Here is a 72,089-nt window from a genome sequence, read left to right on the forward strand (position 1 = left end):
AATACCTCCAATCTGCTCCTCCTGCTGTCCCTGGGCTCTAACACCGCCAGTTGGTGCCTGGAAGTGCTGTGTGCACAGTCAACAGTCGCTCCTCTGTTATTGGGGTTCAGTAACGTCAGCTGATCCCCAGCTGTGTGTGCGGCAATACCTCCAATCTGCTCCTCCTGCTGTCCCTGGGCTCTAACACCGCCAGTTGGTGCCTGGAAGTGCTGTGTGCACAGTCAACAGTCGCTCCTCTGTTATTGGGGTTCAGTAACGTCAGCTGATCCCCAGCTGTGTATCCGGCAACGTGTCATGCGACCGCCACGCTGGCACAACTAAAATGTAAGGGGACCTGTCCCCCCCCCCCCTAGGCGTTTGTTACTGAAAGAGCCACCATGTGCAGCACTAATACTGCACAAGGGAAAGGTCGCTCTTGAAATTATGCTCCTTGCAAACGCTGAACTACACACTCATGTAATGTGTCCCCTCACACCGTCCAACCGTCCCGGAGGTGGGACTTTCCTTTGTAATGTGACGCAGCACAGCCGTCATTGCTACCCCCTTGGCACCGTGCGCTGCCTCCTTAGCGTTGTTTGATTCCGTCATGGACCCTGCGCTGTTATGTTATCCCTTGGCCATGCACAGTTTGCGCTGCCCGTCCTCTGACATCATTTGTTGTCGTCCTGGCTGCGCCTGTGCGTCCACGCTGCCCGAAATCACACCTCGCAGTGTCGTCTAATGTGATCCCACAGTGGGCCTGGTATCCATGGCCATGCGCAGTTCACTCATCTCCTTCCGCCTTCTTCAGACTGGGTGTCCTCATGGCCGCGGCAGGCGATAAGGGATCAGATGAGGCCGCCCAGTCTGAAGCAGGTGTAAGGACATGTGTGAGCGGCAAACATATTTAGTGCACCAGGGCACGAATCCCAGCACCGCAGTGTGATTTTTTAAAAACACACTGTGGGTCTGAGATTCATGTCCATCGCTAACCGCAACGGCCAACATGAAATGAGGTCATAAGACAGGAAGCGCTCACAGCGCATGGCCAAAGGATCACAAGAGCGCAGACTCCTGTACAGCAACTAACAAAGCTCAGGAAGCTGCGCCCATGCAAAAAGGTGTTGTTTTCGACACCTGTGCTGCTTTTCTTTAAAAAGACAAGTCACGCCTCCACTACTGATTAACAGTATAATGGGCTAAATAGTCTACGTGTTGCATTCAGCTTGTGTAAGTAGAAAAATTAATAGAGCAACCTTTTACTTGTGCAGCATTAATGCTGCAGAAGGAGTGGCTCTTGTACTTTGTAACACCTGAGGGGGGGTTAAAGGTAACCTTTGAAATTGGTTCAACTAGGCTTCGGCCTACACTCTGCTCCTCTCCTCCTCCTGCTGACCCTGGGCTCTAACAACGCTAGTTTTTGCCCGGAAATGCTAGCTGCACAGAGAAAAACACCAGCCAATGTGTTAGTGGGGTTCAGCACCGCCAGCTGTTCCCCCGCTGTGTAGCTGGCATCGTGTCCAGCACAAGCCACGCTGGCACAACCGACCAAAAGCTGCCACCAGTGCAGGCTTCGGCCTACACTTTGCTCCTCTCCTCCTCCTCCTGCTGACCCTGGGCTCAAACACCGCTAGTTTTTGCCCGGAAATGCTAGCTGCACAGAGAAAAACACCAGCCAATGTGTTAGTGGGGTTCAGCACCGCCAGCTGTTCCCCTGCTGTGCAGCTTGCAACGTGACCTGCAAACGCCACGCAGGCACATGAACTGAAATTGAAGGGAGCCTGGCCCCCACCCCCAGGTGTTTATATGTATAACAGCCACCTTGTACAGCAGTACTGCTGCATTTGTACAAGGTGGCTGATGTTTTCTCCTTGCCCACGTGGAACTCAACACGTACAAAATGTGTCTCTTTGAGACCATTCCACTGTCCCTGAGGTGTGACTTTCCTTTCTAATGATACGCAGCACCCCCCTTGGTAGCGCTTCCCGTCTTCTGACATCATTGGTTGGCTACTTGCGCCTGTTCGTCCGCCCTGCCTGAATAAAATGCTCCTCGTTGTCTTAATTATTTTGACTGCGAGGGTGTGATTGATGGGCACGAGCAGTGCATATCTTCGCCTGTCTTAACTCATCTCCTTCCGCCTTCTTCAGACTGTGCAGCCTCATGGCCGCGGCATGCGAGAAGGGATCAGCAGAGGCCGCCCAGTCTGAAGCAGGTGTAAGGACGTGTGTGAGCGGCCAAAATATTTACTGCTCAAGGCCACGAATCCCAGCACCGCAGTGTGGCTTTATGAAAAGACACTGTGGGTCTGGGATTTATGGCCATCGTTAACCGCACCGGCCAACATGAAATGATGTCATAAGATGGGCAGCGCTAACAGGGCATTGCCAAGGGATAACACAAGAGCGCAGACTCCTGTACAGCAAATAACAACGCTCAGGAAGCTGCGCCAAGCACCAAGGCGTTATTTTGGACACCTGTGCTGCGTCTCATCAAAAAACCAAGTCACGCATCCACTACAGTTTGACTGTAGAATGGGGTAAATTGTGTATGTCTTTCATTCAGCGTGTGCAAGTAGACAAATTAATAGAGCAACCTTTCACTTGTGCAGCATTAATACTGCACAAGGTGTGTCTCTTGTACTTTGTAACACCTGAGGGGGGGTTAAAGGTTTCCTTTGAAATTGGTTCAACTAGGCTTCGGCCTACACTCTGCTCCTCTCCTCCTCCTCCTGCTTCAACACGGGCTCTAACATCGCTAGTTTTTGCCCGCAACTGCTAGCTGCACAGAGAAAAACACACGCCATTGTGTTAGTGGGGTTCAGCAACGCCAGCTGTTCCCCCAGTGTGTAGCCGGCAAAGTGTCCTGCAAACGCAACGCAGACACAAAGCTGCCTCCAGTGCAGGCTTCGGCCTACACTCATCTCCCCCTGCTTACCCTTTGCTCCAACACCGCTAGTTGGGGCTCTAGGAAGACAATCTTTAATAGGCAAGGCAACGCATCTGGGTTCCAGCACCGCCAGCTGGTTCTCGGCAGTGTTCTTGTCACAGGTACTCCCTCGTGCCAAGCCTGGTTTCAGCACCGTCAGCTGTTTCCGGGTTGTGTCAAGCTCACTGAGACACCTATGCTTGCCTCGTCGTGGTGCGGTCGGGTTAGCCAACTCCAGGGTGCCTCCAGTTTAGGAGCTTCCTATGTGGGCTGCGTGAACTGGTAGTCAAGGCTGGTTCTGTAGTGCCAGTAGGCCCAGATCCCCCTGTAGGACTGTTGGGGTTCGGTAACTGCGGCTGCCTCGCGGCCTAGCTGTTCTCTCCTCTCCTGTGGGCCTTGGGGTCTACCACCTGGTTCCAGCACCGTCAGCTGGTTCCGGGCCGAGCCTTTGGCTTAGGTGCCTCCTCCTGGGTATCCGAGTTCCGCCAACGCCAGGCGGTCCTTGGTAGTGCTTTTAAGCGCGGGCACCTACAGCTTAGTAACCGGGTTCCAGCACCGTCAGCTGGTCCTCGGTCGTGCCATTGGCTCTTGCACACTGGGGCAACGCATCCGGGTTCCAGCACCGCCAGCTGGTTCTCGGCAGTGTTCTTGTCACAGGTACTCCCTCGTGCCAAGCCTGGTTTCAGCACCGTCAGCTGTTTACGGGTTGTGTCAAGCTCACTGAGACACCTATGCTTGCCTCGTCGTGGTGCGGTCGGGTTAGCCAACTCCAGGGTGCCTCCAGTTTAGGAGCTTCCTATGTGGGCTGCGTGAACTGGTAGTCAAGGCTGGTTCTGTAGTGCCAGTAGGCCCAGCTCCCCCTGTAGGACTGTTGGGGTTCGGTTACTGCGGCTGCCTCGCGGCCTAGCTGTTCTCTCCTCTCCTGTGGGCCTTGGGGTCCACCACCTGGTTCCAGCACCGTCAGCTGGTTCCGGGCCGAGCCTTTGGCTTAGGTGCCTCCTCCTGGGTATCCGAGTTCCGCCAACGCCAGGCGGTCCTTGGTAGTGCTTTTAAACGCGGGCACCTACAGCTTAGTAACCGGGTTCCAGCACCGTCAGCTGGTCCTCGGTCGTGCCATTGGCTCTTGCACACTGGGGCAACGCATCCGGGTTCCAGCACCGCCAGCTGGTTCTCGGCAGTGTTCTTGTCACAGGTACTCCCTCGTGCCAAGCCTGGTTTCAGCACCGTCAGCTGTTTCCGGGTTGTGTCAACTTCACTGAGACGCCTATGCTTGCCCCGTCGTGGTGCGGTCGAGTTAGGCAACTCCAGGGTGCCTCCAGTTTAGGAGCTTCCTATGTGGGCTGCGTGAACTGGTAGTCAAGGCTGGTTCTGTAGTGCCAGTAGGCCCAGCTCCCCCTGTAGGACTGTTGGGGTTCGGTAACTGCGGCTGCCTCGCGGCATAGCTGTTCTCTCCTCTCCTGTGGGCCTTGGGGTCCACCACCTGGTTCCAGCACCGTCAGCTGGTTCCGGGCCGAGCCTTTGGCTTAGGTGCCTCCTCCTGGGTATCCGAGTTCCGCCAACGCCAGGCGGTCCTTGGTAGTGCTTTTAAGCGCGGGCACCTACAGCTTAGTAACCGGGTTCCAGCACCGTCAGCTGGTCCTCGGTCGTGCCATTGGCTCTTGCACACTGGGGCAACGCATCCGGGTTCCAGCACCGCCAGCTGGTTCTCGGCAGTGTTCTTGTCACAGGTACTCCCTCGTGCCAAGCCTGGTTTCAGCACCGTCAGCTGTTTCCGGGTTGTGTCAAGCTCACTGAGACGCCTATGCTTGCCCCGTCGTGGTGCGGTCGAGTTAGCCAACTCCAGGGTGCCTCCAGTTTAGGAGCTTCCTATGTGGGCTGCGTGAACTGGTAGTCAAGGCTGGTTCTGTAGTGCCAGTAGGCCCAGCTCCCCCTGTAGGACTGTTGGGGTTCGGTAACTGCGGCTGCCTCGCGGCCTAGCTGTTCTCTCCTCTCCTGTGGGCCTTGGGGTCCACCACCTGGTTCCAGCACCGTCAGCTGGTTCCGGGCCGAGCCTTTGGCTTAGGTGCCTCCTCCTGGGTATCCGAGTTCCGCCAACGCCAGGCGGTCCTTGGTAGTGCTTTTAAGCGCGGGCACCTACAGCTTAGTAACCGGGTTCCAGCACCGTCAGCTGGTCCTCGGTCGTGCCATTGGCTCTTGCACACTGGGGCAACGTATCCGGGTTCCAGCACCGCCAGCTGGTTCTCGGCAGTGTTCTTGTCACAGGTACTCCCTCGTGCCAAGCCTGGTTTCAGCACCGTCAGCTGTTTCCGGGTTGTGTCAACTTCACTGAGACGCCTATGCTTGCCCCGTCGTGGTGCGGTCGAGTTAGCCAACTCCAGGGTGCCTCCAGTTTAGGAGCTTCCTATGTGGGCTGCGTGAACTGGTAGTCAAGGCTGGTTCTGTAGTGCCAGTAGGCCCAGCTCCCCCTGTAGGACTGTTGGGGTTCGGTAACTGCGGCTGCCTCGCGGCCTAGCTGTTCTCTCCTCTCCTGTGGGCCTTGGGGTCCACCACCTGGTTCCAGCACCGTCAGCTGGTTCCGGGCCGAGCCTTTGGCTTAGGTGCCTCCTCCTGGGTATCCGAGTTCCGCCAATGCCAGGCGGTCCTTGGTAGTGCTTTTAAGCGCGGGCACCTACAGCTTAGTAACCGGGTTCCAGCACCGTCAGCTGGTCCTCGGTCGTGCCATTGGCTCTTGCACACTGGGGCAACGCATCCGGGTTCCAGCACCGCCAGCTGGTTCTCGGCAGTGTTCTTGTCACAGGTACTCCCTCGTGCCAAGCCTGGTTTCAGCACCGTCAGCTGTTTCCGGGTTGTGTCAACTTCACTGAGACGCCTATGCTTGCCCCGTCGTGGTGCGGTCGAGTTAGCCAACTCCAGGGTGCCTCCAGTTTAGGAGCTTCCTATGTGGGCTGCGTGAACTGGTAGTCAAGGCTGGTTCTGTAGTGCCAGTAGGCCCAGCTCCCCCTGTAGGACTGTTGGGGTTCGGTAACTGCGGCTGCCTCGCGGCCTAGCTGTTCTCTCCTCTCCTGTGGGCCTTGGGGTCCACCACCTGGTTCCAGCACCGTCAGCTGGTTCCGGGCCGAGCCTTTGGCTTAGGTGCCTCCTCCTGGGTATCCGAGTTCCGCCAACGCCAGGCGGTCCTTGGTAGTGCTTTTAAGCGCGGGCACCTACAGCTTAGTAACCGGGTTCCAGCACCGTCAGCTGGTCCTCGGTCGTGCCATTGGCTCTTGCACACTGGGACAACGCATCCGGGTTCCAGCACCGCCAGCTGGTTCTCGGCAGTGTTCTTGTCACAGGTACTCCCTCGTGCCAAGCCTGGTTTCAGCACCGTCAGCTGTTTCCGGGTTGTGTCAACTTCACTGAGACGCCTATGCTTGCCCCGTCGTGGTGCGGTCGAGTTAGCCAACTCCAGGGTGCCTCCAGTTTAGGAGCTTCCTATGTGGGCTGCGTGAACTGGTAGTCAAGGCTGGTTCTGTAGTGCCAGTAGGCCCAGCTCCCCCTGTAGGACTGTTGGGGTTCGGTAACTGCGGCTGCCTCGCGGCCTAGCTGTTCTCTCCTCTCCTGTGGGCCTTGGGGTCCACCACCTGGTTCCAGCACCGTCAGCTGGTTCCGGGCCGAGCCTTTGGCTTAGGTGCCTCCTCCTGGGTATCCGAGTTCCGCCAACGCCAGGCGGTCCTTGGTAGTGCTTTTAAGCGCGGGCACCTACAGCTTAGTAACCGGGTTCCAGCACCGTCAGCTGGTCCTCGGTCGTGCCATTGGCTCTTGCACACTGGGGCAACGCATCCGGGTTCCAGCACCGCCAGCTGGTTCTCGGCAGTGTTCTTGTCACAGGTACTCCCTCGTGCCAAGCCTGGTTTCAGCACCGTCAGCTGTTTCCGGGTTGTGTCAACTTCACTGAGACGCCTATGCTTGCCCCGTCGTGGTGCGGTCGAGTTAGGCAACTCCAGGGTGCCTCCAGTTTAGGAGCTTCCTATGTGGGCTGCGTGAACTGGTAGTCAAGGCTGGTTCTGTAGTGCCAGTAGGCCCAGCTCCCCCTGTAGGACTGTTGGGGTTCGGTAACTGCGGCTGCCTCGCGGCCTAGCTGTTCTCTCCTCTCCTGTGGGCCTTGGGGTCCACCACCTGGTTCCAGCACCGTCAGCTGGTTCCGGGCCGAGCCTTTGGCTTAGGTGCCTCCTCCTGGGTATCCGAGTTCCGCCAACGCCAGGCGGTCCTTGGTAGTGCTTTTAAGCGCGGGCACCTACAGCTTAGTAACCGGGTTCCAGCACCGTCAGCTGGTCCTCGGTCGTGCCATTGGCTCTTGCACACTGGGGCAACGCATCCGGGTTCCAGCACCGCCAGCTGGTTCTCGGCAGTGTTCTTGTCACAGGTACTCCCTCGTGCCAAGCCTGGTTTCAGCACCGTCAGCTGTTTCCGGGTTGTGTCAACTTCACTGAGACGCCTATGCTTGCCCCGTCGTGGTGCAGTCGAGTTAGCCAACTCCAGGGTGCCTCCAGTTTAGGAGCTTCCTATGTGGGCTGCGTGAACTGGTAGTCAAGGCTGGTTCTGTAGTGCCAGTAGGCCCAGCTCCCCCTGTAGGACTGTTGGGGTTCGGTAACTGCGGCTGCCTCGCGGCCTAGCTGTTCTCTCCTCTCCTGTGGGCCTTGGGGTCCACCACCTGGTTCCAGCACCGTCAGCTGGTTCCGGGCCGAGCCTTTGGCTTAGGTGCCTCCTCCTGGGTATCCGAGTTCCGCCAACGCCAGGCGGTCCTTGGTAGTGCTTTTAAGCGCGGGCACCTACAGCTTAGTAACCGGGTTCCAGCACCGTCAGCTGGTCCTCGGTCGTGCCATTGGCTCTTGCACACTGGGGCAACGCATCCGGGTTCCAGCACCGCCAGCTGGTTCTCGGCAGTGTTCTTGTCACAGGTACTCCCTTGTGCCAAGCCTGGTTTCAGCACCGTCAGCTGTTTCCGGGTTGTGTCAACTTCACTGAGACGCCTATGCTTGCCCCGTCGTGGTGCGGTCGAGTTAGGCAACTCCAGGGTGCCTCCAGTTTAGGAGCTTCCTATGTGGGCTGCGTGAACTGGTAGTCAAGGCTGGTTCTGTAGTGCCAGTAGGCCCAGCTCCCCCTGTAGGACTGTTGGGGTTCGGTAACTGCGGCTGCCTCGCGGCCTAGCTGTTCTCTCCTCTCCTGTGGGCCTTGGGGTCCACCACCTGGTTCCAGCACCGTCAGCTGGTTCCGGGCCGAGCCTTTGGCTTAGGTGCCTCCTCCTGGGTATCCGAGTTCCGCCAACGCCAGGCGGTCCTTGGTAGTGCTTTTAAGCGCGGGCACCTACAGCTTAGTAACCGGGTTCCAGCACCGTCAGCTGGTCCTCGGTCGTGCCATTGGCTCTTGCACACTGGGGCAACGCATCCGGGTTCCAGCACCGCCAGCTGGTTCTCGGCAGTGTTCTTGTCACAGGTACTCCCTCGTGCCAAGCCTGGTTTCAGCACCGTCAGCTGTTTCCGGGTTGTGTCAACTTCACTGAGACGCCTATGCTTGCCCCGTCGTGGTGCAGTCGAGTTAGCCAACTCCAGGGTGCCTCCAGTTTAGGAGCTTCCTATGTGGGCTGCGTGAACTGGTAGTCAAGGCTGGTTCTGTAGTGCCAGTAGGCCCAGCTCCCCCTGTAGGACTGTTGGGGTTCGGTAACTGCGGCTGCCTCGCGGCCTAGCTGTTCTCTCCTCTCCTGTGGGCCTTGGGGTCCACCACCTGGTTCCAGCACCGTCAGCTGGTTCCGGGCCGAGCCTTTGGCTTAGGTGCCTCCTCCTGGGTATCCGAGTTCCGCCAACGCCAGGCGGTCCTTGGTAGTGCTTTTAAGCGCGGGCACCTACAGCTTAGTAACCGGGTTCCAGCACCGTCAGCTGGTCCTCGGTCGTGCCATTGGCTCTTGCACACTGGGGCAACGCATCCGGGTTCCAGCACCGCCAGCTGGTTCTCGGCAGTGTTCTTGTCACAGGTACTCCCTTGTGCCAAGCCTGGTTTCAGCACCGTCAGCTGTTTCCGGGTTGTGTCAACTTCACTGAGACGCCTATGCTTGCCCCGTCGTGGTGCGGTCGAGTTAGCCAACTCCAGGGTGCCTCCAGTTTAGGAGCTTCCTATGTGGGCTGCGTGAACTGGTAGTCAAGGCTGGTTCTGTAGTGCCAGTAGGCCCAGCTCCCCCTGTAGGACTGTTGGGGTTCGGTAACTGCGGCTGCCTCGCGGCCTAGCTGTTCTCTCCTCTCCTGTGGGCCTTGGGGTCCACCACCTGGTTCCAGCACCGTCAGCTGGTTCTCGGCAGTGTCTTTTGCTCTTGTACCTTCTGCTCCCCATCCTGGTTCCAGTACCGTCAGCTGGTTCCGGGCAGAGCCTTTGGCTTAGGTGCCTCCTTCTGGGTATCCAAGTTCCACCAACGTCAGGTGGTCCTTGGTAGTGCTTTCAGGCACGGGTACCTCCTGCTTAGTAACCGGGTTCCAGTAACGTCAGCTGGTCCTTGGTAGTTCCATTGGCTCTTGGACCTTCGGCTACCCATCCGGGTTCCAGTACCGTCAGCTGGTTCTCGGCAGTGTCTTTTGCTCTTGTACCTTCCGCTCCCCATCCTGGTTCCAGTAACGTCAGCTGGTTCCGGGCAGAGCCTTTGGCTTAGGTGCCTCCTTCTGGGTAGCCGAGTTCCGCCAACGTCAGGCGGTCCTTGGTAGTGCTTTTTAGCACGGGTACCTCCTGCTTAGTAACCGGGTTCCAGTAACGTCAGCTGGTCCTCGGTAGTTCCATAGGCTCTTGAACCTTCGGGTAGCCATCCGAGTTCCAGTTCCATCAGCTGGTTCTTGGCATTTTCTCAGCCTTCTTGTACCTTCTGCTACATTTCCAAGTTGAAGACCCTAACGTCGACAACCCGGAAGACCACCCCGATGACGACGACCCGGAAGACCACCCCGATGACGACGACGACGACGGCGGAGACGACGACGGCTGAGACGACGACGGCGGAGATGACGACACTGGAGACGACGACCCTGGAGACGACGACATGGAAGACCGAGAAGCAGAAGAACAAGAGGCTGCAGAACAAAGAGCAGAAGAACATTAAGCATAAGACTTAATATCAGAGCAAAAGATATTATCTAAATTATATGCAGAAGAAGACTAAGCAGTGTATGGGGGTGAGTCCGTTCCTCCTCGTGGTGCCCCTGGATAAAGCCTGATGCTGCAGGCCAAACTGAACGCGGACAAATGTAACTTTTGTGACTGGCAGAACGGAAGGTGTAATCTTCCAACTTTTATAGATAACAACTACGGGAATGCCTGTCACAAATGAGAATATGATGAAGAAGTAGAATAGGAAGAATAATAACAGTGGAATAAAAAGAATATGTAGAATAGGAAGAATAATAATAGTTGAATAAAATGAATATGAAGAATGTAATAAAAAAAAAATAGGTAGAAGATGAAGAAGAAGATGAATAAGGTGAAGAAGAAGTTGATGTCAAAGATGCTGATGATGATGAAGATGAAAGTGTGGGAAAAGTAAAAAAAAAAAAGAAAAAAAAAGAAGGGGAAGGGCGTGGAATAGTGAAACATCAATATCTGACAAAATAAAAAAAAATTTACATACTCAATATCTTTTTCACTCCGAACGTCTTAAAAAAAACAAAAAACATGCTATTCTATTTGATTGGGCTAAACCTCATTGCCTTTAATGTCTCCGCCACCTCCCACAATACATCCTACATTATTCTTAGTTGTTTTCCTTCATGTAGAATGAACCTACAAGGAAAGAAAGGGTTTATTTCAATTCCGATATTTTGGTCCCATTGACTTGCATTGGGATCGGGTATCGGTATCGGCGATATCCGATATTTTTTGAATATCGGCCGATCCAAACCGATACCGATACTTTCCGATATCGGAAGGTATCGCTCAACACTAATGATGTGTTTATGATTTGGAAGGGTACCAAGGAGGAATGTAATACATTCTTTGACATCTTAAACTCTAATACCTATAACATTTTCCTTACGTATTGCATCTCTAATAGTGACATCACTTTCCTGGATTTGAGGGTCTTTCAACATGGACAGCATCTGGCAACAAATCTTTTTCGTAAATCTACAGCAACAAATGCGCTTCTGGATTTTTCCAGCTTCCATCCATGGCACACAAAGGTGGGTGTACCCACAGGACAATTCTTGCGTGTCAGGCGTAATTGTAGTCTTGATTGTGACTTCTCAATTCAGGCACGTGAGCTTTCTGACCGCTTTCGGCACAGGGGATACCCTAGACGTGTTATTTCTACAGCTTACCAAAGAGCTAGAGGACAGGACCAAAAAGCTCTTCTATCCTCCAGAAGACAATGTCAGGAGTCACAGACCAGATTCATTACTGACTTCAACAGTAACTGGAAACAGGTCAGTAACATACTATCCAAACACTGGCAGATTCTCCGGGCCGATACACAGACCTCGGAGATCACTAGCCATAGACCCCTGTTAACGGCTAGGCGGGCACCTAATCTTAGGGATCTCCTCAGCAGAAGTCACTCTCTAAGACCCACTGTAAGACTGAATAGAGGTATTGTCCTAAGAGGTTCTTTTCCATGTGGGGATTGCAATGTTTGTCCCCACATGTGTCCTACTCGTGATGCTTTTGTGCATCCTGTCCTTTCTAGTAGGCACTCTATCAGGACATACATCAACTGTAAAACTAGGGACGTAGTTTACGCTCTCATCTGCCCTTGTAAGATGCTATACGTTGGACAGACCAGCCAAGAATTAAGGAAGCGGGCCCAAAAACACATCTCTACGATCCATCTGGCGTTGTCTGATTGGAATAAGGGTAAGGTTCTTACTCCTGTAGCCGAACATTTTTTGACCAAGCATGGGGGCTCTTCATCCAATATAAAGTTGGTGGGTCTACAAAAACTTGCAACCAATGAGAGAGGGGGAGATAAACGTAAACTTCTCTTGCAAATTGAGTCCAGATGGATTTTCCAACTCCAGTCGGTAACCCCCTCGGGCCTAAATGAGGAACTTCTCTTCACAGGGTTTCTGGGCTAAATTAGCTATCTCGGGGGGATCTCGTTGTTTCATCAATTGCCTTTGTCATTGAAAATAAAAATTCTTTTGGTCTGTGACATTAAGTTTTCTCTCTTCTCTTTTATTTTTAGTCACCTACTTGCTTTGGCACGGCCTTTTTTTCACCTGGAATCAAGACAATGGCCTCGAGTGTATTGTGTGGGCTTTTGTACCCCATGTTTATGTGCCTGTTATTTGCATGGCCTTCATATGGGGGTTTTATCATCTGGGGACTCTTCCAATGGAAATATGGACATGGACGTTAACTCTGCATGGGATGACGAACCGGATCCGGTTGGACTAAGATTGGACATACACTTTATTATTTAAGTTCTGTGGACTATTGGCTTTTCTGTACATAACCTATTACTGCTTTCATCGTGGATCTTTATATGGACTTGCTATGGACCCTCGTGACCCTACAGGACAGCATGGGACATACGTTGATCCCCTTTAGTTGTCCGGCAACAACTATCTGTTGTCTTCTGCTTGAACACGGAATTGAGAGGACTTATTAGCTTTTTTGGCTCTTTGCCCAGTATAGAGTCAGTGCGGTTTCCACTTATTGGTTGATTGGACCGCCTGTCTCTTCCTGGGTTTATGCCTCAATATGTGTTCTACATGTGATTAAACCCTTTTGGTATCTACCCAGCCTTTCTGCTTTGGTCTAATGTAGTTTGGTTTCATTGATTCAAGTTATACTGGTACTGTGTATGTTATGATTTTTTGTACTTAACATGTCTCTTTACTTTTCAGCATCCAGACTCTCTAGGGACCGCTTGTCACTGGTCCTCTTTATATACTCCTTCCCTAGTCCTTTACTTTATTATTGCCAGGTCTATCTACATAGTTCTGTCTTCTTATTTCCAGCCTACAGGCCCCTTTTTTTCGCCTGGCGCATGCGTGGTACGGTCTTTTATCGGCGTCCTGTCCCCATTACATGCTCCACTCCTTCCTGACGCAGGCGCACCGCGGCTCTTCATTAGAGCCGCGTCTGCGCGTGCGCGGATCCACTGCTTACGGAGGCCTCCGTCATCTTCAGTCTGTCTTCCCCTCCTCTTCTATGTGCAGCTGTACGCTACTTCCGCCGCTCCTCCCCCTCCTGGGATCGTCACAGCGGTACGGTATTTCATTAATAAGAGCTTCTATATATATGTAGGGCGTTCACCACATACCCCACTTCCCCTGACGAAGCCGCTGCGGCGGCGATACGCGTGGGGCTTTTTCCCTACACCCCTTCCAGGACTATTGCCGGTCATTTATGACATATGTACCTGCAGCAGCACTTCAGCCCTCTTTGTTCTATGGGCCCTCTACGATATTGTGGATCTAGTTGAGTATCTTTACGGGATTATACCGTCCTCACTGTCCTATAGGGGTACCCTGATTCCTCCTTTTTTCTTCTGGCTACACGCCATGATTAGTGCAGCCTGCTAGCTGGGTTCTGTGACCTGTGTGTCATTATCTTCAGGCATATATGTGTACCATCTTGTGCTACGTTAGATTTGCTCATGGACCATCTATTTATGATCTATCTAGGTATTAGGGGTATTTCCTTCAGGGGTCCCTGTGTTGTTTGTATATACTATATATTTTGTTTATTGCCTAGTATTTAGGACGTTTATTTACTCGATAGTACAGGATATGTATATTTACAGTCTTTAGTGTTTTTCTTACTACATTGCTGCAGGTTCACCTGGATATATATAGGGGTGTGTTACACATCGTGTATTTTAAGTGTTTTTATGTTATTTATGTGGTGTCTAATAAAATGCCGTGTTATATACTTTATACTTTGTACATATTGTGGTTGTGCAGACCTTTTTTGGTTCATTTCTCTTCTCGTTCTTTTTCCCCCAAGGAACTTATCTAGATGTTTTGTGAGAACTTTTAACCCCAAGTATTTCACTACAGTTTATATCGCAGAGCCATGAAAATAAAAAATCATTTTGTCCCACAAAAATGTTTTTATAGCCCCTCAAATTTAGATTTTCCCAAGGGTAATAAGAGAAATTGGACCCCAGAAGTTGTTGTCCAATTTGTCCTGAGTACGCTGATACCCCATATGCTGGGGCTAAGCCCTGTTTGGGCGCACGGGAGAGCTCAGAAGGGAAGGAGCACTGTTTTACTTTTCAACGCAGAATTGGCTGGAATTGACATAGGATGCCATGTCGTGTTTGTAGAGCCCCTGATGTGCCTAAATAATGGAAACCACAATTCTATCTGAAACCCTAACCCAAACACACCCCTAATCCTAAGCACACCCCTAACCCCAATCCTAACCACACCTCTTACTCCAACACACCCCTAACCCTAACCCCAACCATAAACCTAACCACACCCCTAACCCTGACACAACCCTAACCCTAATCCCAACTGTAATTGTAATCCAAACCCTAACCCTAGCCCCAACCCTAACCCTAGCCCTAACCCTATCCCTAGCCGTAACCCTAACCCCAGCCCATCCCTAACCCTAGCCCTAACCCTAGCCATAACCCTAACCCTAACCCTAGCCCTAACCCTAATGGGAAAATGGAAATAAATACATTTTTTTAATTTTTTTTATTTTTCCCTAACTAAGGGGTTAATGAAGGGGGGTTTGATTTACTTTTATAGTGGTTTTTTAGCGGATTTTTATGATTGGCAGCTGTCACACACTAAAAGACGCTTTTTATTGCTAAAAATATTTTTTTGCGTTACCACATTTTGAGAGCTATAATTTTTCCATATTTTGGTCCACAGAGTCATGTGAGGTCTTGTTTTTTGCGGGACGAGTTGACGTTTTTATTGGTAACATTTTAGGGCACGTGACTTTTTTGATCACTTTTTATTCCAATTTTTGAGAGGCAGTATGACCAAAAACCAGCTATTCGTGAATTTCTATGTTTGAGGGGCGTTTATACAGTTTCACGTTTGGTAAAATTGATGAGGCAATTTTATTCTTCGGGTCAGTACGATTACAGCGATACCTCATTTAGATTTTTTTATGCTTTGGCGCTTTTATACGATAAAATCTATTTTATAGAAAAAATAATTATTTTTGCATCGCTTTATTCTGAGGACTATAACTTTTTTATTTTTTCACTGATGACGCTGTATGGCAGCTCATTTTTTGCGGAACAAGATGACATTTTCAGCGGTACCATGGTTATTTATATCTGTCTTTTTGATCGCGTGTTATTCCACTTTTTGTTCGGCGGTATGATAATAAAGGGTTGTTTTTAGCCTTGTTTTTTTAATTTTTTTTTTACGGTGTTCACTGAAGGGGTTAACTAGTGGGACAGTTTTATAGGTCGAGTCGTTATGGACGCGTCGATACTAAAAATGTGTACTTATTATTTTTTTTTTTTTAATTTAGATAAAGGAATGTATTTATTGGAACAATATTATTTATTTGGGAATTTTTTTTTTACACATGTAAATTTTTTTTTTTACTTTTTTACTTTGCCCCAGGGGGCATCACATTATATTGACAGATCACATTTTGCTGTGCACTGTCTCAGATCAGCGATCACACAGGCACAGCAGGGAGGCTTCCCGATGCCTGCTCTGAGCAGGTGCTGGTAAGCCACCTCCCTGCAGGACCCGGATGCAGCCCCATGGCCATTTTGGATCCGGGCCTGCATGGAGGAGGCGGTAAGAGACCCTCGGAGCAACGCGATCACATCGCGTTGCTCAGAGGGTCTTAGGGGAGCCCCCTCCCTGCGCGAAGCTTCCCTTTACCGCTGTGATCATGTTTGATCGCAGTGTGCTGGGGGTTAATGTGCTGGGGGCGGTCCGTGACCGCTCCTGGCACATAGTGCTGGATGTCAGCTGCGATAGTCAGCTGACACCTGGCCGCGATCGGCCACGCTCCCTCCGTGAACGCGGCTCATCGCACTGGATGTACTATCCCGTCACTGGGAATTAAGTCCCAGGTCACCTTGATGGGATACAGAAACACATGGGCTACTTGCACATTATGAACAAGCCTGTAGGAACATGTTCACACACCACCAAGAAACTTGAAGACACAAAAGAGCACAGTAAGACCAAAAATACTGTTGTAAAAAAAATCACAGTAATAAGCAACTGCTAGTAAAAAGATGGAAAAAACAGGGTATTTAGTTGATTGTTTTTGCAAAAAAATGTATACTAAGCTGCTCCACCAAACGTCAAGGTATACCCATATAGAGCAGTCCTAACTGATGTATGTAATCCCTATCTGACGTATTTAAAACCAGATCATCTGTATATTACCTGCATAAGCAGGGTTCAGAGAGGGAATGTCCATGTGGACACGTTGAATGGAACAGTTGAATACCCTGTTTTTTCCATCTTTTTACTAGCGGTTGCTTATTGCTGTGAATTTTTTTTACAACAGTGTTTTTGGTCTTACTGTGCTCTTTTGTGTCTTCATCTTGTCGGGATAGTATGTCCAATGGGATTAAGGGGTTAATATTAGACAATGTAGGACCTTCTCGAATAGAGTTACCTTGCCGCTGGTGGGATGGCTTTTATGCTGTTTTTGATCAAAAACAGTGTTTTCTAAAACCCTATTTTATTTAAATGCACTTTTGCTTTTTACTTATTTAGTTTCACCAGGGCATATGCTCATTTTGTTTTTTGTAGATTTTGTCTGTTCATTTGGCAATGTGAACATGCATTTATGTGATGCATGTATACCAACTCAAAGTACAGCTCTGTTTTTAGAGCTTTTCTTTTGATTTTTTGCATTTTGTGCAAGTTAAGGTATGGCCCCATTTCTTCATTTCTTGAGCTGGACATTCCTAGGCTGTGATGCCCAGAGTTCGGGACCCAGTCCTTTGTCAGAGTATATGCTCATTTTGTTTTGTTGGGATAACAGACACCCATGTATCTCAGAATTGTAACTATGCACAACTCGATAAAACAATATCTAAACTACCATAAAGACCAAACTGAGTATAAGTGTTCCAAAAATATTAGTATTAGATATATATTAAAAGGCAATAAAATACAATTAGAATACCAGAGGCTGCAAAGCTCAAAAGCAGGGAATCTTTGCAAATATTAAACCACGGTGAGCCTATACATATGCATATACACATGAATACATATGAATTAACAATGCCGGCAGGATAACCACCATTACTACCCGGTCTGCACTTCTAGTTATCATTTAGTATTTAATTACATGCCTTAGCAAATCATTTAGATTATAGCATTTTAAAACTTATGAACTTTAATAGGAATTGTTAATTCATCATTTAATATTCTTATTATATATATTTTCTAAGAATAATGATCCCTTTTTATCTGTCTACTCTTTTAAACAAGTAGCAAAAAATCAACAATAACAGATAAGCTGTAGGAACTATGTTGAATATTAGCTTCATTATATTATTTTGTTTCTTAAAAAAACTTGAATATATTTTAACCCTCCGTCACATACAATATTCGGACTAACGAGTTCACATACAATGTGCCTGTCAGGCGCCTGCTGGAAAAATACCTATAATATCTAATGTTTGCAATTTCAGTGCTCTAAAAGTGATCAGTGACCTTCATAGGGATGTAATAAAAGAGACTACACATAATCAGTTGCAAAAAAAAAGCATTTACTTAACATAAAACTAATAACTATGAAATACAAACTTTTCAAAACTCCCGCCAAATAGTCCCCAGTTCGACTCTCTCAAAAAAATGTACAAAGAAAATTTTTGAACACAAACTTAATTTTAAGGTACCTTAAGTACTATTAAAAACATATTCAATCAGAAGTAGATGCTGAGGTTTCCCCAGAAAAGTCACACTTGCAGAGCAAATATCAAGAATTACACACCATTTTTGCATGTGTCAGGCAAATTGCTTTATGACATTTGAGACATTCATAATTTGAAAGCCTTCTGGTTCCGCTTTCCGTTTGGCAGGTGGTGCATCTCCTTCTTTTGTGAGGTGGTGCAGATGGTGACTTTTCACCGTCATCTTCTGGGCGGAACCTTTTGAGCTGAACTTGAAGGCGAGAGGGGATACCGATTGTTTTCACGCTTCTCCTGCGTAGCTCTCCAAGTACTAGTTCATGGGCCAATTTTTTCAGATACAATCGTCTATGGAGTGGTTCAAGCTTGTTTTCAAGATAAATTACTTGTGAATTTATACCACCCAAATTCAACATAGCAAAAAATATGACCATTGGCCAGCGTTTGATGTTTCTGCTGACGTTGAAAGTGGAGCACATCTGATCTGCTGTATCCACACCCCCTTTGGTGGCATTGTAAAATGTAATTATCTCCGTTTTTTTTCTGCCCCAGTCCCAGGATCGATGGCAGCATCATCATGAAGTGTTGATAGAAGAAGTACGATTTTTTTGGCATGTGGTACATAGGAAACTAAAGCCTTTCCATTATGGAATGCAAACATACTGCTGTACTGTTGTCTCTCTTTCACACTTACAAACTGTGGCGGCAATTCCCTTTTGTTTTTTCTTACAGTTCCCACATATGACAGCTTCTGAATTTTCAGATAATCAATCAGATCTCCCTTATTTCTATGAAATATCCTCACATTTTGTGCTATACATTCATAAAACAAGCTAAATAAACTATTGTGATGAATAAAAACATAAAATACCAACCTTACTGAATGTGACGTATTCACATACAATGAGCCTGAGAGATCTGTGCAGCTATATCCTCTCCCCTGAAGCTCTGAAATCCAACTGTGATATCAGGTTTCACAGACCTTCAAGAGACAGGAGACTACCTGGAGGGAGGGGGTTTCCTCACAATCTGGTGAGGAAGGAGAAATGAAAGTAAAAGAGAAGCGCCTGTCAGATCAGTTGTATGTGACGGAGGGTTAATATCTTTGACTCTAGTTTTTAATAGATATCATTTTTTCTATAGCTATAATTCTGGAAATGTTCACCTCAATCAATTGTATAAGCATATTTGGATTTTTCCGACTATCTCATATTCAAAATGCTTGCAACATTTCCTTTTCATATCTACATTTTCAAGAGCTTAGTGATTACTCATCTCATTTTGAATGTGGTCAGTTATATCAATATTAATTTGCTTGAGGCTCTCAAAGTGACTCATGTCATACTTAATCAGCCCTGGTTGTTAAAACTTTTGCTAAGCTTGATTTCATAATTTTTATGTTTTTAAGTTATTTTTGCTCTGCGCATTAGCATTTTATTTATTCCTATTCATTTCTAACAATGAGTTTTCCAATTATTATTGAACTTAGAAAACATGATTCTCTCCAATATGCAATTTGTTTCCCAAAGGGTTCATGAGTACCAAAATTAATTGGATAACGATACACCAAAGGTTAATTTGTGTTTTGTACTTCTGAATAACCTTGCTAGCTCTTTCATACCATCTTTGTTTTTCTTACTTTCTGACAACACGAATACTTGTAAAATAAAATTGCATATAAAACAGTTTTGATTACGTTCCCTGCTGAGAAGTTGATGATTATAAGCAAGGATATTGAACTTCTTAAATCAAATGCTACTTCTTACATGACTAAATGTTTTGCTTCAAAAAAATAAGAAAATATTTCATATAATAGTGTAAGAAATACTTATGAGTCACAATATGTAGAAAACAGAGGTGGCACTTACCAGTCTTGAAAATCCATGCTTTATTGAAAAAAAAACAGTTAAAACAACTTCAACGGGAGAATGGGAGATGGAGTGTGTGAGTGATGATGGCCGTTTCGCGCTGTTGCACTTCTACGGGTCAACAGGTCAGAGGAAATGACGAAGGGTGAAATACCTTATCATAGGTACACTCCTCCCCCCAAAAATCCCTGAACATTAAAATGACAAAATATACAAATACAATCAATCTATACATACATATATAGGGCATAGTGGATAAAAACAAAGAACCTGAGCATCAGATGAAATTATAGAAAAATGGACATATCAATCCTGTCATTGAAGCTGGTTCCATTGCGCGAGTGTGCATGATCCACCTGGCTTCCCTCCTAAGGAGGAGTTTATGCAAATCTCCCCTTTGTGGGGGTAGAACAACCTTTTCTAATCTCGTGAATGACAATACATTGGGGTCTCCTGTGATATTCCCTGATATAGTTAATCAAGCGGGGTACTCCTTTTCCAGAGGGGATGGAATTAAAATGTTCTCTGAATCTAATATACAAGGGGCGTATCATTTTGCCGATGTAAAAATACCTGCATGGGCAAAATATTACATACACAACAAAATTAGTCTTGCACGAAATGAAGTCAAACACAAAATGCGAGATCGACCCAATTTGTAAACAACGACCCGTGATGTGATAGCTACAAAAAGGACAATGGCCACACTTATAGTCAACCAATCGCTACATTCTTTTCTAATGCAATTCTGCCCCAGAATCTCCTTCAAACTTGTGCTGCGTCTACATAAAATCAGTGGGCCACTTGTAATAATCTTTGTGAGTTCCTTATCACGTTCCAAAATGTTCCATTTTTTTCTAATAATGGACCGAATGGAATTATCCATAGGACCATACTGGAAGCAAAAAACAAACCTCTTCTCTTGCTTCTGCTATATTTGTCAATGTTTAATCAAAGGTTCCCCTCTAGGTCTATCCAGTGCAGTGCTCAGCAATGTATCTGGATACCCTTGTGCTTTAAATCTATTGTATAGTTCAGCCGATTGTTTAACAAACCCCTCATTAGCGTTATTAACTCCCTTTGGTCTCAGAAACTGGCAATAAGGTACTGATTGTTTTGTATAATAAGGGTGAAAACTATCAAAACGCATCATAGAATTTTTGGCAGTGGGTTTTCGGTTCACCGTGGTGCATATAGCATCATTCTTAATTTTAACCGGAATGTACAAGAATTCTAGAGACAAACCACCAAATTTAGATGTGGAGGACATATTCATGGTGTTAGAACAGTTGAGATAATCCACAAAGTTGCCAAATGACTCTTGTGAACCATCCCACACCAAGAATACATCATCCACATAGTGTATGAAGAACTTGATATGTTTCACGAACTGATTATCAGAGGAATAAATGAATCTCTCCTCAAACACCCCTAGAAACAAATTAGCAAAAGCACATGCTACCGGAGTCCCCATCACAGTACCCACGTTCTGTAAATACCATGTATCCAAAAACATGAAGGCATTATGTGTCAAAACAAAATTGATGCCTTCACAAACAAAATTAACAAAATCTGGATTTGGTAACCAAGATCTCTCTAATGTCTTCTACTCCCATAACCTGAGGAATTCTAGTATAGAGGCTCTCCACCTAAAAGTGGTCGAAGAAGCTAGTCCATATATTGGGATAAGAGTTCAGTGAGAAACCCTATCCCAAAAACAATGGGACAGCCAGGGGGAGAGAGCATGAATTTTTGAACCTTTGGGATATGGCACCAGTGTGGTTTTTGGGGGAACTCTGGTAGCACCTTCTCAGGTTTCTTTTTTGTTATGACCCCCAACTCTACATACTGTATTTTCTGAGACAGGAATGTAGGTTGTTTTTAAAATTGTTTATAGGGTCTCTCTGAAGTTTCAAGCAAGTAACAGTATCAGATAGTTGTCTATTTGCCTCTGACAAATAATATGACCCAGGCAGTAAGACTGTGTTGCCACCTTTATCAGCGGCCCTACTAACTACTGTATCCATCCTTTAATGTCCTTCAAAACTTATTTTTCCAATGCCGTTAAATTAGGGGGCCTATGGCAAACAAGGGCTTCTGTGTCCTTTTTAACCTGTGTTTCAAAGAGATCAATCATGTTACCAGGGGACATCGGAGGCATATAGTTAGATGCTATGCCACCCGTGAATGGTTTCACCATAGCTGTCCCATCATTTATATCCCTACAACAAGAGTCCCGTGTGTTTGTCACACTCAACAACATCATTGCATCCTCTCTAATGTCCGAAAGTGCATTAGTGCCAGCCAAAAAACCCAAAGGGCCTATTTGTCAGGGACGCTCCCCCTCCAACACTACCTCACTAGTAGATTTTGACATAAACAATTTATAAAGATGAATTTTCCTGACTGCCTTAAAAAGGTCTATTTTAAAATTAGTCATATTAAATTCTTCTGGAATGCAATATCCTAATCCTTTGGTCAAAAGGGCAATATGCAAAGGATCTAGATGATAATCAGTCAAATTGATGATCATGTCTTTAGAGGGAATCATTAATGTTTCTGTCTCCATGACACATGCTTCCTCTTGCGGTACCGGCCAATATTGTTTCTTGATCATATCAGGGAATATCACGGGGGGGACCACAATGTATTGTCAATCGCAGGATTAGAAAAGGATGTTATACCCCCACAATGGGGAGTTTTGCATAAACTCCACCTTAGGAGGGAAGCCAGGTGGATCATGCCCACTCGTGCAATGGAATCCACCGGCTTCAATGACAGGATTGATATGTCTTTTTTTCTATAATTTCATATGATGCTCAGGTTCTTTGATTTTATTCACTATGCCCTAGATATGTATAGATTGATTGTATTTGTATATTTTATCTTTTTAGTGTTAAGGGTTTTTTTTGGGGGGAAGAGTGTACCTGCAAGCAGGTATTTCACCCTTCGTCATTTCCTCTGATTTGTTGACTGGTAGAAGTGCAACAGTGCAAAATGGATGTCGTCACTTGCACACTCCATCTCCCATTCTCCTGTTGAAGATGTTTTTCCATTTGTTTTTTCAATAAAACATGGATTTTCAAGACAGGTGAGTGCCACCTCATCTTTCTACAAATTGGGACTTATAGGTTACATGCCTGCACCTATTCTAACACCGAGCTGACATACTAGGCTTTTGTGGCTCCAGCGGTGCGGATTACTTCTTTTCTCTCATTGTGGTAAGAAATACTCATACTTGACTGCTTATAAAGTATCTGTACAGACTGAGACTGGGAAAGGGGAAACAATTGAAGTATCTTGTGAATAAAGCTTGATGTTTGTAAGATGCACGTTTTGTGTGTTATTTTTAAATTTACTTTTAGATTTTGTTATACTATTATATTAACTAAGCTTTAGCTGGTATATTTGGGTTTTGGCGTTTTGAGATGATTTTTGCAACAAAGTCTATTTAGGTACCACTTATTAGTATTTGTATTAAACACAGGTGAAGCCCGATAAAGCCATAAAATCATAAAATGATAACATAACATTCACCATAAAAGCACAGCTACAGCATCAAAATAGTCCTTAATATGTCCATCTTATGAATCCACATACATTGTGCATTTTGTTTATTTTTTTTTTGTGGTGCTTTATTTAGGCTCCATTTATTCCTAGTAAAAAATTATTACTTTTTATTTGGGCATGTGTTAAGAAGTGTTTCAGTTTTAACAACGACATTAGGGCTCTTGAAAACATATCGGCCCAAGTGCGATAAGAAAAAACATCAGCTCGCACCTGGACCAATGTAATGCTATCGTGCTGTGCATATGTCCGATACTTTACTTGGACAGAGCTGTTCAGGAGAAAAAATGCAGCATGATAGAGTTTGATCTGATTTGATTGCTCTTGACCATGCAAGTCAGTTAGTGCATGGAAAACGTAGGACTGCATTAAATTACATCTGAGTGCAGTCCGATTTCCACAGAACAACACAAAGGAGAAAATGGAGACTTTTTTCTTCATCTCCTCATCCAAGAGAATTGGATCAAACTATAATCACACTCTGATGAAGCTCTAATCAGAGTTTGATCATAGTGTGATCATGACTAAACCGATTCTCTCAGATGAGAGAATGTATGGTCGTCTGCACCTGTCATTAATATCACTGATTAATACAGGAGCATTAGAAAAAAAATGTATGTATACCTCCTGTAAAGTGGACAACAGCGGGAGTTATGACTAGAGATAAGCGAACTTGTTCGGAAAACGTTTGCCAATCTCAAATTTAGCACAAAATTACACATTCGAATTTGTGTTGAGCATTTTTCCTCAAAATCAGCAAAAATCTGCCTCACTAAATCATCAAGTTTCCACTAATGCTTTTGTTTGTACTTTGGCTAGGAAAGTAGTGCTGTATAATAAGTGGGGGGACGTGTTTGGTGAGGGGAGGGGATGGAGAGAAGTCAGACTAGCGGCGGAATGTATATTTTTTTTAAATTATCTTAATGTGTGTTGATGGCGCAGAAACTATCCACAAAGCCCAGACACAAGAGCTTCTGTCATTGGCTGCCAAAGTCACATGTCTCTCTCCATATAAAATCTGGACATGTTGTTTTTGAGCCATTTTGTCGGTGTAATAGGCTGCTTTTGCTGCTGTAAACAGTCAGATAGTTCAGATAGATAGGATCCTGTGTGAAATCGACCTTCCATCGTCTAAATTGTTTGTACTAATAGTGTGGGCAAGAGATCAGGTCATATTTCAGAATCTAAATCATTTGTGTTTATAGTGTGGGACAGAGACCAGGCCACATTTCATAATATAAATCGTTTGTGTGAATACTGTGGTCCAGCCAGGAGTCCACATTTAAGAATCTAAATCCTTTCTGCTAATAGAGTAGTCCAGCCAGTAGGCCACATTTCTGAATCTAAATCCTTTCTGCTAATATTGCGGTCCAGACATCAGCCCATATTTCTGATTCTGAATCCTTTCTACTAATAGTGTGGTCCAGACACACTATTTCAGCAAATTAATACTGATTGATTATTTAGTAACAGGTGACCAACAGGTCTGGGTCTAGGGATGTGAAACAACTGGTTAAAAGAGAGAAAGGGTATATTAAACATGAGTGGGGGAAAAAGTGAGGTTGTGGTGGAAAGGAGAATAGGCTTTGTGTTCAAGGTGAAATTGTTCGGTGGTAATATTACTGAAAGCTCTACTGAACAAATACCATCTTGTTCTATTCAAAGATAACTGACAACATATGTTGCTGGACAGACTACTGAACTCCCTTTCTTTGGCAGCCACACAGGGGTATGCCTATAGATGAAGGCCAGAAAGAGCATGTGCTCCAGTGGATGGAAAGCCTTGCAACAATTGGCCTCTCCTCTTCTTCCTCCACCTTAACATCACACACAGTACAATCCTGAGAGGTGGGTGTTAGGGGTTGAGTTCCCGACTCTGCACAGGGGGAATCTCGAACCGTCTCTGCTGCAGTCCCCCATTCTTCTCCAGCCACAGTGGAGCCTGCTCAGTGGAGACGTCGGTCCCAACGTCTGGCTCAGCCTGATACAGTGCGGATGGTTACTGCTGCCTTTCCAGGCTCAGCCATTGTAGCCAGTACTGGTCAGCGGCGAGCAGATGTCTCTGGGACTAAGTCCTGCTTTTCCCCTTCTGAGTATGCTAAGGGTAAGTCCTCTCATTGGGTCACATGCTCAGGTACTAAAGCAGCTCCCATTGGTCCTTTAGGAAGGTCCTGAAGTGGCTCAGGTACTGTATCAGCTCCCATTGGTCCTCTAGGAAGGTCCTGTAGTTGCTGCAGCTATAAAAGGTTTGCATGGCTGCACAGCCATGCGCTAGTATCAACTAAGTTGTGTGTGTTGCGCCAGTGTGGTCATGTGTATGTGGTTTCATGGTTCAGCTGAAATAAGCCCTAGAATACCGGCACCTCCGGTGAGGAATTTTGTGTGAGTGGATTCAGGGCCCGGCTGAAATAAGCCCCTAGAATACCAGCAAATCCGGTGAAGAGCTTTGCGTGTGCTATTTTGACTGCATGACAACTGTTCACTCTATTTGGTAGATGTGTTCCTCTGTGAGGTTAACAGGGCACAGCGTTCTCTTGTCTTAAGTGACTCTGTGAAGTAACAGAGTTCACTTATACCGCCATATAGTATCGTCAGTTACTAGCAGCAGGTTTTACTCCTGCACAGTGGACCCCAGATTGCGAACACACTAATTACTCTATAAATATATATTTGGTGCGTTCCGCCAAACCTTAACAGTGGGACCCCAATTACCCTTGTTTCCCATGTGTCACATCTCTCTAACCGCCCTACTGACTGTGGGGAATCACAGATGGGCGAGTCTGCAGAATTGTTCATACATTCTATTCTATAGGCATCAGAGATCTGCTCCAGCGATTCACAGAATTAAGAGGAGGAATGCACCTGCACCGATGCCCAAAAATTATATCAGTTGGATTTGGGCACAAAAAAGTAGGGTCAGAGCAGAATCCAGGCCCTTGGGATCAAATGTTAACCTGATTCTTATGAAACTCAGATACCTGAGGACCACAATCACTGTACCGTGCTGTCAGGGCAGAAAGAGGAGGAGGATATTCTCAGGGTGAGTAGTGGAAGAACAGAGAGGATGATGATGAGGTTGTAGATCCCACTTGGTGTGAGCCAAGAGGCATGCAGATGAGCAGCTCGGCAGAGGAGGTGGAGGAGGAGGTAAATGAGAAGGTTACATTGTGGCTTGCCGCACAGACATGGAGTGATGCAACCATGATGAGCACTGCCTTTTTTGAGACCACAAAGGGATGAACTCACCCACTTTATCTGTCAAATTTTCCAAAAATGGCTCAGTAGAGGCAACAATTGCAATAATTTGACTATTACATGCATGAACTTGCACATGCTCGATCAACATGTGTTTGTCTGGGAATCTCACTGCACTAAGATGCACACTAACAGGCTTTGTCAACCATCAGCAGTCCCATCAGCTGCATCTTCTGCTTTTACCTCCTCCATCACCATGGCAAGTGTTCTCACACAGATCTCAGAACGTTCACTTGTTTATCCCTAACATTCGGGGTGAGTGAGAACCCGTCAGCTGTAATGGAAGTAGAGATACCTGCTGTTTTTGTTTCACAAAGAACACCATGTGTTTCTCAATCCACCAAAACATCTCCACCTGCCCCTCACTCACATTCCAGCAGTTTGTCGTGTTCATACTACTCTATCCTCCCTCAGCATTTCAGCCAGCCCTCAGTCTCGCAGCTGTCGTCATGCAAAAGAATGTTTCCTCCTACACATACCAAAGCTAGGAGCTTGAACACCATGATCTCCAATCTGTTGGCCACCGAAATGCTGCCTTTCTGCCTGGTGGATACAGAAAGTTTTGAAAGCTGATGGCCATCACAGTCCCCCAGTACCAGTTGCCCAGTCACCATTACTTCTCTAAGAAAGCTGTGCCTGTGCTTCACCAGCATGTTGCAGACAACATCACTCGTTCCTTGAAAAAATCTATGTCTGCCAGGATGCATTTCACCATTGACACTTGGATGAGCAAACATAGCCAGGGGTGTTATATCTTGCTGATTGTGCACTATGTGACTCTGGTAGCTGTGGGGATGGCTGGGAAGGGGCTACTTCACACGTTGAAATCCCCAAGGCTTGTATCACACTTCCTCCACTGCTTCTGCCTCCTGCCCCTCCTAAAGGGCCTGCACCTGTGCCCTCAAACTCTCCCTTATTGAAACATGCATTCCAACTGTTAGGGCTAGCGGAATGCACCAAATAATAAGATAGGTAGAATAAGGTGCGTTCGCAGCCCGGGGTCCACCGTGCAGAGATGGAACCTGCTGCTAAGTAATGACGGACTGTATGGCGGTACAATGTCAATACACACACGGGTTAACTTCACCCTGTGTAAAGGAAGCGAACCCTGTTAAGTCACAGGGCCGCGGTACTGCACACAAGAGCACAAGCAAGGAGTCTCCGAGCTCAGTCCTAAGACTTGGGATCTGAGTCTGTGTAGACTACTTGCGGTCGACAAGGCAACTGAGATGTCAGCGTAACCAAAATAATAACTAAAGAATCCATGAGAGTGCGTGCGGTGCCGCACTGGCGGACGCCACTAACCACCCAGGCTTGGGTCAGGAAAGCGCTGTGAAAGCGCACGGCGCCGCACTGGCGGACATAGCAGCTAGACGTTGTATTGGTGTGTAACGTGCTGTTGGATAAGTCGGGCGCTAGACAGCAATCATCCACCTTCCGTGAACAGTCATCCAATAGGGAGGGTTTTTTAAAGAGCGACTTTCACTCACAACACACAAACGTTTACAAATGTACACTAGCACATGGCCGTGCAGTCATGCGGAGCTTATATAGCTGCAGCACATTCAGGAACTTAAAATAAAGGACCAATGGGAAGCTGCCACAGAAGTTTAGCATTTTCAAGACCTTCCTGGAGGACCAATGGGAACCGCGGCAGCATCTGAGCATGTGACCCTCGATCTCCAATGGGAGATCTCACCCCGGGCATGCTCAGAAGGGAAAAAGCAGGACTTAGTCCCAAAAGCATCTGCTCGCCGCTGCCCAGCACTGGCCTCAATGGCAGAAGCTGGAAAAGCAGCAGTAACCCTATGCACAGAGTGAGACTAAGCAAGACGCTGGGACCGAGGTCTCCGCTGAGCAGACTCCACTGCGGCTAGAGAAGAATGGGAGACCACAGCAGAGAAGGTTCAAGATTCCCCCTGTGCAGAGGCGGGAACTCGACACCTAACACCAACAATGCAGAAATAATCCCCCCACCACCCTATTGAGCAGCCAGGGTTTATCGCAATCAGGCAGTGTTTAAATTAATATGACTTGGAGATTCCAGGCCCAGAGCTCAAGAGTTGTGGACAGGCCTAGTTTGAGTAATGGCTGTCTCCACTGAACTTGGAGCCAGAAAAAGCTGTGTGAGAAACTGGTGGTGGTCCTATGCTGTGGCGACCTCACACATGTGCCTTGCATGGCTCACATTCTCAACCTGGTTGTACTGCAATTTTTCCACCACTATCCTAGCTTAGATGCACTGCTGCAGAAAGCATGGACGCTGTGTGCTTACTTCCACTGTTCGCACCCCTCAGATCATCAACTTCCGTCGCTACAGAGGCTTTCAGCCTACTGGTTAATCAATTGATATGCAATGTGCCGACAAGGTGGAAATCCAATCTGCACATGTTGCAGCGACAAGCACAGGTGCAGTATGTCCTTTTGCATAGCCTGGGCCAACGCAGCTCAGACGTGGTACAAACTATGCTCGAGGAGTGGGCACAGATGATGGAACTCTGCACGCTTTTGCACAGTTTCAAAATGCTCCACCTGTTACTCATCAATATTTAAGCTAGAAATGCTGTTCAAAGCTCCGTCCCAGGCCCTGTTCGAGGCATCCATGCTGCACTATTATGCTATTTGTACTCTGGGTCACTTTCCTGGTGTCTGCTCCTCATTTGAGCTGTTTTGGCTGCTTTTTGGCCCCCTGGAGGTGTTGTCTATGAGTTTGATCTTATTTAATTTAATGGGGTTTGGGTATATTTCACTGTTACAAAGCATATAAGCCAACTCCACTCCTGTGTTTGTCGCACCAGAATGTGAGAATAGGTAGTAATTTGCAGTATGCAGGAAGAAAATGATTTTTTTCACTACCAGGAGTAAAATAGCAACATTGCAGTGACATGACAAAAATCTCCATAGCTAATCATTTGAAAAATAGTTGAAACTAACGTTTAAGTATGAGATAAAATGATGGTATTCTCACATTCAAATCTGTATTTGGATGGTGAGATATCGAGGCTGAAAGTCAAATTTTCAAAACAATGTTACCCTTTTGATCGTCTGCGTATATAACCATATTTTCTGCAAATGTAATACTTTACGTACATTAAAATGTTATGTGATGCTGAAAGATTAAAATATACCATGCAAAATAACATAAAATAAAAAATATGGCAAAAATCTAAATATGGTGTGTAATTAAATTGACAATACAGTATATCATAATAACATAACCAACAGCTTTTTACAATGTAATTCCAAGTAAGTTAGGAATAGCACACACTTGGGTTTTATATTATTTGTAAAAGGACAGGGTTTTCCTCCACAAAATATCAAACCTTATGGTTATCAAAGGGGGGAAACTCTTTGCACCTCTAATGAGGTCTGATATCAACTATTAATGCCTAAATTGACTATTAATAATTAAAATCCACTTAATACCGCAACGTTATCTTTACCTTATACTATACACTAACTGTTATCTATTCCTTATACTATATACTAACTGAGACAAAACCATGTATCAATAAAGGATATTTATTACACACACACAAGTCTGCAGTCTACTGTATAATGTACATATAGTGTATATTTATACCCAAGCTGGCGACTATAAATATATATATATATATATATATATATATATACACAATATACGGATATTGCAAGTCTATTACAGTAATATTGCTACAGTATATAGTGATATCCCAACAATATCACACAGTAATAACCCAAAATAACCAGTAATATCACAACAATCAATTAACTTCCCTATTACCCAAATGACACATACAATATCAACCTTCCCACCTATAGCTAGCTAACCCTAATGAATAGTACTTGGCCTATTAAGAAAAGGGGATACAGAGTATACTTAAGCCATGTGGGTCCATCATCAGTCCAGCATGCAGGCACAGCAACATAGAGGCAGAGCACATGTGTCTTGTGCCTTTTATGTACAGCTAGAAGAGGTGTGTCCAGCCCCAGGTGTGTGGGGATGAGGTCACAAATCTATTGTCTACTGGCCTAAGTCCTAAATGAAGCCTGATGTACCAGCTTATGGCAGCTTTGTTTTACAGCAGGCTGGAGGGGGCTTTGCTCCATGTGGTATACATGTGGGGGATATACCCAAAACATGCACTAAACACATCTCTATGTAAAGATATACATTTTGGGTGCACTTCCCTTCTACATTATTCATGTAATTAATTGAAAATATGATTTACAAAAGTTAAAAGCAAGTAGACTGCTGTTAATAGAGCTTTCACAACACTAAGCACTAACCTGTTGTGAGTTCTGTTGTCGGGCTCCCTCCTGTGGTCATGAATGGTACTTCAGCTGGTTCTGTCCATGGACTTTCTCTGGTGGCTGTGGGTGTTTCTGAGTTTCCTTCCTCAGGTGACGAGTTTAATTCGTTAGCTGGCTGCTCTATTTAACTCCACTTAGATCTTTGCTCCAGGCCACCTATCAATGTTCCAGTATTGGTCTAGTTCACTCCTGGATCATTCTTGTGACCTGTCTTCCCAGCAGAAGCTAAGTGACTGCTTGTTTTTCTCTGGTTTGCTATTTTTCTGTCCAGCTTGCTATTTCGATTGTTCTTGCTTGCTGGAAGCTCTGGGACGCAGAGGGAGCGCCTCCGCACCGACTCACGGTCTTTTTGCGCCCTCTGCGTGGTCTTTTTGTAGGTTTTTGTGCTGACCGCAAAGTAACCTTTCCTATCCTCGGTCTGTTCAGTAAGTCGGGCCTCACTTTGCTAAATCTATTTCATCTCTGTGTTTGTATTTTCATCTTTACTCACAGTCATTATATGTGGGGGGCTGCCTTTTCCTTTGGGGAATTTCTCTGAGGCAAGGTAGGCTTTATTTTTCTATCTTCAGGGCTAGCTAGTTCCTTAGGCTGTGCCGAGTTGCATAGGGAGCGTTAGGCGCAATCCACGGCTATTTCTAGTGTGGTTGATAGGATTAGGGATTGCGGTCAGCAGAGTTCCCACGTCCCAGAGCTCGTCCTATATTATCAGTAACTATCAGGTCATTCCGTGTGCTCTTATCCACCAGGTCCATTATTGTCCTGACCACCAGGTCATAACACTAACCATTTTAATGTCTAATTTTCCTTACAGGGTTATATATAGTAGCTAAAGGTAGAAGCACTATTGCACATGCAGTAAGATTTTTGGATATCAGTTAGCGATAAGAATTGATCAAATGTATTATTGTTGTCTTTGTTATAATCAAACATTTTTGAACATTTTAATTTGATGAAAGCATTGTCTATTAAGACTCATTAATGTCCTTCATAAATTAACTGAAAAGAAAAAACTGTTAAAGTGAAAAGAATTTGCTACATATAAGTGTAAAGGCAAAATTACCACACAAAATCATATCTAGCTAAATATATCATACATGAAAATGTATGCAAAATTGTTGAAACCAAAAAGCTTATTACAATCTTAGGAGTAGAGTTCTTCAGTTGACATCTGTGAATGACGACATCCTTCTAACATCTCTGTATTGAAATCTAGTCAATCATCAAGGGGCAATACATTCAAACTATATATTAAGTGGGAATATATATAGGGCAGTGAGAATCTGGAATTGCTTGCCTGAGGAGGTGGTGATGGCGAACTCAGTTGAGGGGTTCAAGAGAGGCCTGGATGTCTTCCTGGAGCAGAACAATATTGTATCATACAATTATTAGGTTGTGTAGAAGGACGTAGATCTGGGTATTTATTATGATGGAATATAGGCTGAACTGGATGGACAAATGTATTTTTTCGGCCTTACTAACTATGTTACTATGTTACTATATCATCCTACATTTTATCTTATAGAAGTGTCCACCCCTTGCAAGTTCAATCTGGTACAAGTAGTAACAATGGTAGCAAGATTTTTACATTCACCTAACCTAACCTACTTAAGAGCAAAGACATTTTAGCCTAACATACAAAAATACTGTACATTTGAGTAAAAAAGTGTTTGCCCCCTTCCAGCTTTCCTATTATTTTGCATGTTTGTCACACTTAAATGATTCAGATCACCAAGCAAATTTAAATATTAGACAAAGATAACACTAGTAATCACAAAATGCAGTTTTTAAACGAAAATACTGATTTATTTTTCCCTTACTATTAAAGACCTTCATTTAATAACTGCATTTTGTGATTACTTGTGTTATCTTTGTCTAATATTTAAATTTGTTTGGTGATCTGTGCACTTAAGTGTGACAAACATGTAAATGAATCCAATCAAATTAGGAAGGAAGCAAAAACCTTTTCACACAATTGTATCTTGATGATGTAAAAACTGGACACAGTTTTCCAAAAAAATGAATAAGTGTAAAATTAAAATAAAAAATACACTAATGCATTTTTGTGCATTTTTATGCACTTTATTATTTACTATACCTTTTAATAAAATTTACTTTATGCATAAACGGGTTTCTTTTTCCTTCATGACATTTGTGCTTTCATCTTCACTTGGTATCTTGATCAATCTTTATGGTAAATCCCTCTTTTATTGAATTCGTTATGAGGTATGTTTGCACTATCCCATCTGGGTCATAATTTTAATTGCACTTATCTGTCTCCACTGGTGTTTGGTTCTCCATTCGCACTTTTGTATTATTAAATTTTTTTATTACACTTAGGTATATATATAAATATGAGGTTTCTTATGTATCTCGTTGCACTTATCTCTCTCATATGTATGAATTTGAACAGTGTTAAAGTTCCTAACGGAACATGGCGCTATCTAAGCATAGTGTGATGTAGTCAATTGAGAAATTGAGTATCTATAGGAAATTGCTCACCTTATGTGGTTGTGCAAACAGAAGCAAAACTCCCACTTGAAGTATCGATGTATTTGCAAGACACTGCTGCAAACCTGGTGAGGAAGGATTCAACCCTGAAACAAGAGTATCCCACAAAGTAGATACCAGAAAGGAGGATCGGGGAATGGCACTATCTTTGTCACAAATCAAGGTGCAGAAATTTCAGGTTGTTTGTAGGCAAAATTTGGCAATGACTGTGCCATTCCCTGGTCCTCCTGTCTGGCATATGAATAAATTTACACGTGTTCTTTTCGCATGTATTATTTAGTATTTATATTCTTCTTTATTTTTTTTTAACTGTAGTTTTATTACATTATATTTATTTATTTATTTTCTTTATTGCTTCTTTGCAAGCAGTGTCCTGTTGGATATCCTTCCCGAGCATTGTGAAAAAATGTTTTCGCATGATCGGTTTGTGGTATTATTTCTTTGATTGTGTATATGTACGTATATTTTATCATTATAAATGTGGAATCCTTATTACAATGCTATATTTAACATTTAAATGGTTTCTTTACTTATAGATATATGTTTATTTATTGATAAGCCTGTCTTTGTCTGTATTTTTCATCTGTGTTTCCCCATATTTATTGTATCTATATTCTGGCATCTGTTTATATTTTTTCACAATCTAACATGTGTATGTGCTTGACAACCAGTCCCATAACTACTATGCATTAGTGTCATGTAACTTGTTACATGTCTCATGTTTTGCAATGATCTGCCCCTATTACAATTATTGGTGCCCTGATGAGTGCCAAGTACCGCCCCTGTCACATTCACAAGCGCCATGATGGACGCCAAGTATTATGCTGCTTACATACTTCTGTGCACTGCATGCCAATCATGTCACTGGACAGTGGGCTCGTGATCTGTCATGTGATCATATTACTATCACAAAATCTGTGACATGATCCGGCATGTGACTGGATTTTAGTTATGTGATCTGTGACTTGTTCTTGCTGGCATTTCAACTGCCCATTACTTAGAAGATTGCATGCGGTTTGTATGGTTAACACCACTGTATCTATGGATAGACACATGTGCCTTGTAATTAATAAACCATAAACTGGATGCACAGGTATAGAATTCAAATCAAGCTAAATAAACTAATACCTAAAATCTATTATCTTTATTAAATACAAAATGACAAACAACACTTAAAGGCACCGGGCCCGCACAAAAGTATGATTTGGTGCTCCAACATATCCAAATCCCTATAAGGCCCTAACGGACCCTAATACACCCTTCATTACAGTGGAGGTTGGCACCCTAGCTTGAATGCAAATTGGCGCCCCCGCTCACCGACAACTTGCCCTAAATGCACCCTGCCATTCCTTATAAAGGTGCAGAGTGCAGACAGTAAAAAATCTTTAATTGACAAAACAATTGTGCAGTGGTGATTGGAAGGACTAGGGAGAAAAAAAGGGGGAGGTGAATCCGATGAAGTGATCAACACTAGATAACAACCTGCTTATCATCAGGAGCCCTACAAAGACGGCAACACTCAAATCACAACAAAAAAACAAAAGATGAAAACCGGATAAATCTGAACATGATTCAGTGATGGGGGGTAGCACGAAAAAGCCTTTAAGTGTTGTCGTTTTATATTTAATAAAGATAATACATTTTAGGTATTAGTTTATGTGAGCTTGCCTTGTAATTAACAAAGCAATTCCACTGGAAAATTGTTATTTAAATACCCTGCATTTTCATAATGTACCACCGTCGGACGAAGCTGTGCTTGCGAAATGTGTATCAGGTGCGACAGGACATCACCCATTTACCTTGGTGCTGTGTCATTGGAACCATATGGGTATATAACAGATCTTTTTGTTACATAATCTAATTTGGATCTCTTTTTTAGATGTTTTTTTTTTCTGCCATTGCTATATTTATCTACATCAGTTCCAAGTATATCTTATGTTCACTTACCTATCTATACTATGCAATAAGCTACTTGCAACAAATATACCCCTGTGGTAATTTTTATTATCCATCCAGCAAGGTTTCGACTATGCTCCTATTTTCTCTATGGTGATATTCCTTGGTTGTTTTGCTGCCTCTGTTTTCCATTCTTTTTTCATTATATTTATCTGTTTGTTTTTGTATACTAATAAAGATTGTATAGGTTTAATTGACTTGCATTTTTTTTGATACCGGTGTTCTTTTAAAAGTAGGAATTAGTAAAAATAAATAAACTTATATAAACACACTGATGCTCATCTCCAAGGGGGCTAATAACTATACAATTGCTGGAAGATTGGCAGGTTATGTGTGCTGACCTGTCAAAATAGGAAAACCACAGAAAAAAGTAAAAACGCTACCGCACAATAATGTTCACTGCACAAGACAGTAATGTGTTGTAAAACTGCAGCAGTTTATTAGATGAGAATAATAGTCTAGAAATAATACAGATTCAATTTACATGGGGACAGAGAGATGAGACAGGTGCCAGCAGCATTGCCAAACTCTGTGTGACTGATCAGTGATATGGACTAGCTGCCATCTATCTTGCTGAACAATTGCATATCTTTTTCTTCATTCTTAATGTACTAGAAAGCATAAGCAATGCATTAAAATAGTTTCTACAGGAAAAACAATCTGAAATCAGTAATTGTGTGCTCGCATGACAAAAGCAACTGAGTTAATTTCTTGTTCAAACATAATCGGTGAAGGTAGAATGATTATTTTTATAAAATCTGATAGAAAATTCTCAAAAATCTAGACATTTAACTGCGACTGACTACCTCACAAGGTGTTGATTTCATGAACTCTTTTTTAATATCTGTTTTACTAGTAAAATTTTACATCTTTACATGCCACAGTAATACAATGAACTGTTGCACATGCCGGCTTTCGGGACATATACCTACCTACGTAGCATTTCTTGTGTTGTCATTTTTAGGATTGAGTGTTTTAGAATGATACGGTTGAAATTTGTAGAAAAAATAGGCCAAAACATTTTTTAAAAAATGTTAAAAGACTTTTAATTGTGCATCTCGATTTTTGCCATTTTTCTTTTAAAAATTGTCACAATTTATTTACAATGTTATATATGTAAAATATATGGTAAAAGAAACCTTGGCGAAAGAAAAGCCCAGGGTAAAGTAAAAAAATGAATGATATGGCTAAGAAAGTTCGAGCGGCTAGCAGCAGCACAATCATCAGCACTGCCATTGTCACCTGCCTTTAGGGCAGTACTATTAAATTGAGGCCCTAATTGGCCTCCTTTCCCTAAAGTAAGTGAATTAGTGGGGAATGTAGCAAAGGGAGTTAAGGAATATATGGCACATCACTTGTCTCAGTCACAGCTAGATTATATTATTTCTCACAATTATAAAGTCAGTTTGAGTCAGTGTTCTGCACAGAACAATTTTCCTAATCACAAATGGCTAAGAGGAATAATTTTTCAACCATTTCTTATTTTTAAAAACATGAAAAGTCTGTCAGTGAACTGTAAACTGTTAAATGGGCATTTAGTTATTACCAGGTTATCATTTATTTCTATGGTGAGGTTTTTCTCTGGATTAGATACGGTAAATTGTATCAAATTATCATTCACATATTCTATGTTTCAAATATAACATATTTCACAAAATATGACTTTAGATTGATATGATTTTGAGTTGAAAAATATTTTGTAAACAATATGCAGAAAATTTCAAATACACACCAATAATCCAGAATATTGAACATTGATGAACCTAATAATTCTGAATGTGCTGTACAGTATCTCATAGGTGAATGGGTATGCAAGATGTGCGAAAAACATATTGGCAGAAATAAGAATGTTTTTCTTTCATGGGAAACTAAGAAACCTTAATCTACTAAAAAAATTAAAGCAAAATTTGTAATTACCACTGATGAGCGAGCACTAAAATGCTCGGGTGCTCATGGCTTGGGTCGAGCAAATTGGAAAACTCAGGTACTCGACCCAAGCAACGAGCCCAATGTAAGTCTATGGGAGACCCGAGTATTTTTACCGCGATCCCCCGGGGGTCCTTTTAAGGTCTAAAAATGTCTGAAAATGATGGAAGCACTGCTCAAATGACTCAGGGACATCATGGGGATCGCCCCTGGATGCTTTCCTGACTCCTAGTTCACAGCTTTAATTAATTTTTTCCGAGATTCATGCCATTTTTCCAGGTGCTACAAAAAACACATTAAGGGTATGTGCACACGTAGAAAGCTCCTCTGTGGATTTTTCCGCAGCGGATTTGATAAATCCGCAGTGCAAAACCACTGCGGTTTTTCCTGCGGATTTATCGCGTTTTCTATTGCAGATTCTGCTGCGGTTTTACATCTGCAGTTTTCTATTGGAGCAGGTGTAAAAACGCTGCAGATTCCGCAAAAAGAATTGACATGCTGCAGAAAATAAAATGATGCATTTCCGTGCATTTTTTTCCCCAGCATGGGCATAGCATTTTTGGTTTCCCATACGTTTCCATTGTACTGTAAACTCATGGGAAACTGCTGCGGATCCGCAGCTGCGGAAACGCTGTGGATCCGCAGCAACATCCGCAACGTGTGCACATACCCTAAAACAAAACCAAAACGTTTTTTGCTTTGAAATATGTCAAGGTACATCCTTTGTAGGTTAATGACTTGCCTGTAAGGTCAAATAATTATCCCCAGACCGAAAATTTCCTCCCCCACTTAGGCTTAGTTCAGAAGTAGCGTTTTTGAAGTGTTTTTCAACTTTAGCATTGCTTTCAACCACTACAAATGCATTCACTGGGAAATGTCATTGTAACATTTAACAACCCTAGCTGGCCATGTGGTGTGTGACACATAAGCAGACCCATCTTGTTTCATTTATGAAGGAGGGACTCTTAAAATCACACAGCCTATTTTTACTGGTGCATCAGGCAGCATTAATCTTCTTAAAGGGCCATTATGAAACAGTGGGTTTCCTAAACTGTTGTAGTCTAGGCTGTGAGTGGATGGGCTGTCAAGAATTACAATGCACCACAATACCCCTTTCATAAGATGTCCAGGGAGGACTCCTGAAAAAGTGTTGCATTGAATTCAAGGCCTGGCCTGCTAGCAATTCATATGCACCCCATTACGCCTTGGAACCCACATACTGGATGGGCCCAGGAAAATCCACTTCACAATATGCATTTTGTACTCCCGTACTCCTTTGTTTTACACATTGGCAGCAAGGCCAGCCCTGCTGCATAGTCATATGCACCCCGTTACGCCTTGGAACCCACATACTGGATGGGCGCATGAAAATCCACTCGTATTTTTTAATGGTATGATGGTTCCCTCTTTGCAGAATTAGGAGAATTTGGCAATTTTATTTGCCATATTTTTAACACTAAGGGTCAGATACGGCTTTAAAAAAAGCTAATACTTGCAATATAATGCAATTTTATTGCAAACTACAAAATTCAAGTAATATTATGATTGAATAGTGTGAGTGCGTACACTTTTGTATATGTTAAAATACAAAGGTTAATAAGTACATATAAGGATTAAATAAATATAGTGATTATGTATACATGAAGATTAACTACATACAGTATACTTAGATCATCAGCAAGAGGCTTTTAAACATCATCTGTCTGGAATATCAGAAAAGCAACACCAAGACAGAGAACCCCTGGGAGATTACCTACACTGCATGGGCATCCCCAATTATGCAGGTATCAGTACACTGCACATGTACAGGTACCCCAATTTTGGCATCTGTCTTAGTCATGTTTCTCTGGTCTTATATAGTGATTAACACTATGTAGTAACTCTAGTTTCACCCAGACCTTCAAGTGGCCACTTTTCAAGGTTGGATGAAACTGAGATATCATGGAGTCATCAGACGAAGGGCCATAAACCCCTAGAAAATAAAAGCCACAAGGATATAGATCAAACCACCACAGGTATGGTTTCAGTAAACCTTAATGTTTTACAATGACAAACAGCAAACACATAGAGACTTAGAACTGTTTGTGAAGTGAATAAACAAACATTTATCAAGATTCTGTCACTATGAGTATTATCTGTCACATCTGCAAATGTTTTACAAGAAATGCAGGTATGTGATTGTCTGAATGTATTCAGTATACAGTATTTCAATCTTGTTTACAAATCGCCATTTGTATATTCGCCATTTGTACATTTGAGGCAACCAAAGTTATGACTCTCAAGGAGAGAAACTAATATAGTGGACAAAGCTATATTTTTAATGAACTACTGTGCCAAACTAACAGCATTGCTTTATCAAATTTATATGAAGTGTACTGTGTCCAATGTGAGCAAACAGGCAACACAAAAAGGAGCTTTTTAAGGGAGCTCTTTAAGGTACACAAATTTTATGAAGTCTTTGCCGACAAGGATGTGGTTTCACCAATGTGGGTAACTTTTTAAAAAATATACAATTGCCATCACAGCCGCCTTTGCCCAAACTTCACCGGCCTATAACAGTACAAAGCACGTTCAAACTGGTGATCTAATGGCAGTTAAAGAAGAGACATTGCAAGAGACAGAGTTAAGAATTAGGCCCAATGTAGTGGTGTGTGTCTCTGAGACTTGTAATGCAGTGCATGATCTGCCAAACAATTCCCCAGTGGGGGCAACTTTTTTTAAAATATACTAGTGCCATTGCTGGCCCCTTGTCCAAACTTCACCAGCCTATAACAGCACAGAGCACGTTCACCCTCATGATCTAGATGCAGGTAAAGGACACATTACAGGAGACAGACTTAAGAAGAAGGCCCGATGTAATATAATACCCAATTCCCCATTGTGGGGTCCTGTTTTACTAAATAAAATAGTGGCATCACAGCCCTGTGCCCAAAATTCACCATACAGAGTGTTAAGCGTAGAGCTCCTGCTGCTGCACAGGGGAATCTCGAGCCATGTCCACTGCGGTCTCCCATTCTTCTCCAGCCACAGTGAAGCCTGCTCAGCGGAGACATTGGTCCCAGTGCCTGGCCAGGACACATACTGCATGTTTGGTTACTGCTGCCCTTTCTGGTTCAGCCATTATAACAAGTGCTGTCCGGCGCTCCTGGGACTATGTCCTGCTTTTCCCCTCCTGAGCATGCCCAGGGGAAGACCTCTCATTGGAGGTTGGGGTCAAATGCTCAGGTCCTGTAGCAGCTCCTATTGGTCCACTAGGAAAGTCCTGAACTGCTACAGCTATAAAAGGTTTGCATGGCCGCACGGCCATGCTCTAGTATCATTTGTGTTTGGCAGTTGCCAGATGATACTCTGCCACACTGTATATAAGTGGTGTGAGTCTGTTTAGCCTTGGAGCTGTACACTCAGGCAGGCAGCTAGCGTCAGTGGGGGCAATTAGCCTTGGCTTAGCATCTGGTTCCTTCATGTGTGCGATTAGCACAGAAGAGTTCCAGAGCAAACACAACTTTTAGTAAGTGTTTTAGTCCCTGTGTACAGCGCGACTCTGTGAGGCAACAGAGCTCACTTTCATTTCACACGGGGTGAGCGCCATTACTTGCAGCAGGTATCTCTGCACGGTGGACCCCGGGCTGCGAACACACCTCGTATCTATCACCCTATTACTTGGTGCATTCCACTAGCCCTAACACAGAGCACGTTCACCCTGGTGATCTAGTGGCAGTTAAAGAAGAGACATTGCAGGAGACAGAGTTAAGAATTAGGCCCAATGTAGTGGTGTGTGTCTCTGAGACTTGTAATGCAGTGCATGATCTGCCAAACAATTCCCCAATGGGGGTACCTTTTTTAAAAATAGACTAGTGCCATCGCAGGCCCCTTGCCTCAAATCCCTGGCCTATAACAGTACTGAGCATTTTCACCCTGGTCATCTAGTGACAGTTAAAGGACACATTGCAGGAGACAGACTTAAGAAGTAGGCCAAATGTAATGTAATGCCCAATTCCTCAATGTGGGGTCCTGTTTTTACTAAATAAAATAGTGCCTTCACAGCCCCCTTGCCCAAAATTCACCTGCCTATAACAGTACAGAGCACGTTCACCCTGGTCATCTAGTGGTTCTGGATGATGAGGATGATGAGGATGAGGATAAGGAGGAGGATAACAACAAACAGACCAAATCTGGAAGCGTATACCCATGTGTGGTTGTGAAGCGGTGCATGAGAATGCACCTCCTCAAAAGAGAGAAAGTATTTGAGGTTAGGTTTCACTGTTTTCACTTGGTGGTATACAGAAGTCTTTCCCAATCTAGCTCTTGTTCATTTTTATAAGAGTCAGCCTGTCAGCACTTTCAGTTTACAGGCGGATGAGCTTATCTGTTATAATTCCACCAGTGGCACTAAAAACCCACTCTAACAGAATGCTAGCAGCAGGACAGGCCAGGAAATCCAAGGCATAGAGAGCCAGTTCATGCTATGTGTCCAGCTTGGATACCCAATAATTAAAAGGCACAGAGGAATCACGAAGGATGTTTGTACGATCTGCAAGGTACTCCCTCACCATCTTCACAAACATTGCACTTCTTGTGACAGCACCCCTTGCCTCTGTGCCAACATGATGGGAGGGTCTGAGAAAACTGTCCCAGAACTTTGCCATTATTCCCCTGCCTGAGCTGGATTGTACTTCTGTCTCTCTCCCTTGGACTCCTTGGTTGTACAACAAACTCTGACATCTGCTGCCAGGGTTCTCACATGGGAATTTTCTACGTAATTCCGCTACAAGGGCCCGCTACACAGCACAACATAAGGTCAGCCATGCGTGCCAATCTGCTAACAGGCAAGACTTCCATGTCCTCACCAACAGGATGACTGACCATGCTGTCCTCCTCATCTTCATACTCCTCCTCCCTGTCCTCAGGCCATCCCCACTGAACAGACGGTATGACAGCTGTGTTTGTAGTACCATCTATAGCACATGAAAGTAGCCCCTGTTCTTCCTACTCCGCCTCCTCATTGACTACCAATCCACAATAAGAATACATGAGGCTGGGCTGAGTGCGATCCCCATGTATGGTTCCTTGCTTCATGTCCTCATGCTCTGCCTGCAATGCATCCTCTTTAATTGTGAGCAGAGAGGTTTTCAAAATGCTGAGAAGCAGGATGGTGACGCTAATTGTGTCGTCATCGCCGCTCAACATCTTGGTGCAGTCCTCAAAGTTTTGGAGGAAGGTACATATGTCGCACATCCATGTCCACTCCTGAGGTCTTATGTATGGAGTCTCAACTGAATATCGATGGCCTTGTTGATGTTGGAAGTCAACAACTTCCCTCTTTTGCTCACAAAGCCTTTCCAACATAAGCAGCGTAGAGCTCCAGCATGTGGGGACATCACACACCAGCCGGTGAGCTGGAAGCTGCAAATGCTACTGAAGCACGGCAAGGGCGGCTGAAGCTGTAGTTGACTTTATAAAATGGGCAGACAGATGGCGTACTTTCACTAGCAGATCCAGCAGCTCCGGCAGCTTTTCAGGAAACATTGAACCACAAGGTTAAGCACATGGGCCAAGCAAGGTACGTGTCTTAGCTCACTTTGCCTCAGAGCCGCCAACAGGTTACGGCCATTGTCACACATGACCATGCCTGGCTGTAGGTTCAGCGGTGTCTTCCAAATATCTGACTGCTCTTTCAGCGCTGTCCACAACTCTTCTGCATTGTGCAGTTTGACACCTATGCAGATTAGCTTCAGCACAGCCTGTTGCCGCTTGGCTGAGGCAGTGCTGCAGTGTTTCCAGCTTCTGACTGATGTGTTGATTTCAGAGATGGAGGATGAAGAGGATGAGGAGGTGGTGCAGGAGCTTTAGACTCTGGGGGCAACCATGATTGACGTAGGGCCAGCAATCCTTGGCGTTGGGAGGATGTGTTCCATCCCAAGGTCTGACTGGGTCCTGGCTTCCACTATGTTAACCCAGTGTGCCATCAGTGAGATGTACCATCCCTGCCCACATGCACTTGTCCATGTGTCCATGGTTAGGTGGACTTTCCATGTAACAGCATTGTTCAGGGCACGGGTAATGTTGCGGGACACATGCTGGTGTAACGCTGCTGAGGCACACTGGGAGAAATAGTTGCATCTGGGCACCGAGTACCTTGGGATGGCTGCCACCATCGGGTTGCAGAAAGCTTCCTTCTCAACGAGCCTAAAAGGCAGCATTTCTAGCGCAAGCAGAAGAGAAATATAAGAATTTAGGACTGTTGCCTGTGGGGCGTTGGCAGGGTATTTCCGCTTGCGTTCCAAAGACTGGGCTATAGACAACTGAAGGCTGTGCTGGGACAAGGACATGGACGGGCTTGATGATGGTGCTGCTTGACTGTAGGCCACAACAGGTGCAGGGCTAGTGGCATCTTCACATGCATGGTGTACTGGGGATTGGCTTCTCCACAAAACAGTCGAAGAAGCAGTGGTGCGACCTCAGGCAGTGGTCCTGGAGCCTGGGGTTCGGCCCACAAAGTCGGGTGCTTTGCTGCAAGGGACTGATCACGCTGGTGGTTGTCAGGCTGATTGTTTTGCTACCCCTACTGATGCGTGCATGGCAGGTGCTGTAAATAGCCTGTTTGGGGTTATCGGCAGAGTGTTTAAAAAATAACCAGACTCGGGGAGATCTAACAGTTGGAATGTCAACTTCCCTCATGTTGGTGTTACGGGGAACGTATGCACACCTTCTGTCTGTGGCCACTACACTGCTTCTTCCTGGCTGTTGTGGTGATGCCTTCTTCCCCATGTGTGCTGCTGCCCTCGCTCTGCATGTCCTCCTGCCAGGTTGGGTCAGTCAATATGTTATCCACCACCTCGTCTTCCACATCCGCACCCTGCTCCTCCTCCTGACTTTCTGGCAATTGTGTCTCATCATTTCCACCTCTTCTGACACTTTCCCACCATCGCCTTCTTGTGATCGGGGCTGGTCAAAGCTTTGGGCATCTGTACATGCGATCTTATCTGTCCCCACTTCAAGTTGACTGGCAGTGAGTTCAGAATCTTGAAATGGAAAACTGGACAGCTCTTCAGAGTGTCAAAGTGGTTTGAGGAAGGAGGATCAGGGTGAGGAATATCTGGGCCACACTCACGGCTACTCAGACTTGACTTTGTGGAAGACATGGTGGTGGTGGCTAAGTGACTGGAAGCATTGTCCGCTATACAACCAACAACCATTTCACACTGCTCTGGCTTCAATAGTGGTATGCTGAAGTCCCCTAGAAACTGGGACAGGAAGGTCGATCGATAAGATGTGGGTCTTTGTTGTTGCCCACATTCTCCTTGGCCATGGCCTCGTCCTCTGCATGCACCATCATCATCACGTCCACTTCCCCGTCCCTTACCCCTTGCCCATTTTAAATAGACTACTGCACTATTTCAAATGCTCAACACAAATATTTTTATTAGTAGCGAAATAATATCTGTTCAGTATGCCTGTAAATCTACGATTTTTCAAATCCAAACACTAGGCAGGCCTCAGCCTAATATAATAGACTGTGTTCAATTTTTGGGGGCTTTTTTGTGAAGTAAATTTATGCAAAATAATGCTGTATAGAATTAGAGTATCAGACAGCAAAAAAGGGGTCCACCGGCCTACAATGACCAAACTTAGAGCACGCAGACATATGAGGGCTATCACGGAAATACCACGCTGGCAAATATGTGGCCTTTTAATAATTTTGGAAGCTAAATAGTGCTGTATAGAATTAGAGCATCACTCAGCAAAAAAAGGGGTCCACCGGCCTACAAAGACCAAACTTGGAGCACGCAGATTTATTAGGGCTATCATGGAAATACCACACTGGCAAATATGTGGCCTTTTCATAATTTTGGAATCTAAATAGTGCTGCATAGGATTAGAATAATTAAACAGAAGCACAACAAAGCTCACCATAATATAAACTGTCTATTGCTGACCAAAAAAAGGGGACTGTATAGACGGATTAGTCGCTAATGAAATATACCAAAATATGGGTCACAAGGGCCCAAAAAAAACGACCTTAAAGTCCATATGATACAAAATGTAAACAATCTTTATTAACTATTAAAACATTATGATAGGACAATCCAGAAACAGGTAAGAAAGGGTACAGCCCGGTGTATATAAACGCTGCACCGACCTAAGATGTTCCACAGGTGCGCGGAGCCGGGACGGAGCCATACAAATATAATAGCTGCTTATAATATCATTAATCCAAGCCAAATGTCAAATGACAGTTAATATACAAAGGCGCCATCTATAAACAGGGACACAGATCCATAGTGTAAATGGTATTAACCACCAAAACCCTGTATATAATAAATAGGTGGCGCTAAGACATATACAAAGACATAGGCTCTGGACAATAGGTTACCTCTAAGTAGAGCGCAGTATGCAGACTCCTCCCGGGACCGAGCGCCCCCCCCCCCCCCCCGATGCGCGTTTCGGCCAAACTCCTTCTTCAGGAGTGTCCCTGTTTATAGATGGCGCCTTTGTATATTAACTGTCATTTGACATTTGGCTTGGATTAATGATATTATAAGCAGCTATTATATTTGTATGGCTCCGTCCCGGCTCCGCGCGCCTGTGGAACATCTTAGGTCGGTGCAGCGTTTATGTACACCGGGCTGTACCCTTTCTTACCTGTTTCTGGATTGTCCTATCATAATGTTTTAATAGTTAATAAAGATTGTTTACATTTTGTATCATATGGACTTTAAGGTCGTTTTTTTTGGGCCCTTGTGACCCATATTTTGCATAGGATTAGAGCATCAGACAGCAAAAAAAGGGTCTACCGGCCTACAATGCCCAAACTTGGAACGCGCAGATATATGAGGGCTGTCACGGAAATACCACACTGGCAAATATGTGACCTTGTGGAAGTTAAATAGTGCTGTAAAGAATAAGGCTATGTTCAGACTAGCGTTGTGCGCCGCTGCGTCGGCGACGCAACGCACAACGCACGCAAAAATGCAGCAAAACGCACGCAAAAACGCTGCGTTTTGCGACGCGTGCGTCGTTTTTTGCCGAAAATCGGACGCAAGAAAAATGCAACTTGTTGCATTTTCTTGGTCCGACGCTTGCGGCAAAAAAGACGCATGCGTCGCAAAACGCAACAAACAAAAACGTATGCGTCCCCCATGTTAAACATAGGGGCGCATGACGCGTGCGTCGCCGCTGCGTCGCCCGACGCACACTAGCACAACGCTAGTCTGAACATAGCCTTAGAGCATCAGACAGCAAAAAAACAGGTCCACCAGCTTACAATGACCAAACTTGGAGCACGCAGATATATGAGGGCCGTCATGGAAGTACCACACTGGCAAATATGTGACCTTTTTTATATTCAAAATGGTGCTGTATAGAAATAGAGTATCAGACAGCAAAAAAAAGGGGTCCATCGGCCTACAATGCCCAAACTTGGAGTACGCAGATATATGAGGGCCATCACGGAAATACCGCACCTGCAAATATGTGGCCTTTATTTATATTCAAAATAGTGCTGTATAGAATTAGAGTATCAGACAGCAAAAAAAGGGGTCCACCGGCCTACAATGCCCACACTTGGAGTACGCAGATATATGAGGGCTGTCACGGAAATACCACACTGGCAAATACAGTATGTGGCTTTTTATAATTTTGGAAGCTAAATAGTGCTGTATAGAATTAGAGTATCAGTCAGCAGAAAGAGGGGTCCACCGGCCTACAATGACCAAACTTGGAACACTGGTAAAAATGTGTTTTTGAGGGGTATATTTAAATCCAAAATAGTGCTGTATAGAATTAAAGTTTCAGACAGCAAAAAAATGGGTCCACCGGCTTACAATTACCAAACTTGGAGCACACAGATATATGCGGGCCGTCACGGAAATACCAAACTAGCAAATATGTTGCCTTTTTTATATTCATTCAAAATAGTGCTGTATAGAAATAGACTATCATACAGCAAATAAAGGGGCCCACCGGCCTACAATGCCCAAACTTGGAGCACGCAGATATATGAGGGCTGTCACGGAAATACCACACTGGCAAATATGTGGCCTTTTCATAATTTTGGAATCTAAATAGTGCTTTATAGAATTAGAGTATCAGACAGCAAAAACAGGGGTACACCACCCTACAATGACCAAACATGGAGCACGCAGATATATGAGAGCTGTCACGGAAATACCACACTGGCAAATATGTGGCCTTTTTATAATTTTGGAAGCTAAATAGTGCTGTATAGAATTTGAGTATCAGACAGCAACTAAAGGGGTCCACCGGCCTACAATGCCCAAACCTGGAGCACGCAGGTATATGATGGCTGTCATGGAAATACCACACTCGCAAATATGTGGCCTTTTTTGCTAAATCTGGTTTTTATTGAAAAGAACTTCAAAACAAACAAGTAACAAAGGATTCAACAACATAAAAAGTATTGAGTACAAAAAGAAATCTCATTTACAACTGTATATCACAACCTGTAACCAACAAGTCCCGAAATAGTATTACTTTCAGGTCCAAAGTCATTTTCAATCAAGTCCAACAAAATCTGAAGAAAAAAAAAATCCATGGCGGATGTAGGTATCCCCTATCCAGGGAGACTGTATGACCTTTGGTGATACATATGAGGTATCCGTTGAAAGAGAACGACCCAAACAAGAGAAGCTAGGTCACTTCAAGTAATAATGGTATAGACACGAAAGGAAAGAATGAGACTAAGAAGAGGAATGGGGAGAGAGAGGAAGAAAAAAGGGGGGAGGGGGCGGAACCATGGAGTCTGATGTAGAAAGGAGCAACTTGCACCCCTATAATGACGTCCGTCTAACCCGTATTGTGCAATCTATCTTCCTTATGGCTTAGAAAAGAGGGATTGAAAATCCTGAGAGTCCATATACAAAATCCAAAGACTCCAAACTTGCAGATTTTTCTCCATTGAACCATTAACTTCAGCGGACAATTCCTCCATACTTTGAAGGCTGGTAATCTCCTTGACCCATTCAGACACATTAGGAGATTGGGAGGATTTCCAATGTCTCCGGATCACAGTGCGCAGCAGTTAAGCAGAATCTTAGGAGCCCATTTTTCTGGAAGCGAAACGAGTCCGGGAGGATAGATAATAAAGCCACTTGGGGGGAGTTGATCACCAAATGACCGCTAATGGCTTGATAAGCAGAAAAGACAGAATCCCCAAATGGCTTAATATGCTGACATCCCCACCAAATGTATAGCATGGTACCTCTCTCTACTCCACAACACCAGCACCTATCAGAGACAGAGGGAAAAGCGGCGTGTAAGACATCTGGACAGTGATATCACCTGTTGAGAATTTTGTAATTCTTTTCCTGTGCGGCACAGGCAATAGAGAATTTATGTGAATATACGAATGCCTTCCTCCACTCAGCCTCCGATATAGCAACTCCCAACTCTCCCCTACACCACTCCACATACTTGGGGAACTCGTCTTTAGTATTTTGGTTCAAAAAAGCATAAATTAAGGAGACAGTATGTGCAGGCAGCGACCCCAACAGGAAAAGCTTTTCAAACGGCGTAGGAAGGGAGGAGTATGAGCCTGCGCCCTCTGGAGACGAGAGGAAGGATTTTAGTTGGAGGTATTCCAACCAATCAGAAGGGCCCCCTCCCTCTAATCGCTGCACTGATTCGAAAGCGGGCATGGCCAAACCCTTGAGGACATGAAAGCATCTGGTATTGTCATAATCAAAGATTATTCAACATAGTTGTTCAGGGGAAGGATACAAAAAGCTGTCTCAGAGATTTAACCTGTCAATTTCCACTGTGAGGAACATAATAAGCAAATGGAAGAACACAGGTACAGTTCTTGTTAAGGCCAGAAGTGGCAGGCCAAGAAAAACATCAGAAAGGCAGAGAAGAAGAATGGTGAGATCAGTCAAGGACAATCATCAGACCACCTCCAGAGAGCTGCAGCATCAACTTGCTGCAGATGGTGTCACTGTGCATCGGTCAACTATACAACGCACTTTGCACAAGGAGAAGCTGTATGGGAGAGTGATGTGAAAGAAGCCGTTTCTGCAAGCAAGACACAAACAGAGTCGCCTGAGGTATGCAAAAGCACATTTGGAGAAGCCAATTTCTTTTTGGAAGAAGGTCCTGTGGACTGATGAAACCAAGATTGAGTTGTTTGGTCATACAAAAAGGTGTTATGCATGACGGCCAAAAAACACAGCATTCCAAGAAAAACACTTGCTACCCACAGTAAAATTTGGTGGAGGTTCCATCATGCTTTGGGGCTGTGTGACCAATGCCGGCACCGGGAATCTTGTTAAAGTTGAGGGACGCATAGATTCCTTTCAGTATCAGCAGATTCTTGACAATAATGTTTATGATTCAGTGACAAAGTTGAAGTTACGCAGGGGATGGATCTTTCAGCAAGACAATGATCCAAAACACTGCTCCAAATCTACTCAGGCATTCATGCAGAGGTACAATTACACTGTTCTGGAATGGCCATCCCAGTCCCCAGACCTGAATATCATTGAACATCTGTGGGATCATTTGAAGAGGGCTGTCCATGCTCGGCGACCATCAAACTTAACTGAACTGGAATTGTTTTGTAAAGAGGAAAGGTCAAAAATACCTTCATCCAGGATCCAGGAACTCATTAAAAGCTACAGTAATCGACTAGAGGCTGTTATTTTTGTAAAAGGAGGATCTACTCAATATTATTGTCACTTTTCTGGTGGGGTGCCCATATTTATACACCTGTCAAATTTTGTTTGAATGCAGATTGCACATTTTCTGTTAGTACAATAAACCTAATTTCAAGGCAGAAACATTACTGTGTCCAACAGTTATTAGATATATGAAACTGAAATAGCTGTTGCAAAAAAACAATTTTTATAAAACAGCTTAAGTTCAATAGGGGTGCCCAAACGATTTCATATAACTGTATAGTCCCTTTCCGTAGGATGCAGGACTCTCCAGGACTCTCCAGGCGTCTACCAGGCGTAGGTTCTGAATCTTACGTTTAACCCCTATCTGACCTCGGACGGGATAGTACGTCCGAGGTCAGATCCCCTGCTTTGATGCAGGGCTCCGCGGTGAGCCCGCATCAAAGCCGGGACATGTCAGCTGTTTTGAACAGCTGACATGTGCCCGTAATAGGCGCGGGCAGAATCGCGATCTGCCCGCACCTATTAACTAGGTAAATGCCGCTGTCAAATGCAGACAGCGGCATTTAACTACCGCATCTGGCCGGGCGGCCGGAAATGACGTCATCACCGACCCCCGTCACATGATCGGGGGTCGGCGATGCATCAGGATGGTAACCATAGAGGTCCTAGAGACCTCAATGGTTACTGATGACCGGTGGCTGTGAGCGCCACCCTGTGGTCGGCGCTCACAGCACACCTCCATTTCTGCTACATAGCAGCGATCAGCAGATCGCTGCTATGTAGCAGAGCCGATCGCGTTGTGCCTGCTTCTAGCCTCCCATGGAGGCTATTGAAGCATGGCAAAAGTAAAAAAAAAAAGTAAAAAAATATGTGAAAAAAATAAAAAAAATATAAAAGTTTAAATCACCCCCCTTTCGCCCCAATCAAAATAAATCAATAAAAAAAAAATCAAATCTACACATATTTGGTATCGCCGCGCTCAGAATCGCCCGATCTATCAATTAAAAAAAAGCATTAACCTGATCGCTAAACGGCGTAGTGAGAAAAAAATTCGAAACGCCAGAATTACGTTTTTTAGGTCGCCGCGACATTGCATTAAAATGCAATAACGGGCGATCAAAAGAACGTATCTGCACCAAAATGCTATCTTTAAAAACGCCAGCTCGGCATGCAAAACATAAGCCCTCAACCGACCCCAGATCACGAAAAATGGAGACGCTACGAGTATTGGAAAATGGCGCAATTTTTTTATTTTTTTTTAGCAAAGTTTGGAATTTTTTTTCACCACTTAGATAAAAAATAACCTAGTCATGTTAGATGTCTATGAACTTGTACTGACCTGGAGAATCATAATGGCAGGTCAGTTTTAGCATTTAGTGAACCTAGCAAAAAAGCCAAACAAAAAACAAGTGTGGGATTGCACTTTTTTTGCAATTTCACCGCACTTGGAATTTTTTTCCCGTTTTCTAGTACACGACATGCTAAAACCAATGATGTTGTTCAAAAGTACAACTCGTCCCGCAAAAAATAAGCCTTCACATGGCCAAATTGACAGAAAGATAAAAAAGTTATGGCTCTGGGAAGGAGGGGAGTGAAAAACGAACACGGAAAAACGAAAAATCCCAAGGTCATGAAGGGGTTAAAAGGATTGATACATCTACGGGGCGGGAAATGGCACTGAGATGAAGTATCCACCTTCGAATAAAGGGTAAAATTGAAGTCACTGCCTGCAATCAGAGTCCTGAGTATCTACTTGTTTAACTTCAGTGCGCAGAGTATACAATTCTGACCTCAAGCCTGCTCCAGGCGTGTTATCTATGTCTCCGTGTCCTCTCTTGTAGGAATAGCTGTTAGCCTGATTCGAAGCTGTCAGCTTGGCCTTTTTTATATGCAAAATAGTGCTGTATAGAATTAGAGTATCAGACGTCAAAAAAAGGGGTCCACCGACCTACACTGACCAAACTTGGAGCACGCAGATATATGAGGGCTGTCTCGGAAATACCACCCCCGCAAATATGTGGCCTTTTTATAATTTTGGAAGCTAAATAGTGCTGTATAGAATTAGAGTATTAGACAGCAAAAAAAGGGGTCCACAGGCCTACAATGACCAAACATGGAGCACGCAGATATATGAGGGCTGTGACGGAAATGCCACATTGGCAAATATGTGGCATTTTTTTCTATATGCAAAATATTGCTGCATAGAATTAGAGTATCAGACAGCAAAAAAAGGGGTCCACAGGCCTACAATGACCAAACTTGGAGCACGCAGATATATGAGGGCTGTAACGGGAATTCCACACTGGCAACTATGTGGTCTTTTTTATATATACAAAATAGTGCTGTATAGAATTAGAGCATCAGACAGCAAAAAAACGGGTCCACCGGACTACAATGACCAAACTTGGAGCACGCAGATATATGAGGCCTGTCACGGTAATACCACACTGGGAAAAATGTGTTTTATTTTTTTTATGCAAAATTGTGCTGTATAGAAATAGAGTATCAGACAGCAAAAAAACGGGTCCACCGGCCTACAATGACCAAACTTGGAACATGCAGATATATGAGAGCTGTCACGGAAATAACACACTAAGAAATATGTAGTCTTTATTTTTATATGCAAAACAGTGCTCTATAGAATTAGAGCATCAGACAGCAAAAAAAAGGGTCCACCGGACTAAAATGTGGGTTTTTTTAATGCAAAATAGTGCTGTGTGGAAATAGAGTATCAGACAGCAAAAAAAGGGGTCCACCGGCCAACAATGCCCAAACTTGAAGTACGCAGATGTATGAGGGCTGTCACGGAAATACCACACTGGCAAATATGTGGCATTTTTATAATTTTGGAAGCTAAATAGTGCTGTATAGAATTAGAGTATCAGGCAGCAATAAGGGGTCCACCAGCCTACAAAAAAGAAACTTGGAGCACGCAGATACATGAGGGTTGTCCCGGAAATACCACACTGGCAAATATGTGACTTTTTTATATGCAAAAGAGTGCTGTATAGAATTAGAGTATCAGACAGCAAAAAAAGGGGTCCACCGTCCTGCAATGCCCAAATTGGAGCATGCAGATATATGAGGGCCATCACAGAAATACCGCACTGGCAAATATGTGACCTTTTTCTTTTATATGCAAAATAGTGCTGTATAGAAATAGAGTATCAGACAGCAAAAAAAGGGGTCCACCGGCCTACAATGCCCAAACAAAGAGCATGCATATATAAGAGGGTCGTCACGGAAATACCACACTGGAAAATATGTGGCCATTTTTTTAAATGCAAAATATTGCTGCATAGAATTAGATTATCAAACAGCATAAAAAGGGGTCCACCGGCCTACAATGCCCAAACTTTGAGCGTGCAGATATATAAGGGCTGTCACGGAAATACCACACTGGCAAATATGTGGTCTTTTTTATATACAAAATAGTACTGTATAGAATTAGAGTATCAGACAGCAAAAAAAGGGGTCCACCGGCCTACAATGACTAAACTTGGAACATGCAGATATATGAGAGCTGTCACGGAAATAAAACACTGGGAAATATGTGGTCTTTATTTTTATATGCAAAATGGTGCTGTATAGAATGAGAGCATCAGACAGCAAAAAAAGGGTCCACTGGACTACAATGGCCAAACTTGGAGCACGCAGTGATAAGAGGGCTGTCACGGGAATACCACACTGGGAAAAATGTGTTTTTTTTTATGCAAAATAGTGCTGTATGGAAATAGAGTATCGGACAGCAAAAAAAGGGCTCCACCAGCCTACAATGACCAAACTTGGAGCAACTAATTTTTGTCCTGAGGTTCTCTCTTGGGCTTACTCGTCCAGGGTGGGTGGACATTTTGAGACCAAAAGGACATCTGAGATGCTGGCGAGGATATACTTGTGGCGGCATATGGCCCGTGACGTCAGAGACTATGTTCGGGCGTGTGTCTCCTGTGTCAAGAACAAATCTCCTCCACAACGGCCAGCTGGGTTACTTTATCCCCTGCCAGTGGCGGACAGGCCTTGGGAGATGGTCGGGACAGATTTTGCGGTGGGCTTACTCAAGTCACGTAGCTGCACCATTATTTGGATGATCACCGACCATTTTTCCAAAATGGTGCACTTGGTGCCTTTTCCACGGCTACCTTCTGCACAGACTCTGGCAGTGTTGTTTATTAAGCATATCTTTTGCCTATACGGTATGCCGGACAAAATTGTCACTGACCGGGGTCCCCAGTTTGCATCTCGGTTCTGGAGAGAGCTTTGTCGTCTACTCAGCATTGAGTTGAATCTCTCTTCAGCATATCATCCTGAGACGAATGGGTTGGAAGAGAGGGCCAACCAGACTCTGGTCACATGCGGCATTTTCTTTTAGCCAGGCAGGATGACTGGGCATTGTTGCTACCGTAGGCGGAGTTTGCTCTAAACAACGCCGTAGCCGACTCCACTGGTCAGACCCCATTCCTCCTTAATTACGACCAGCATCCGCGGGTTCCTTTGCCTACTACCGTGTCTTCCTCCGACTCCAGGGTGGCAGACTGGGCTGTGGAGGCACGGGGCATTTGGGACCTCACTCAGGATGCCATCTGGGCCTCCAAGGAGAGAATGATATGCTCTCCACCTCGGTCATAGTCTATCTGGATGATATTCTCATCTACTCTCCAGATATTGACTCCCTCCGGAGAGATGTTTGCAGAGTCTTCGACCTCTTACGTTCAAATTCCCTGTATGCCAATTTGGAGAAATGTGTGTTTGTTTGAGCCGAAGTCCTTACCTTTCCTGGGCTATATTATTTCCACCCAGGGATTGGCTATGGATCCTGCCAAACTACAGGCTATGATGGACTGGCAAGAACCCCATTCTCTTAAAGCGGTGCAGCGCTTTATGGGGTTCATTAACTATTATCGCCAGTTCATCCCTCATTTCTCAACTTTGGTAGCTCCCTTAGTAGCCCTCACCAAGAAGGGAGCAAATCCCAAATTGTGGTCTGAGGAGGTCTCCAAGGCCTTCACTTCTATTAAGTCTTATTTTGCTAGCGCTCCCATCTTACATTGATTTATAATGGAGGTGGATGCCTCATCTGCTGCTTGAGCAGTCCTCTTCCAAAAGGATGCTCAAGGTCCCTGCTTATTCTTTTCCAAGACCTTCACACCAGCAGAGAGGAATTATTCCCTTAGGGACAGGCCTTGCTAGCAATAAAGTTGGCTTTCTCTGAGTGGAGACACTTTTTGGAGGGGGCTCGCTTTCCCTTCCAAGTATTCACAGACCACAAAAACTTGGTCTACTTACAGACAGCCCAGCGGCTAAATTCTCGCCAGGCCAGATGGTCCCTGTTCTTCTCCCGGTTCCATTTCACCCTCCATTTTCTCTCCGGGGAGAAGAACATTTGTGCCAATGCTCTCTCTCGCTCCGTTGTATCAACTGAGGAGGATCAACAGGAGCCTCGGCTTATTGTCCCTACTGAGAGCCCTTAAACCATGGCTACGGGTTCGCTAGAGTCTGTGTCCCCATGTCAGGTATCGGTGTACTCAGGAGAAATTGGCCAACAAATTTTAGGATACATTTTATCCTGGTGCCCATGTGAAAATTAAAAAATCAAGGCTAAAAAAATTAGGTGTGAAAAAAAGTACTTTTTCATTTTAACGGATCAACTTGTGAAGCACCTGGGGGTTCAAAGTGCTCACTATGCATCTAGATAAGTTCCTTGGTGGGATCTAGTTTCCAAAATGGGGTCACTTGTGGAGGAGCTCCAATCTTTAGGCATACAGGGGCTCTCCAAACGCGACATGGTGTCCGCTAAAGATTAGAGCTAATTTTTAATTCAAAAAGTCAAATGGCGCTCCTTTCCTTCCAAGACCTGTCGTGCACACAAACAGTGGTTCCCCCCACATATGGGGTATCGGCGTACTCAGGACAAATTGTAGAACAACTTTCAGGGTCCAGTTTCTCCTTTTACTGTTGGGAAAATAAAAAAATTGTTGCTAAAAGATCATTTTTGTGACTAAAAAGTTAAATGTTCATTTTTTCCTTCGATGTTGCTTCTGCTGCTGTGAAATACCCATAGGGTGAATAAACTTCTTGAATGTGGTTTTGAGCACCTTGAGGGTGCAGTTTTTAGATTAGCATCACTTTTGGGTATTTTCAGCCATATAGACCCCTCAAACTGACTTCAAATGTGAGGTGGTCTCTATAAAATGGGATTTGGATGTTTTGTCCCAAGCAGTTTGCCCCCAGCAGTTCGCCCCCAGCAGTTTGCCCCTGGGTACATTTCACCCCCACACATTTCACCCCCAGCAGTTTGCCCCCAGCAGTTCACTGTTGGGTACATTTCGCCCCCGAACATTTTGTCACTAGCCTTTGGCCCCCAGGATGTTTTGCCCCTGCACATTTCACCCCAGCAAATTTAGCCCCCAGCAGTTCGCCCCCAGCAGTTTGCCCTAGGGTACATTTCGCCCCCGCACATTTTATCCCCAGCATTTGGCCCCAAGGATGTTTCGCCCCCGGCAGTTCACCCCCAGCAGTTCGCCCCCGGATGTTTGTACATTTTGCCTCCGAACAGTTCATCTTCAGCATTTACCCCCCAGGATGTTTCGCCCCCGCACATTTTGTTACGCCCGCACATTTCACCCCCAGCAGTTCGCCCCCAGCAGTTCACCCACTTCTTCCCTGTCAGGTTTCCCCCAGATGTTTGTACCCTTGCAGTTCATGAATTCCCGTCCGTCATCAATGTTTCACCCCCAGCAGTTCGCCCCCAGATGTTTTGCCCCTGAATGTTTCTCCTACAGCATTTTGTCCCTGGATGTGTTACCATCTGATGTTTTGCCCCTAACATTTTGACCCCAGATGTTTCACCCTCAACTTTTGGGGTCAACATGCAGGGAACAAAACATCTAGGGCTGAACATACCTGGGGGTAAAATGTACAGGACCCCAATTGCTGGGGATTCCTGTGGCTGCCTTTTCAGCAGATCACCCAGTGTCTCTTCTGTCTGGATTTAAAGTATTATCACCCTAGAACAAGAAAAACCTGACATACTTACCTGTCGCAGCTGCAGCTCCTTGGGTCACAGAGTGCAGTCTAGAGTTCCCAGTGATGTCTTCTCCTGCTTCTGGCTGTCTTTTCATCTTGTCTGGATCACTGATCCATGAAGCATGATGAATGCCAATCTCTAGGTCGCTCACTGACATGACGTCACTCTTGCCCCATTCATTAGTCAATCCAGGGGCCAGAATGCCTCTCCAGTCACCAAGACACTGCTGCACATGCGCAGTGCCACGATGAGATCAGGCAGAAAAAGAGGAAGCTGGGAAGAAGGAGAGGACTCGTGGTGGCCTCCAGATCCAGCATGGCGATTGCAAGCCCACACAGCCAGGAGAAGATCAGGCAAAGATGAGCAGAAGACCTCTAGGTAAGTACCAGCAAGGGAAGATCGGGAGAATGCTTACTGCAACATGATTGCTGAAAGCATGCTGCCTTATTTTGCACAAAAATTGCAGAATGCATGATAAGGCTATGTGCACACGTCAGGATTTCTTGCAGAAATTTCCTGAAGAAAACCGAACATTTTCTGCAAGAAGTCCGCATGCGTTTTTTCACGTTTTTCTCGCGTATTTACCACTTTTTTTCCGGAGCTTTCCCAATGCATTATATAGCAGTAAAAACGCACACAAAAAAAACGCAAAATTAATGAACATGCTGTGTTTTTTTACCATGATGCGTTTTTTTTTGCGGAAAAAAATGCAACATATGCACACAAATTGCAGAATACATTATAAATGATGGGATGCATATGTATGCATTTTTAAAGCATTTTTATTGTGTTTTTATAGTGAAAAAACATGAAAAAACGTGAAAAATCCTGGACGTGTGCACATAGCCTTAATGATGGGATGCATATGTATGCGTTTTTTAGGCGTTTTTATAGCGAAAAATCCTGAATGTGTGCACACAGGCTTAGAAACGTTTTGGAAAATGTCTTGTTAAAATTGCGGGCAAAATGCTATGACACTATAATGCAATCAGTTGTGAGGTTTACAGATGGAAACAGTTGATTAAACATGTCATAAAAGTGCAGCACTCTGTATAGTACTTTTGTGACATGTGGATTGATGACAGACGGGAATTCATGAACCACAAGGACAAACTGGCAAAACATCCAAACACAAAATTCTGGGGGCAAAACAGGGTACAAACATCCGGGGTCGAACTGATGGGGGCGAACTATTGATGACAGATGGGAATTCATGAACCACAAGGGTACAAACATCCTGAGGCGAACTGCTGGGGGTGAAACATTGATGAAGGACGGGAATTCATAAACCACAAGGGTGCAAATATCCGGGGGGCGAACTTCTGAAGGTGAAACATTGATGACAGAGGGGAATTCATGAACCACAAGGGTACAAACATCTGGGGGCAAACATCCAGGGGCGAAACATCCAGGGGTGAAACATCCAGGGGCGAATTGTCGGGGATGAAATGCGCGAACTGCTGGGGGTAAAATGTGTGGGGGTAAAATGTGTGGGTGCGAAACATCCTGGGGGGCCAAATGCGGGGGGCAAAATGTGTGGGGGTGAAATGTACCCATGGGCGAACTGCTGGGGGCAAAATGTGCGGGGGTGAAATGTGTGGGTGCAAAACATCCTAGTGGCCAAATGCTGGGGACGAAATGTGTTGGAGCGAAATGTACCCAGGGGCAAACTGCTGGGGGCGAACTGTTGGGGGCGAACTGCTGGGGGCAAAACATCCTGTAATCCTATAAAAATGGTTTTGTAAATTTTGTTGTAAAAATGAGAAATCGCTGGTCAAATTTTAACCCTTATAACTTTCTAGCAAAAAAAGTTTGTTTCCAAAATTGTGCTGATGTAAAGTAGACATGTGGGAAATGTTATTTATTAACTATTTTGTGTCACCTAACTCTCTGGTTTAGTAGAAGAAAAATTCAAAATTTGAAAATTGCGAAATTTCCATTTTTTCACAAATAAACACAAAAATTATGCACCTAAATTTACCACTATCATGTAGCCCAATATGTCACGAAAAAAGAATCTCAGAATCGCTAGGATCCATTGAAGTGTTCCTGAGTTATTACCTCATAAAGGGACACTGGTCAGAATTGCAAAAAATGGCCAAGTCATTAAGGTCAAAATAGGCTGGGTCATGAAGGGGTTAACATGCTTTGTGTAAAATTATTGTTCGTTACAATTTTTAAAAACCGCTTGGCCTGGTACAGTTCACAAAATATTTTTGTCAAAAAATTGACTATTGTCATACGTACTTTAGAAATTGCTTTCAGCAAAATTTTGTTGGTTTGAAATAAAAACCAAAATTGACCTGCTACAGGTGTACAGTTTCTTAATATTTTAATGAGGTTGTCCAGCTGTTGCCTTCAAGGGTGTATAGATGAACCTGCTTGTAATTTTTGTCAGGCTTTGCACTGTACAGAACTTTTATGAGTGTAGGACTACCACAACTATGCTTTGCTCACAATATTTGAATGATGTACTACAGTTGGTGCCTTCAAGGTTGTATGGCTGACCCTGCTTGTAATCCTTGGCAGGCTTTGCACGGTGCAGAACTTTTATGAGTTGAGGAGTATCACAACTATACTTTGCTCGCAATATTTGTATGAGGTACTACAGTTGGTGACTTCAAAGTTGTATGGATGACACTGATTCTTATTTTTAGCAGGCTTTGCAGTGTGTAGACCTTTTTTGAGTGGAGGACTATCACAACTATACTTTGCTCACAATATTTGATTGAGGCACTACAATTGGTACCTTCAAGGGTGTATACATTACCCTGCTTCTAATTTTGGGCAGGATTTGCGTTTAATGAATAGCCTTTATGAGTCTAGGTGTACCACTACATGAGAATTTGAACAAAATGTGTATGAGGCCTGCCTTTATGTCTAATACAGTGTCATACCGGCCTCCTCTGATGCTGCGGCCACTTCTCCTATCAGTCCCGCTCTCTCCATTTCTCCTCGCCGCTCTCAGTGTCGCGCCGGTTTCCCCGCGTCCTCTTCCTGCTGCTTGGGGATTTCGGCGTGGGGTGTGCGCTCCTCTTCCCTCCCGTCTTGTACCTGCACTTCTTCCTCCAGTTAACCATTTCGGACCCTCCCTGCTCCTGTCTCCTCCAATCAGGTACTTCTTTGGGCTATATCAGGCCTCGCCTCCATAATGGAGGTGCCTGATTGTTGTGTGCAGTTTGTACCTTCGTTTGGCCCTGTCTGGTTCAGATCCTTTTCTGCTCCGGTCTGGTCCGTTTTCTCAGGCTTATTCTCCTCCTGTCTTCCCTCCGTTTTCCCAGCCTGTCTCCCTTGGTTCGTTCCTTCTGTCCTTTCCAGAGCCGTCCCTCTTGGTGCCAGCTGTTGCGGTATTGTTCCCCTCGGGCCTGCTCCCCAACTATCCCTGTATAGGGGTTGTCATCGCGGGTTCGCTCACCCCTGGGTGTATCAGTACCGTGACCCAGAGGGTCCACTCTCTGTCCGGTTCTTCCGTCCTCACGGTCACTATTGGACTGCGCTCAGATTTCATCAGAGTGCAGTCAGATTGTCAGTCTTCCGTCCTCGGTCACTATAGGACTGCGCTCAGATTCCATCAGAGTGCAGTCAGATTGTCTCAGTCTTCCGTTCTCACGGTCACTATAGGACTGCACTCAGATTAAATCAGAGTGCAGTCAGATCGTCACATACAGGGTGTATATGAGTCCCTAAAATTTGTAACTTCTTGCTTCCTTCTTTAATTACACTGACATTTTCAATTGTTTAATAAAAAATTCAATTTTGTTTTACTTAAATTATAAAAACAAAATTACATTCTTTTTAAATGTATCTTCATATACAAGCCGTTATACTGGAAAAAATGTTTCTTAACATTTTTTTCCTGTAAACTCCAATTTCTTGTCGATTTTGAAAGTTTTATTGTCAGTTCTTAAAGTGGAGTATAAGTGTGACACGATTGTTGTCAACAGCGATCTGGAAGTCAGAGATGTTTTCAGGGGTCTTCCCCATGCTGTTCTCCTTTCATTCAGGACTTTTTTCATCCGTTTCAACATTTTCACTGCTCCACAGACCTGTTTGTAGGGTGTGCCAGAAAATTGTTTAGATGTCTCATTGTCTCCCATTATGCTCGTTGTTCAAAACAAGAATTTGAGCATTAGGAATTAATCAGTTCAAGTAACAAGCATCTGAGCATTTTAATGCTTGCAGATATGTACCAATGTTGAAACTGAAAAAGCCATAACCCTAACAGGCTAAATAAGGTCTGGAACCTTGGTTAAAGTTATCTGAGCACACAAATCTCCAAGGATGCCCAAACATTTGCTTTAGCTAATTTTTCTATTTGCATTTGTTAAAATAAAAAAAAAAGAAAATATATATATATATATATTTTATGCCTAAAATATAAAGGACGTGTGTTATCTTTTTCAGATCATTTCATCTGAAACTTGCTTAACTGTTCACGTTAACAGTAATTTCTACTAGGGGTGCCCAAACTTTTCCATTCCAGTGTATAGTTTATACTGCTATTTTAATTCAATAATTTTATTGGGACCATTTGGAGTTAGTGAATCTAAATGATAGATACAATACAGTTCTCATTTTTAAAAAACTCAAAACAATTGAGCTTTTTTCTTTCAGGGTTATATCTATCAGGCTGATCAATATAGAAATAGCAATATACAGAAACACTATGAAGTTGAGAGCTAATCTTTATGCTGTGTCCTGTTGTTCAATAACAAATAAAATTGTTTTATAAATGATATAGTTAAAACTGCTTATTAGTGTTGAGCATTCCGATACCGCAAGTATCGGGTATCGGCCGATACTTGCGGTATCGGAATTCCGATACCGAGATCCGATATTTTTGTGATATCGGGTATCGGTATCGGAAGTGTAAAATAAAGAATTAAAATAAAAAATATTGTTATATTCACCTCTCCGGCGGCCCCTGGACATCAGCGGGAGGATCCGGCGTCCGGCACGGCTTCTTTCTTCAAAATGCGCGCCTTCAGGACCTGTGGTATGACGTCCCGGCTTCTGATTGGTCGCGTGCCGCCCATGTGACCGCCACGCGACCAATCAGAAGCCGCGACGTCATTCCTCAGCTAAAGTCCTAGAATAAGCGCCTTTTAGGATCTGAGGAATGACGTCGCGGCTTCTGATTGGTCGCGTGGCGGTCACATGGGCGGCACGCGACCAATCAGAAGCCGGGACGTCATTCCACAGGTCCTTAAGGCGCGCATTTTGAAGAAAGAAGCCGTGCCGGACGCCGGATCCTCCCGCTGATGTCCAGGGGCCGCCGGAGAGGTGAATATAACAATATTTTTTATTTTAATTCTTTATTTTACACTTTAATATGGATCCCAGGGCCTGAAGGAGAGTTTCCTCTCCTTCAGACCCTGGGATCCATGAGGATACATTCCGATACTTGATGTCCCATTGACTTGTATTGGTATCGGATATCGGTATCGGCGATATCCGATATTTTTCGGGTATCGGCCGATACTATCCGATACCGATACTTTCAAGTATCGGACGGTATCGCTCAACACTACTGCTTATGTTACAAAATTCTAAATCATAACTAGATGTTTTTTCATCATCCTAATAATAAATCATTATTTCCATTTGTGCAGAATCGTATGTGTCAAACATCATATGTAATAGATGTCAAAATGCAAATATCCTCTCGTTTATTTAAGGAGAACGACTTTACCACTTTATTTATAAGAAATGTATTGGATTAGTAATTTGGATCACTGTCTCTAAATAGTCTAAATGAAATTACTGAATTAATACAGCAATGTATAATACAGCTTTGCATTCTACCTCCTATGCAATTCAACAATTTCAATCTTATCTTGTAATTCAAGTCTTGTTTCCCATCATTTTAAAGAGAGCCTGTCATGTGAAAAAATGCTATTAACCTGCAGATATGCGGTTGATCTGCAGGTTAATGGTTTTCTGAACCTGCCCGTACATTGAGCCCACTATTGGATAGAAATTAACCTAATTCTTCCTGGCAGCGTTCAGGTTTCTGTGTTATGGGGGTGGCGCTGGCACAAGTTCAGTCAGCACTCTGTGTATAGAGAGCGGCGACTGTATCGGTGCCCCCCACACTGACTGACAGTGGGCTCTAATGCTGAAATGCTGTCAATTAGGGCCACAGGTGCAGATACAGTCACTGCTCTCAATGTACAGAGTGCTGACTGAACTCGTACCTGTAATTGAAACCTAAATGCTGCCGGGAGGAATAAAGTTAATTTCCTCATGGTAGCAGGGGTCTAAGTACTTGTTTTGATTTCAACGGATCCCAATTTTAACTTTTGTGCTCTTAAATCATAGAGTCATATCGCAGAAAATACTAAGCAAATAGCATTTCCCACATAGTAGATGCAAAAAACTTCAGTGACATATTATATGTCATAAGGTGGAGCTATACATTGCCCATCCAAAAGGAACAAAAACAAATACCCACTCCAAAAGGTATATGAATAAAGGAGAAAAAGGAGCATTCAGGTATAAATATTAACAAAAAAACGTTTAATAGTAGTAAAGCAGAACACATACATAAACAATGTACCCATCAAAAATTACACATAGTAGAACAATAGCAGGATAGAGACAGAAAAACCAGGGGATCCATAGTTGCAGCTGCCCATGTAAACATTAGAAAGTTTATGTAAAGTGCCAGTGCAATACTATCATTAGCACTGTAAGATCACCACTCAAGCAGAGTGTAAGATGAAGTTAGTAAGCAAAAACATCACAAAGAGGGCAAAACTTACCAGAGGCAGAGCAAAGAGGAACGATGGGCCAGGTAGAAAGACCCCGACGTACGTTTTGCGTGTCAAATGCACCGCCTCTCTGACCTTTCCCGGTGCCTGCACACTGCAGTTCTTTGCTCTGCCCTCAACAGGGCAAATCAAAACACCTGCGCAGGAGCGCGGCACAAAGCAAGCAGGATGATGACATCGCATGAAGATGGGAGGCGCCAGACCCGTGACCTGCGACACCCATCAGACCGGACTGCCCCAGGTGAATATAATAAAACTTGTTTTTCTTCTCTTTCAGGTTGGACCTGGGGCTTATCTACAGCATTGCAGAATGCTGTTGATAAGCCCTGAAAGGCAGTGGCATCTTATAGTGGCAAAACGAGGTGACAGGTTCCCTTTAACTCTTCTTGCAGCATATAATATTTTTGTCTAGAGAAGGGGTGGGGAATATTTTTTCTGTCGAAGGCCATTTGGATATTTATACCATCCTTCAGGGGCCATACAAATTGCATGCTATCTCCGCCCACAAAGTACATCCCAACTCTGGCTCTGGTGTCAGGACGTAAAAATCTTTAATTTTTAAACATAGAAGAGGATTCTTTACTGTTAGGGCAGTGAGAATCTGGAATTGCTTGCCTGAGGAGGTGGTGATGGCGAACTCAGTCGAGGGGTTCAAGAGAGGCCTGGATGTCTTCCTGGAGCAGAACAATATTGTATCATACAATTATTAGGTTCTGTAGAAGGACGTAGATCTGGGTATTTATTATGATGGAATATAGGCTGAACTGCATGGACAAATGTCTTTTTTCGGCCTTACTAACTATGTTACTATGTTACTATGTTACTATGTTAATTGTACATGCCTCAGCATTCAGTAGTGAACAGTGTGCGCATGTTTAAAGAGTGAGAAAAAATTAATGGGCCTGCAGTGGTCAAACTACAGCTGCCAGCCCAAGACCTGCAGTCCCCTTAATCTGCCCATGAGCCAGATAATAGGTCATCAAGGCCCACAAATGGTGAGGTCCAAGGAGGGTGGGTAATGTTAGGGGTCGAGTTCCTGCCTCTGCACGGGGGGAATCTCGGACCGTCTCCACTGCGGTCTCCCGTTCTTCTTCTGCCGCAGTGGAGCCTGCTCAGCAGAGACGTCAGTCCCAGCGTCTTGCTCAGTCTGACTCTGTGCAAAGGGTTACTGCTGCTTTTCCAGCTTCTGCCATTGAAGCCAGTGCTGGGCAGCGGCGAGCAGACGCTTTTGGGACTAAGTCCTGCTTCTCCTCTTCTGAGCATGCCCAGGGTAAGATCTCTCATTGGAGATCAAGGGTCACATGCTTAGATACTGCAGCAAAACCTATTGGTTCTTCAGGAAGGTCCTGAAGTTGCTCAGGCTCTGTGGTAGCCTCTCATTGGTCCTTCTAGGAAGGCCCTGTACTTGCTGCAGCTATAAAAGGTTTGCATGGCTGCATGGCCATGCGTTAGTATCAATCCAAGTATGTGCTTTGCGCCAGTGTGGGTATGTATGAATGTATTCAGGGACCTGGCAGAAATAAGCCCCTAGAATACCGGCACCTCCGGTGAGGAGATTATGTGTGTGCATAACCACTGACTGCTATCAGTTCGGCAGTAAGCTTGTGCTCCTGTGAAGCTAACAGGGCGCAGTGCTTTCCTCTCATGGCTACTCTGTGACATAACAGAGCTAGTCTATACCGCCAAACAGTGCCACCATTCACTAGCAGCAGGTTCCTCCTGCACGTTGGACCTCGGGCTGCGAACGCACCAATTATTATAAACATCTATATTTACTCGGTGCGTTCCACTAGCCCTAACACTAGTGCTCTTAAAAGGGGGGAGCACTTCCTGATTAGAGGGCGTTCAGTGTCAATTAGTGAAGTGTATAGTTGAGTTCAGGTTCAGATGAAGTGGATTGCTAGGGGCAGCATGGGACAAACATTTGAGGGAGTGGTAGGCCAAATTCAGTTCCCTGGTAGACATCCCAACTGCTTCCAGAGCCTAGGGCTTGGGATAGGTATCACGGAGTGGGCCTGGTCTTCTGATATTACAAGGAAATGGAATTATGTTGGGGGAAGGTCGCCAGTCCCGGGTGCACTGCCAGAATGGACAACGAATCCTTGAGGCTAGTGGAGACAGCGGGCTTTGGGGTAGTCAAGACAGAAGAGGAGTTGTACTAAGGAGGAAGGAAGTGCAAATTGCTGTGCCTTATCCCACATGTACCCACCAGATAAACTTGGACTGTTTTGTAAAAGTTTGACTATTACAAAGGACATGATGTCCCTTGCATTGTGGGCAGTGGCTCCTGAGAATGGAAGCCTGGAGGCAGCGGAGGTCTGCGATCTACAAGTGAATGTGATGCATCCACACCGTTCAGCACACTGGGACATGGACATCCCTTCACAGTAAAGTACCAGAGCAAAACTGGTCAGCAGCTCAGTCACGACTACCGCTCTCGGACACTTTGCACAACTATGCCACTGGTCCGACTGTCAGTCACATCCCTTCCTTCGCTGCAAGTGACAAGCAGCAAGCTGTGAAACAAGGAGTCAGTGTACTCATGAGCAATCATGAACAATACTCTTTAAGAGAAAAAAGAGCAACATTATATATTTCAAAGATAGTTGACACATATTTCTGTGCAGCTTTTCATTCCTCTGTTTGTCTTTTGGCTAAATATCATTTCAAGATCATCACTGTATTGACATTATCCTCACCATCTGTTTGGCAGTATGTACTGTTTTATATCTGATATGAATCTCAATTTTGCCTATAGACAGGGCGAGATGAAGAGCCAAGTAATGAAGTCATAATGCAGCTTTGGCTATGTGATGTAGCAATGTTTTCTAGTGTATTTAATATAAGGACGTGAAAAATAATGATTATAAAAGCAATGAAAGTATATTTGGGAAATGTGTCTGAATATGTAAATGTGAAGTAAATACTCAATTCTGTCCGATATTGAAATTAAATTGAATGTATTTATAATTGTACAAATCTACAAGAAGAGAAATCCAGGAAATTTGTCCTTGTATAATGCACCTGCATATAAAAATATAATATTGTAACTGCAGGGATCGTTATGTTGAGGCTTATAATGTAAACATTCATGTACTGAGGATATCAGGTGACAATTGTCATTAGCCAATTTTATTGAAAATTGTTGTTAAAGAAGCATTTCCATCTATACTTTTAACCTCTTTCTGATATCAGACATAATATTCTGTTCATGTGACCTGGGCCTATTTGACCATTTACAGAATATTACGTCTGAGCGATCGGCCGTGCTCAAGGGGGGTGCGCGGGCGATCACCGCCGGGTGTCAGCTGATTTGAACAGCTGACATCTGGCACTAGGTGCCAGGTGCGGTCTGTGACACAGACCGCTCCAGGCACTTTAACCCCCGAAACTCTGTGATCAAATACGATCGCAGCATTCCAGAAGCTGGCACAGGGCTGACAGCCCCTCTGCCTTTGGATCAAAGACCCTGCGGTGTGACGCGGGGTCCCAATTGATGCCATGGTGAGCGGTTGTCATCATGATACCATCCAGGTCACCAGTGCAAGGAAACTTGTTGATCATGTGCAGTGCATGATCAGAAAGTCTCCCTGTCAGTGCAGCACAGACAGTTTCCATAGCATGCAGATGCTGCTTTATCTGCATGCTATAGTAGCGATCAGCATGCAAAAAATGATTGTTCCGTAGTGGGACAAAGTAAAAAACATTTTTTTAAATATTTGTAAAAATAGTTAAAAAAAATCAAAAATAATTATAAAAAATCAATATGCAGTGCCTTGAAAAATTATTCGGCCCCCTGGAACTTTTCAACCTTTTCCCACATATCATGCTTCAAACATAAAGATACCAAATGTACATTTTTGGTGAAGAATCAACAACAAGTGGAACACAATTATGAAGTTGAACGAAATTTATTGGTTATTTTAAATTTTTGTTTAAATTCAAAAACTGAAAAGTGGGGCGTGCAATATTATTCGGCCCCTTTAATTTCAGTGCAGCAAATTCACTCCAGAAGTTCATTGTGGATCTCTGAATGATCCAATGTTGTCCTATATGCCTAATGATGATAAATATAATCCAGCTGTGTGTAATCAAGTCTCCAAATAAATGCTAATTCTCTGTGATAGTCTCAGGGTTTTGTTTGAAGCACAGAGAGCATCATGAAGGAGCACAACAGGTAGGTCCGTGATACTGTTGTGGAGAAGTTTAAAGCTGGATTTGAATATAAAATGATTTTCAAAACTTTAAACATCCCAAGGAGCACTGTGCAAGCGATCATATTGAAATGGAAGGAGTATCATACCACTGCAAATCTACCAAGACCGGCCGTCCCTCTAAACTTTCATCTAAAACAAGGAGAAGACTGGTCAGAAATGCAGCCAAGAGGCACATGATCAATCTGGATGAACTGCAGAGATCTACAGCTGAGGTGGGACAGTCTGTCCATAGGACAACAATCAGTCGTACACTGCACAAATCTGGCCTTTTTGGAAGAGTGGCAAGGAGAAAGCCATTTCTCAAAGATATCCATAAAACTTGTCATTTAAAGTTTGCAACAAGCCACCTGGGAGACACACCAAACATGTGTAAGAAGGTGCTCTGGTCAGATGAAACCAAAATCGAAATTTTTGGCAACAATGCCAAACGATATGTTTGGCATAAAAGCAACACAGCTCATCACCCTGAACTCACCATCCCCACTGTCAAACATGGTGGTGGCAGCATCATGGTTTGAGCCTGCTTTTCTTCAGCAGGGACAGGGAAGATGGTTAACATTGATGAGAACATGGATGGAGCTAAATACAGGACCATTCTTGAAGAAAACCTGTTGGAGTCTGCAAAAGACCTGAGACTGGGACGGAGATTTGTCTTCCGACAAGACAATGATCCCAAACATAAAGCAAAATCTACAATAGATTGGTTCACAAAACCACGTATCCAGGTGTTAGAATGGCCAAGTCAGAGTCCAGACCTCAATCCAGTCGAGAATCTGTGGAAAGAGTTGAAAACTGCTGTTCACAAACGATCTCCGTCACACGTCCCTGAGCTCGAGCTGTTTGCCAAGGAAGAATGGGTAAGAATTTCAGTCTCTCGATGTATAAAACTGATAGAGACATGCCCCAAGCGACTGGCAGCTGTAATCGCAGCAAATGGTGGCACAACAAAGTATTAGGTTAAAGGGGCTGAATAATATTGCATGCCTCACTTTTCAGTTTTTGAATTTCCACAAAAATTTAAAATAAAAAATTAATTTCGTTCAACTTCATAATTGTGTTCCAATTGTTGTTGATTCTTCACCAAAAATTTACATTTGGTATCTTCATGTTTGAAGCATGATATGTGGGAAAAGGTTGAAAAGTTCCATGGGGCCGAATACTTTCGGAAGGCACTGTATATTCTATCACTAAATAAATATTTGAATGAAAAAAAAAATCTAAATAATAAAAGTACACATATTTGGTATCACCGCTTCTGCAACGACCAGACCTATCAAACTGTCCCACGGGTTTACAACTTTAGTGAACATCATGAAAAATAAAAATAAAAAGCAAGGCAAAAAACAATGCTTTATCATCATACCGGATGTAACCTCTATTACATCACCCCAAGTCACTGACACTGCGTTCCCAGCAGCTCAATCACCAGTGATTCTCAGCCTGAATGGCCACATCTTGGCACCATCCAGGTTGAAAACTAATCATCCCCCAGACATGGATTACAGCGTGGGACACAACGATGCACAGGTATGGTATATTGTTGTTTTTTTGTTTGTTTTTATCACAGAAGATCGAGGGCTTCGGTGGAATTAGGCAAGGTTGTAAGTATGTTTTAAGTGAAAATATTAAAGCCGTCTGTGTTATTTTTTTCATTTAAAGGACTTTATTCTGACTGTGTCTTTATTTACCATGTAACTATAGGATTAGTAATGGAGAGGTGTCTTATAGACACCTCTCCATTACTAAGCTGTGGGCTTGATGTCACCTGACAATACAAAGGTGACAGTAACCCCACTTGCCACTGCTACAGGGCAAGTGGGAAGAGCCAGGCAAAGTGCCAGAATTGGTGCATCTAATAGATGTGCTTTTTCCGGGCAGTTACGGGTGGCTATTGTTAGGTTTGTGGGAGTCAATATCCAGGGCCCCTTACTAGCCTGAGAATATTGGCCCCAATCTGTGAGCTTCAGCAAGGCTGGTTGTCAGAAAGGGAGAAAACCCCACACCATTTTTCAAAATTATTTTTTTAAATTGTTAAAAAAAAAACAGTGTGGGGACCCCTCTGTTCTTGATAACTAGCCTTGCTAAAGCTGACAGCTGAGGGTTGCAGCCCTCAGCTGTGAGTTTTGCCTGACTGGTTATAGAAAATACAGGGGAACACATGCCAGTTTTTTCATTTATTTACTTATTTATTTATTGCGCAGGTGGTGGCTGATGAATACCCCCATCAGCCACTCCTGCTGTCACTGTTAACAGCAGCAGCAGGGATAGGAGAAATAGTCCCATCAGCCACCACCTGATGACTCTTTTATCACTTAAATGTAACTCTCATCATTCTTCCCTGCTCGCGCCGATCACTGGCAGAGCAGGGAAGATTGATGAGAGACGGTTCAGCACCCGGCGATGGGGAACAGCGCTTACTGTAATGATCTTCCCTGGTGCTGATGCATGTCACACAGATGACATCCATGTGTGTTATGCATATGCACATGTGCGGGATGTTTTGTGGCCTGTGCGGATATTAAAAACGGACATGTCAGCATGTTTTTCCCACAAGCACACGGTCCATGGAAACACACTGACATGTGCACAGACCCATTCACTTGAATAGGCAAATAGTGCTCCGTTCCTCTCGAGTCTCTCTGTATGGCTAAATAGTACTGTACAGCCACATATGTGGTATTGCCACGCTCAGTAGAAATTGTGTGACAAATTTTGGTGCCATTTTTACCCAATTTTGTGTGATAATGTAAAATCTTTGGCTAAAACAAAATTTTTGTGGTACAAATGTAGTTATTTTGTCTTCACTTCCCAATGGTATAAAATTTTGTGACAAACCCATGGTGTCAATATGATCACTGCAGCCCTAGATGAATTCAGTGACAGGTGTAGTTCATAATTTGGGGTCACTTATGGGGCGTTCTGCTGTTCTGGCAACTCATGGGCTCTCCCAGTGGGTTATGGCACCTGAAAACCATAACAGTAAAATCTGGCGCTCCTTGCCTTCTGAGCTTTGCGCTGTGCCTGAAAAATATTTGGCAATTACATGTAGGGTATTGGCACACTCAGGAAAATTGGACCTCAGTTTGTTGTAAAAAAAATTCCTATTAGCCATTAGAAAAATTAAAAACTTGGGGCTAAAACAACATTTTAGTGGTAGAAATGTAATTTACTTTTTCTTCACTGCTTATTGGTATAAAATTCTGTGAGGCCCATGTGGTGTTAATATGATCACTGCACCCCTAGATGATCACTGCACCCCTAGATGAATTCATTGGCGAGTGTAGTTTGTCAAATGAGGTAGGTATAGGAGGTTTCTATTGTTTTGGCACCTCAGGGGCTCTGCCAATGTGACATTGGACCCTCATACCATTGCAGCAAAATCTGAACTCCAATATGGCGCCTCTTCCCTTATGAGCTTTGCATTGTGCCTCAAAAGTAGTATTGCCCTACATATGGGGTATCGGCATACTCAAAAAAAATTGCACAACAACTTTCAGGGTTCAATTTCTCCTTTTACCTTTGGTAAAATAAAAAAATTGGTACGATAGATCATTTTTGTGGAAAAAATATGATTTTTTATTTTCATGGCTCTACGTTATAAACTTCTGTAAAGCATTTGGGTGTTCAAAGTGCTCACAAAACATCTAGATAAGTTCCTTGGGGGGTCTATTTTCCAAAATGGTGTCATTTATGGGGGTTTCCACTGTTTAGGCACATCAGTGGCTCTCCAAACGCGACATGGTGTCTGATCTTAATTCCAGCCAATTTTGCATTGAAAAAGAAAAACAGTGCTCCTTCCCTTCCGAGCTCTGCCATGTGCCCAAACAGTGGTTTACCCCCACATATGGGGTATTAGCGTACTCAGGACAAATTGCACAATAACATTTGAGGTCCAATTTCTCCTTATACCCTTGGTAAAATAAAAAATTGGGGGTGAAAATATCAGTTTGTGGAAAAAATATGATTTTTTATTTTCACAGCTCTACGTTATAAACTTCTGTGAAGCACTTGGGTGTTCAAAGTGCTCACCACACATCTAGATAAGTTCTGTGGGGGTCTAGTTTCTAAAATGGTGTCACTTGTGGGGGTTTACACTGTTTAGGTACATCAGGGGCTCTCCAAACTAGACATGACTTCTGATCTCAATTCCAGCCAATTTTGCAGCCGCTCCTTCCCTTCCGAGCTTTGCCATGCACCTAAACAGTGGTTTACCTGCACATATGGGGTATCAGCATACTTAGGACAAATTGTTCAACAACTTTTGGGGTCCAATACCTCCTTTTACCTTTGGTAAAATACAAAAATGTGGATCTGAGTTACATTTTTTGTGAAAAAAAGTTAA

The sequence above is a fragment of the Ranitomeya imitator genome, chromosome 6 (assembly GCF_032444005.1).
Source record: "Ranitomeya imitator isolate aRanImi1 chromosome 6, aRanImi1.pri, whole genome shotgun sequence".
NCBI lineage: Eukaryota > Metazoa > Chordata > Amphibia > Anura > Dendrobatidae > Ranitomeya > Ranitomeya imitator.